The sequence below is a fragment of the Phoenix dactylifera genome, chromosome 11, assembly GCF_051530095.1.
Source record: "Phoenix dactylifera cultivar Ajwa chromosome 11, Ajwa_hap1_PhDact_Kaust_v1.1, whole genome shotgun sequence".
NCBI lineage: Eukaryota > Viridiplantae > Streptophyta > Magnoliopsida > Arecales > Arecaceae > Phoenix > Phoenix dactylifera.
In genome coordinates, this window is record NC_143200.1 from 18794792 (window position 1) to 18865619 (window position 70828).

The window sequence follows — 70828 nt, forward strand, 5'->3', positions numbered from 1 at the left end:
TGCAACAAACGATCAAATGATTGGATGAGCAACGGATTTAATGGCTTCCTGCTCCCAGAAGCCATTAAATGTTGTGCAGCATTTGTCCATCCATTTCATTAACTTTTCACTGCCGCAGACCATTGCGCTTTGGGCCATAAGTTCTGTAAAGCCAGACAAGTCCTGTAACGCCAGACCTTTGTAAGGAAGTAGTCATCAGCCAGAAACAGAGTTGATGCTTCCAAGACATTCATACAACAAAGAAGAATATCCACAAAGGAGCAATAACTGGATTTGTTGAAGGTCTTTAAGCTACTGAACTTTCATCTTAGAGCAGAACATATCAAACATTTGAGAACTAACACAACACAAAACGAAAGGAATGTGAGGGGGAATGCAGCATAAACTATAAGAACAATAAAACATACAACACTATGTAGAACTTCAATTAGCATACTGAACCATGGTTTGCCAAGTTCCATAGTTACTGGCCGAGCAATGCTTTCCGGAGGGGACAGTATCAATGTTGTTTCTAAAGCATCATGCAACCATCCACCGTATTCTTGAAATCAACTCTTCAGTTTGAGATACTCGGAAGCTTTATAACATACTCCGGTAAAAGATCTTCCTAGAGTCAGCCAATTGCAATATCCAGTTGTCCTGACAATGGAAATAGATATGTTCCAAACGCATAAGTAATAGACAAGAAAAATGAAGCCTGATCACATTACTAACATAGTATAGAGAGTAAATGACACTATCTGCGAGAACTCGTACAAGTATATTTTTAGTCCTACATCAGTTATCCACTATTAGATAGATTTTATATACTTATACAGAACCAAGAAATCAAAATAATATCTTCCAACTAGACTTTTTGAATATGATTCTCAATTGGATTGTTACAATGGCAGAGAAAGAGGAAGATACCTGTAGCAAGAAAATGAGATTTGCATTATGGCCTACATTTAATTGTTATGGTTTATTATATTCGCTGTTCTCTATAATTTCTCTATAGGTACAAAAGTCATTTTTTCTTATACATTTCATAGGCATGATTTTCTCAAACTATGCCCAATATTATTTTTCTTGTAAGTGAAATTTATTTTCATTCATTATTAAATCTCAATGTATGTGCGCTCCCAGGCTCCATGAAGCATCCTAGAGATCCCAAACATGCAGGAAAGAGATGGCTACAACAAGGATTTTAGCTGTAGGTGAAGCTAATTGAACAATAATGGTAGATTTTACAAAATCTGAAACTAAGTGGATGTAGTTGAATTTTGTCATTGTTAGAGATACTTAGATTACATGTATTATGTACAGTTGTTACATACCATTATTTATATACATATTTTGGTGTTAGGTTGTGTCCTGAAGCATTCATCCAAGTTTGGTTCCACGGTATCGGAGCCATGGAAAGTCACATGTCATCAAGTTAAAGAACGGTTTTCTCAGTGCTATTGGTGCTTGGTCCGGCCACTCTCCTTAAGCTCAGGTGCTCCACCATGGGCCTCTCATCCATCATTCACAAGTCTCCACCAAGAAGCTCTTACTAATAACAGATGCGAAGGTTGTCAAGGTTCCAAGTCTGTAGGATCGGAGTGCCGTCGAGCTGCTCCAATTTACACACTTCCGGTCGTACAACTTTGGCTATTTGAAGACATGTGAAGACCAAAAGTGCAGTTCAGCACTACAGTAATTTATACTATAGTTAGCAGAGTCACAAACATCGCAGAACCGAGGGAGAGAAATGTGACAGAGAGGGGTAGGCTTCCCTTATCCTTTCGTATGAAAAGAGCTTCATAAATGGGCAAATGGATGGCCACCACCAGCCCGCAGAGAAAAATTTGAATGAATAATGCCTCAAGACCCATCATTCCCCCATCTGCCACCTGCCTTTGGAGTCCTCCCACCAAGCAGAAAAGATTAAGCATTGCGACTGCTCCTATGATCACAAACATTGAGGACGATGACCCAAATTCCATGATCTCCTGCTCGTACCTTTTAGAGGCATCGCCATCAGACACCTTTGCTGTGATTGCGAACCCCATCTTAGAAATCCGCAGCAACTTTAAGATGGCAGCAGTGAAGCCATAGAGGAATGAGGTGGTCCTCCTCAATATCCACATCCTTTGAAAGTTCCACCATCCAGCCAATGTGTCACCACATTGCAGTGATTCGACGAGCCCATACAGATGTTTCCCAATGGTGACATAGGCAAAGGGCATGAACCATGGGCTCGTGATCTAATTTTGACATCAGGATATTTGTGTTAGGATTCGTTCAAACATGCATGCTTGATGGAAGGGAAAAAGAGAGGCATATCCGTACCTTTGGGAATAAGGAGATGCCTTTGAGGAGGCAAAGGGAAGGAATCACAAGGTAATAGAGTGTAGGGAGTGAGTTTGGAGCCCACAAGCCATAAATGCTATAACACATCTGAAGTCCTAGCTTGATTTTGCCACGACCAAGTATGAAGGGGCAGTACTTGGAAAGAAAGATTTGTAAATGCCCCTCGCTCCATCTTTTGTATTGCACCAGCGATTGTGCTAGTGTTGTGGGAGCAACACCTAGAAAGGCTTTTCTTGGAGGATTGATATAGACGGACTTCCACCCCCTACATTGAATTAATAGGCCTGTGATGACATCCTCCGCAGCACAGTCATACTTCAACCCAATCTGTATAACATGAAAGATAAATATATAGACAGACAGACAGATAGATAAATAGATAGACAAAAAGAGAGACCTCCTGTCCCCATTGGGTGTTGTGCTCATAGGTGCAGGTAATAAGAGACTTTGCTCTCTCTTCCAGTATGCAAGCACTTTCTGCCATTTTCCTCTTAATGCCTCTCTTCCAGTCTTCCTTGTAGTCCTTGCTGTATTTCTGCCCACAAAGGATCTCTCTTCTGTGGAAGCAACCAGTGCCAAGATACGGAGGCCCTCCCCAACCATCAAAGCCAGGCAACACCTTAAGAAACATTAAAAATGATTTTGTTATGGGCTCGTATGATTTGATAACAAAATCCATACAATTACTTAATTGGTCTTATACTCCATACTGGATATAGCTATGATCACAACTAGTACAAGACTAGAGAAACATAACTGAAACCTCTGATTGTGGTGTACCTCTGCTAGTACTAACCTCGTTGGTCACATCGAGGGAATTGCCATAGAGATCATTCTTGGTGATATTATGAAAGTTCTGGGAATATTGTACAAAGGCAATGTCATGACCCCTCTCTTCGTCCAGGAATAAGCACAATGCATGTCTGATGGACTCCGAGTTGTTCAAGTACATGTCGCAGTCCATGTTAAGGATGATCGGGCTGTTGCTTATATCTGATGACACCCTTATCTGTACATCAAGTTGCATAATTTACAGAGATTTTTTTCCATAAGTTTAATTTCGAAATCATGATAAGGTTGCGCTATTCAAAACAGCTTTTCATAAACATAAGGTCAAAATAGTAGCAATTGTAATGGTACCAAATGGTTACAGCCTGCTCTGATAGCTAAACCTTAAGATTTCAAGCTTGATAAGTTAGGTCAGCTGTTCGAGTCTCAAACTAGGTGCAATATTCAAGACCCATTTACAGCCAATTCTAGATTGATTGTGTTATTTCTTCTCAAAAATAATTGCTTGTGTTATTAAATCTACTACTGAAGTCAGTTGTCTAGAAAAGGTGCAATTCCATATTGTGGACTGGTTAAAGAGAGGATATTAATCGAACATCTGATTCTGCTACCTACTTTCATTTAACTCTGCATCTGTATACCAAGCCTAGGACTGCTTACAGGGCTCAACTAACCACAACTGGTTTGAAAGCTCATGCAAATGAGGAAAAAAAAGAAAAGAAAGAAAAAAGAAAGCAAGCCTATCTCCCAAAAATTGCTAGAAAAATCTAACATAGTTATATTACCAATGCATTTATAGCCCCTGCTTTAAAGTTATGATGATACTGAGGTCTCTTCTCTCGTGCCATGTACACCAAAGTTGGTAATGCATTTCCATCGCTGTCTATTGAACATTGATCTCTCCCATCAATTAAGATCTGAAAAAAGCAACAAAGAAAAACAATATAATTAGCTCTAGTGAGACAGCTCTAGTCGCCCCACATTTGAAGGATGGGCGCAACCTCTTAACTATAGCTTATTTCAGTTCGTCCATAACTTATGCTACATAGATCCAGAGCATATATGATTTTACCAATTACATTTCCTAATCTAGCAATACATTAGATTCTTTACTACAGAATTGAACCAAAATGCTCTTTCTACAGTCCAGCAAAGAGTTCAAACAGCTAGTTTAATTTTCATATAAAAACTTTAGAACTTGAAGTCATGTCCCAATTATCCAATTCTAGGATAATTCAAAATTCTACATAGTAATGGTTTTCTCTCGATAAGATCTTGTTCTAATTGTTTTTCCAGTGCCAAGTGTAGCAATACCTGAATGATGGGTGGATGATTCCGTGAAGTCATCTCTGAACTCCATTCAGAAAATCCTTTATTTGCTCTGAGTTCTTCAGGGACCTTGCCTAGCATTACCACCGAATCAATGCCACCTGCCATCTCTTCATAGAGATTCTGCGGAATGGGAATATATGATGATAAATAAAATAGAAATAAGTTGTTACTTTATTTTATATTAAGCGCTTCTTTCAATGTACAAAGTTTTTTTATTAAACAACGAATCAGAAATAAAGGTTGGCCATGGGTCGGCTAACAGGTCATTATTTATAATACTTGAGCCATATCACTTGTTCATACTATTACCTTCATGGAAGACCATTCGGTGGGGGTGCATGTATCGCGGGGGTCGCATAATTTGGAAAAATAGGCGGCTGGCGACCGTGGCTCCACATTATATTTCTTGCAAAATGGAAGCCAGTGCTTTGCAAAGCGAGATGCTTCCCAAAGGGCATAGAAGGTCAGAACAGACCCAGCATCATCAGAGAGATAGATACTTAGCTTCTCAGGAGGGTAATTGTATGCCATGGCTGAGAGAACAGTGGAGATGACCAGGATGGGTGGCTCTGCAATAGTGTCCGCAGTGCAAACAAATATGTCCACATTTGGCAACTCAGCTTCATCTCTATTTCAAATGATAAAAGTAAGAAAAATATGCATCAATACAACCTGTCATGCATATCAATGCATAATTTATATCGATCATGATTTCTTTTTGGAATGCATGGATGATGTAGTGTGGAGAAATGATCTAATGCAGAATATTTTTTTCTATAAAAATAAGAATGTGATAAAACCCGGCCAAAATCAAGTAAGGGCTACATCCAAATATAGATCCTTAGTTTCAATGCCATATAATTTTACTAGCTAAGTTAGCTAGCTCCATTATGAAGGGCATGAAATTTCATTCTCGTTATAGGATCTTATTTTGTACTTCTCTATGAGATTTTTTCCCTTTCTTGAATGGAGGGATAAAATATTTTTGATCCTATTCAAGTAGGGTTTTGGGATGAAACATTTTTGCGAAGGACCTTTCCTTTTTACACCATCCTATAGTGCATTTTTAAATTTTCGAGCATCAAATATAGTGCTCCAACATTTGTGAGGAGTGTTATACTTATAGGTTCAAACATAGCTAAGAAATATAGAAATAATATCAGATTTGAGTTTCAAACATTTCTTATTTGAAATGTTTTGGTAAGATAGAATTTAACCTAGTTGGCCTGCTCTCCTTATTTGACATGAAAGGTATAGAATTCAATCTTGGAACTTAGGTAGTGGCATTCCATCTCATCAATCATGGAACTTAGGTAGTGGTATTCCATCTCATTAATCTTGGAACTACGGGTAAAATTTAAAAATAATTAAGTTGGTAAAATCATTAATTTTTGTCGCCAATGCTCTGCATTAGTATTGTGCTTTCATCATTTTATCTGCCAGACTTTCTTTAATCCTACTTTTAAAAGAATAAAAAGGTTTTGGTTATGCAAGATAGACTCCAAAGTATAAACAAAGGTAAAACCACAAGGATAGGTTAAGTCTTATCAATTCTTGTCCTCACCTTTACTTTGATCGGAGAGAGAATTTTTTGGTTAGAAAATTTATATTATAAACAAAGGTAAAATAAAATAAAGACAAATTTAAGTTGGTATAATGGTAGTTGTTTGTTGGTTAGTCCATAATCCAATCTGAGCAGACCTTAAATTTTATTTTGATCTGAATACGTAATAACAACACAGTACCTAACTCACTGGACTTCCACATGATACTTGTTCCTACCCTTTAAAATAATAATTAATAATAATAACTTTAGTAGGATGTCTTATTCTTGCCCTCTTTTTCTTCCTCCTCTGCAGATAAAAAAAATATTATGATCCTTCACAGAAACTATATTTCATCAAATCAGGTCTTATGCAACTTTGGAAACTGAAGCAGTATCCCCTTAGAAAACCAATCCATGGCCTTTGAATGCTCCATTTTTTTTTGCTTATCAAAAAAAGAAAAAGAAAAAAAGGGAGTGACAGCTTAAATGTTTGTAAACGATTCTCTCCAACATAAACTCTTTACCAGCAAAGATTACTTCAGTGAGAACGCTATATTATATGTGGGTAAAAGACTAATTAACTGTAGATCGTGCATGATATGTGGGCATGTCGTTCTTTCCTTTTTCTTAAAAAAAAAGATGAAAGAGAATTTTACCGCTGAGAGAGCTTCTCGGTATGAGTGAAACGATAGATGGGGTTCCAGCGCACCGACTGAGTGATTATCCAGTAGAAGCCGAACCAAAGCTCGGCTGCAAATATCCCCATCCATGCCCATCTCCCTTCTTCTCCCCATCCCGGGGCATAAGTCGCTCTATAGAACCAAATCGAACAAATGCCCGCGAACATCGAGCATGCAAACAACTTGTAAGCAAACCAACCTTTGGCTTGCTTTGTTTCAAAGAGAGCTTCATAACTCTCTCCCATCTCTCTCTCTCTTTGTGTGTCTCTCGCTCTCTCTCTCTCTCTCTCTTTCTCTCTCTCTCTCTCTCTCGTTTGTAGCCACGAGATAAGTTGGTTATATATATAGCGTGGTGAGAGACAATTTAATATGGCCTCAGGTCAGATTAATAAACACTTTTTCAACATGGAGTAAATAATTTCCTTCACGAGGCTGTGGATAAAAAACCTCTAGTAAGGCCAAAGCTGTTAGCCCGCCACGTATCCCTTCGTGTGGAAAAGTAAAAATAAATGAAAATCAAGAAAAAGACAAACTAAATTATATCTAAGCCGGCGGTGTTACAATGAAATTGATAAATGTTTGTTGTTTTGTCGGTATATATTTATCCATGCTAGTTTGACTTCAGGTTCCTTAGGAAGATCGTCAGGGATGAGCTCAATCAATGGCCCCTGGCATCATCCTTGACAGGACGTAAAGGATAATACCAACTGGCAGCGCTTATGGACGGCAAAGATTTCAAGTTTGACTATATTTTCGATCTCGATGAGATTGGATGGGAAGAGAGGAAAGTTGACAACGTGGCTGATCAGTAGAGTTCGCAAAATCGTTGGAGGTAGGCTGCTGCATCTTCGGATACAAATGTGTCGGATCAAATCGTATCAAAAAGGTTGTCGATCCCATCTTGATTGGATTCTATTATTGGGTTAAGTCCCAATCAAATAAAATATAAGATTGAATTGAATTAAATCCATAGCTAAAATTTTGGACCCAACGAGCCATTCAAGTCAGATTGGGTCTATGTATAATCCGGCTTCTATCCAAAAAATTTGGATCCAAACACTACCAGAAAACACGCGTATAGTGACGGAAATTCCCGTCACTATACCATGTTTTCGGTCACTAATACGAAATTTGTAACCGGAGCTTCCGTCACTGAATTGGTTACAAAAACACGCGTCACTAAATTCTCAGTGACGGCGGCGATTCCCGTCACTAAACTCCGTGACAGAATCACCGTCACTAAACCATTACAAATCCAAAAATTAAATATTTAAGAAATTATGTATTTCCCGTCACTAACCAGTCATTGAGTTAGTGACAAAGATAACTTGGTCACTGATTTTGTCACAGAATTCGGTCACAAATTTGGTCACTGATCTGTCACAACCTTCAGTGACAAATTTAGTCGTCACAGACATGGTCACAAATTTTGTCACTAAATTTGTTATTAATTCCGTCATTGATCTAGTGACAAGGTTATCGTCACTAATTTGTCACAACTCACTGAGCATAATCAATTTTTAGTAATCAAAATTCTGTCACTAAATTTATGGCTGCTCGTCACAATACTTGGTAAACAATTCAGTAAGCAAATTTAATCACTGATCACATTCCAATAATCTAGTACATTTGATACATTGATTGGCTCATAATACTAAAATAATAATATCATTAATAGCAAAGGCATTCAACATTACACAAGTTTTTTAACATGTCATTCAAAATAGGCATCAACATGTCCTAAATCCATCAAAATTAAAATACAAAAAGTATGTCATAACAGAGATTTCATTCCTCCTAGGAATGCAAAGACCTATCATCTAAGGCAAAAGAAATTATAATGAAGCATGATCAGCAGAACCAGAATCACCATTACCCCCCGTTCTGCCGCCATGGTCCAAAGCCAATCTCTTCTCTCATCTTTTGAAGAACCTTCTCTTGCCATTTTTTCTTTTAGTGCTCAAAAATACCTAGAAGGTCTTCACGCGAGTACAGCTCTGGAGCTTGACTTGTAGAGGTAGAAGAGGATGATGATTGCCCAATAATTCCAGTGAGATCCTCCAGGGGACTAAAGCCATAGCTGAGGCGCCGGACATAAAATGGTGTCGTTCGTCAAAAGACCTAGCTCTCTTGAGGGCATCCTTGCTCAGGACAAAACCCTTGGCCAGCATGCTGCTCACCACATCCTCTGCCTTCCTCACTGCAGACTCAGTTGACGAGAGCTTCCCTTCCTTCTGCAGCACCAGAAAAAAAAAGATGGGAAGACAAAAACAGTGAAACCTTTTGAATTAATATAAGTAGGTTGAAATTACAAAACTGGAACTGGAAAAACAAAACAAAACAAAAGAACCAACAGTTACAAGCCTGATAATCTCACTAAATGGTTCCCAATCCCTAAGACAGTAATATATAAAAGGTCGTTATCTCTGACATGTTCCTTCTTGTTGAAACATAACATGCGAGCAAGACCTATAATCCCAAAAATGAAAGACACAGGAAAAATTTTGGTCCTCCAGTTCAGAACTTTTGTTTTTGAAAATTATCACCACAACCTGCTGGTACAATTATAAAATAACACTCGAACGATGAAACGCTAATGAACGTGGCCCACACAGCTTTGTTTTTTCATTCATTCTTTTTTCAAGGAGATAACCACCACGTATACAAAATTTAAAGCAAAAAGTCACAATATGGCTTTCATGTCATGCAGAAACCTGAGAGTCAGATGATGAAGAAATCTATTAAATATTCACAATTTTCTCTTATATTTCCCTCCCACCTGAAATCCAGGCCTCATAACAAGAACAGATCTTCCATATTTGTCAGAGTAATCAGCCCGGTAAATCTTTCCAGTAGCAGCTTCATGGGCAACATCTTCCTAGTAGTCAACAAGAAATTACATCAGGAAACAGAAAGCTACAAACAAACTTGTAATCATGTAGGCTTTACCAAAATATCAAGAATGAGTGGACTCTAAAAATTCTATGCAGTTGATAAATAGCAACTTATCTGCACTTTCTTTCAAAATAAGGGCTTTGGAGATATAAAAATTTGATGCAGAAATAATTTGATTGGTCAGTGACCAACTTGTGTTAAACTACAGTTCTTCAAGAACATAAAGAACTACCCATACCCAGCGAATGGCTTCTGGCTTGTATTTCAATCTCCATTTCACAGTCTCTTTCAGCATTTTACTTGCCTTTTCTGCATTCCAGTTTCTTGACCGGAGGTACCTTGATATTGAAGCATCTGAACAGAAGTCTGGCAGTGCTTCCGACAATGGACCAATCATCCTTCGAACTTCATTTATCTGCTTGGAAAAGGCATCAACATTATCTATATATGATAAGCATGATACAACAGGAACCCCATAACAATGTTGTGAGACATAATATTCCATAAAGATCTTAACATGCTTTCTCAGAAAAAGGAAGGAGCTTAAGATGCTCTTCAAGTGAAAACTATAAGATGCTTTTCAAGTGAACACTATAAGATGCTTCAAGTGATAACCAAAATTCGGAATGAAGATGTCATGCATAAAACTTAAGAGGCATAAATAGAAGCATTTAGTTGGTTAAAATGAGTATGTTTACCTTTGCTTGCTGTTCTTCAGGAGACAAGGCTTTCTCAACAGCACTCGATCTTGATTTTCTCAAAGGCATTGTTATATAATTTAGCAAACTTCTGGAAGATCTAAAAATTAAATTAAAATGAGTACATCTGTATACCAGTAAGAAGATCAATAACAAAGATTTTTTAAAGTAGAATATTATCTCTCTTTATAGTAGTCATCTGATCATGTCATAACTGTTTGTTGTCCTAATTAATCCACAAGTCTATGCTGTTCTAACTTGTAATTTCAACATTGGATGCTTCTTTTTTCCTCCTTTTCTTTTAGCTGTGGTTCAGACTTTATTTGGATTAGTGGCAAACACTCTTGCAACCTGCTTGGATATTGAAGAATTAAAATAAAATTCTGCAAGAGGAAAGAATTAATAATAATTCAAAGTCAGACCAACTTACCAAATTAAATGCTACTTAGTGCTTATGCCACAGGACATAAATATAAGTAAATATGGACTGCAATACATGTTTATTGTGCCCGAGAAAAAAAAAAGCTTCTTGCTTTGTGTAATTTTTTTTGTTCTTGTCAGTACTTCTTTAAATGCAGTGCTTATTTGTAGAATTTAAGATATTCCCAAAGTTGGGAGAAATTTAAGAAATTGGGACTTCCTTATTGTTATTTTATTTTATTTTTTGCGACTTTTTTCTTTTAACAAGGTAAAAATCAATGAGTGATTTTTGAGAAACACTTACAATTGATGGTGAATCCGAACTGCGGTCTTGAAGGCAAGAAGTTGTTGGTCATGTTGAACCAAGAACCTTAATTTAGGTGCTATGATGGTGGTGATAAAAGAAATTTCCTGGTAGTTGTGTTATAGATTTTTTAAATGCTGTTATTTAGAGTGGTTGAGTTGAAGAAAGAATGCATATGATTGAAGTCACGTGACTATTGTTCAATGTAATATGTTCTTGATATCATTAGCAAATCTTGAATAGTTTTTTGGTTAATGGAGGAGGGCTTATGGGCAAGATTAATGAGGCAAAATGTTGATGTTGGTTTATTGAGATCCAAGATGATTCGTGTTAAGGCCCTAGAAATTAATCTGGCATGGTTTATTTTCTCTGGAAGGGCACAATGAAATATGAAGCATATAATAAAAATGGATCATACATCCAGAATCAACAGCATGACTCTATGAAAACTGACATTGGGACTAAACAAATGCAAAACCATACCTGTACCAATGACACAAAAAGAAGAAAATAATCTCTTAGTTTGATCACTCAATCCACTACATGTTAGTTTGATAACAAATGCAAAACCATACCCGTATCATGTTAAAGAACCGTATAATCCGCTACACTATTTTGCATTGTGCTAGACCAAGTTTGAATCTTGTCACCCAATTGACCGGGATTGAACAGACAAGACTCAACCAGATTAATTCTTAAAGGCATTAACACTTTCACTTCCAGACGCAGGTATGAACTGCCCGTCTGCCCCCCAATCCCCATCAACTTTTGACCTCCGGCCAGATGCAAACAACCCTCTCGAATAAAAAGGAACAAAGCCCAGAAAACACTTCAAGAAGATGAAAGAAAACCACCATCAAACTGGATATTAAACCAGGCTCTTTACTTGTTCAATCAAAACCACAATTATTGTTCTCCCTGATGATTTAGAACGCAAACCGATCGAGCTATGAATCTATGATGGAGAATTAATAACAAGGGACATAATTTTAAAAGAAAAAAAAAACAAAACCGATCAATTTCTCAATATAAACCAAAAAAGAAAAAAAAAACCGTTTTCTTTTCAAGGAAGTCCCGCAAGAACATGGACACAGCAGAAAAAACTGAGGGAAAGAAAAGGGAGAGATCTTGGATTCTTGATGAACAAGGAAAAGTTATCAAAAAGCCTGCCTATGGTAAGAAAAATCGTTGACTTTCCAAGCGAAGGCGGCTTAGTTGCTGTTGGCTGCGCCACATCAAAAAACCCCAACTTTCAAGAGCTCCATACCAGAAATCCACACAGAGAACATCAAGAACCAGATCTCAGATATCAAAAACCAAGAACAGAACCAAAACCTAAATGATCAAGAATGCCCTTCCTAACCAAAATCAAAAGGACCCACCAGAAAACACTTCGATCATCCACAAACGAGGAGAAAAAGAACAAAAAGGGAAAACGGAAAAAAACACAAGAGCTAATACATGGAAGATGGATCTTTCTTACCTCAGTAGAGCAGAGGATCTGACCTCGCGTAGATGGATCTTTCTTGCCCCGTCGAGCCGCCGCAGTCGCCGTCGATGGGGAGGCGGAAGTAGTCGGCAAGGGGAAGGAGAGAGCGGAGGCGGAGGTCTGGAGGAGGGGGCTCGGGAGGTGAAGAATCTGGAGGAGAGGAGAGGAGAGAGGAGAGGGGAGAGAGACGCTGAGGGAATAGACACTTGAGGGGCGGCTGCAGGGGCTAGGGTTTTGGTGTTGGCGCTGGGCGGGTCGGGGAATTAGAAATTAAGCGCGGGTCGGGGGGGGGGGTCGGGGAATTAGAAATTAAGCGCGGCACACTTAGTTCATTTTAGATTTCCTCCTTTTATCTTTTTTTTTTAATTTATAATTACTTAAAAATATTATTTTTAATATTTTTGGAATTAGAAATTAAATTTGGTGACGAAAATTTCTGTCAATAATCCGTCACTATCAAAAATAACCTTTTAAAAATTTATAAACATTTGGGTTACGATTTTTGTGACGGGTGAATTTGTCACTGTCTCGTTGCAATTTCGGTTACCAGTTTTGTGACAGATATCTCGTCACTACGGTGGTCACTAAGTTTTGGCGCCCACCCTACCCGCGTATTTTGTGACCGGTCAGTCACTAATCTGTCACTAAGTTCACGCCACGGTGACCAAATTTCTGTCTGTCACTAATCCGTCACAAATAGTGACTGATAGTGGGCCGTCACTAATTTTTCGTCACTATACGCGTGTTTTCTGGTAGTGAAATTGAATCTAGATCGAGATGGGTTGAGCCTAGATCAGGATTGGATTGGATCTCTGTAGTTGTTAGTCTCTGTAATTGGTTTCCTTTTTAATGAGTGAAAACTAAACAAGGCAGGTTATACAACACTATACAAGTGAAAGTACCTAAGGATCAAGAATTGATGCTATTACAAACTAATCTAATAATGATAGGCTTAACCTTGTTAGCTACAAGCAAAATTTTCTGTTCATGTATATAATACTTTTTTTTAAAGTATAAACGAATTGCATCTATGCCCTGTTGGGAACCCGCCCATGCCGCTGATATTTCAAAAAATTTTCAGATGGCAGCGGAATCGGCATGCACGGGTTCGACGTTCATCGCATGAACGTTGTTTCGAGACCTTTCGTAATTAGGTAAGAATTAAAACTTTTAAAACTATTAGGAAGATCAAATCTTGACCTTGCGCGGGTAGATGATCACCGCAAATCTGGATTCGTGGTTTTGGAAGAGGGTTCGCTTGAAGCCGTTCAAACGTCCGGCCTCTACGGGTATCCACACGAAGCAGGATCCGATCCAAGCTTTCTATCTCACCGGGGTGCTAGCTCCCTTGCAGAGATAGCTTTGATGGCTGATGTCCTCCCTCTCAATCAACTCTTGATTGTGCTTAGAAGGAGGAAGAAGAAGGATGAAGAAGAGGAAGAAGATGAGCCCCTACGCAGCCTTCTGCTGTTCCTTGCGTTGGATGAAGGAAGGGAAGGAAAAGGAAGCCGCCAACTCTTGGCTTTTCTTCTCCCTTTGCTTGTGGCTGAACCAAGAGGAGGAGAGGGGGCTTCCACGGCTTGAAGAGGAAGAAAAGGATTCAATCTTGAGGGGGGCCGGCCCTAGTCCTCCTTTTAAAGTGAGTGGAGCTCCTAACAATTAGGAGCTCCATGATAACTTACCAAAGAAGGGGCGCCGGCCCTAGCTCTTCATGTCGCCCTAGCCAAGTGGAGAGGGGCTGATGTCCCTCTTACTTGGTTAACCTAATCCTCTTTCAAAGAGGATTAGGTGCCTCTCTCATGGTTTAATCCTAATCTAATTAGGATTCGCCAAATTGGGTTCAATCTATGCTAGTCCTAATCCAATTAGGACTTGAATGAACCATGACTCAATTGAACTCTTCAATCCTAATCCAATTAGGAGTCATGTTGATTCATTAGATTATTAATTAATTTAGACTTAAGGAATCCTAATCCAATTAGAATTTGTTTAATTTTAGTCCTAATCTAATTAGGACTCTATTTGAATCCGAAGTCCTAATCTAATTAGGATTTCTAGGAATCCTACTCCAAGTAGGAATCCTATTTTAATTCAAAATTCCTAATCTCATTAGGATTGTAAGAATCCTATTCCAAGTAGGAATCCCAGTCCTACTCCAACTAGGATTCCCAGTCCTAATCCAATTAGGACTCTAGGAATCCTACCCGAAGTAGGACTCTTGTTTCAAGTCCAATTAATTAATCCCCTTTGTTCCTTCTTCAACTTCTTATCAATCAAATTGATTACTCGTGATTCATAATCACTATTCAACCATCGGATCGGTCAATACTTCTAGTGTGTGTGACCCCATAGGTTCTATTCTGACTGGTAGTAAGATATATTGTGATCTCTATCACTATATCATTGAAAACTCCTTTCAATGGGTTGGAACGATTCCAACTCAACTCATTAGGGTTTATCGATCATCGAGATAATCCCTGTGAGTCCCACCATCCACCAGTGACACCTAGCAGCATGTAGTGGCTACCCAGCAGAATGGAATGATGAACCTCTAGGTGCAGTTAACATGTGATACAGTCCTACTATCGTGGATCCCTACAGGACGGAGGTCATGGACAACTCGTCAAACCCCATCGTCTGTCATATGTCAAGATTTATTCGACTTGAGTTCGATGGTGGAAAACTCCTTTTCCACTTTATATTACTGCCCTGGCCAAGGTCTTAGAACTCAGTCTAACAAATCACATAGGATCACTCCTCTTCTATCAAGGTCGATAGATTCCTTATAGGTGCATACCCTACTCCTACAGTGAACCTACTGCAGCCAATCTACACTGCATGGACCCATATGGCTAGAGACCATGTATGTGTGCAGTCAAACTACAATAACCTCACTGTGAGTAGCCGAAGCACCGCAGGTCAAAGGACCAGTCACACTACTGCAACATCAAGCAAGTCACTGACGAGTGGATAGACATCCAAGTGACTTCTTGTCTTGGTCACGCTCAGTACCCTTGTTCTCTAACAAGCACCTGCACTATCACTTCAGTGTCCCTACACTGTGGACTCAAGTCTCGTCCATCCAGAAGGAAAGTGATCTGTGCACTGATCGGATCGATCACCGTCCTCGTGATGATCCATTGATCAGGAGCATTTAGAAATTAATCACCAATGATACATGGCTCAAATTCTCAACTCTTGAGAATATGTATCATCATCTTATTAATTCCTTGGACGATTCATAGACACATAAACAATATGAATGAAAAGATGCCTTTTATTTATTCAATAATAAATAGTCAAGTACAAAATTATGTCCCTAGAATTAATAATGTGTCAGCCAGATTGGCTTCTAAGGCATACATCTAACATGCCCTTCCTTTTTACTCGACAGTTATATCTCTTGAATTTTTTAGAATGCATTTACCATTATTTTTTCTAAACATATTACTAGAAAAGCATGCATGGGCCAAGATAAGGAATATAGTCTTGATAATAATATATGATAAAGTTCAACAGCCGCAAACGACTTATTATGAATCCATCTTCTTTCATATGGTAAAATTATACTCTATTTTGCCTTCATTAATCTGAACTTTCTTATTAGGAGAACAGTGTTTCCATTTAATATAACCAACTTAACCGTTAATGTAAAATTTATGCCATTCGACAGTATACAAAAGATAGTGTTTTTTCATTTCTCTCGTCTTCCAACACAAAAAGAGATTAGAGGAATAGAGAATTAGAGACCCTTAAGCATCCCTGCGGGCCCTAAAGGTGTACCAAGTTTGGATCGGGTTGGATCAGAATTTAGTAAATTCATGCTCGACCCGGAAAATAGAACATGACCAATTTTAGAATTAGACCCAACCCTATGGGTAGTTTAACTTGGGTTAGATCGGATCTAAGCGAGTCGGTTGAGTTGGGTCACGAGTCAACCCAGCCCATTTGCAGCCTTAGTTGCATCGAAGAAGAGAGAAAAGTTGACATGAAGGGGACAAATTAAATGGAGGGGAGGAAACTAATAGACTAGTCCCCCATGTTTATCTGTTAAGTAGATTTCTAAAAGAGAAAAAAAAAAGGGGTGGGTAAGAAACTTTTTTCCAAATAGAATGCTATGGTGCTTTCCCAAAGCTCGTTATCTGATCAACTTGAAACAGATTGGTTGACATTCGGGTGTTGTCTTTTGGGAATGCTATGGTCGTTTTCTTTGTTGTCCAATATTTAGATGAGGTTTTTTGGGAGAATTATAAAACTGTTTATCTTTTGCTTCATCAATTTTTTTTTTTGTTGACTTTATTGATCGTACTTATGCTGTGAGATATTAGAGAGAGAGAGAGAGAGAGAGAGAGAGAGAGAGAGAGAGAGAGATTGCTTGGCCGGAAAACGTGAAAAGGTTACGCATGCCTGGGTAATATCATTGAGGATATTGGCAGGAGAGCAGGTCTACTCTGGTCTTCCTTTGTCGCATTTGGTTGGAACGCAATGGAAGAATTTTTCTCGAAGGCGTTCTTCAATTTACTCAGTCCTTCAAAAGTTTTTATATTCTTACGAGCAGTGGAAGAATGCGTGCTCCGGTGAAGGACTTGAAGCCCATCGTGCCGTCTGGCGAAGTGTCTCGGACTCGCTACCCAAGGTTCCTGCGCCACTGGGTCTATAGGCTTCCTAGACCGGCAGGCTGTTTTTCTTCCCCTATACTCTCCATGTATAGTCGCGCTGTCCCTTTTTCCTCCCTCACTTGTTCTTGTATAGATTATTTTGATCCAATAAATTAGGGGAAGTTTAACTTCCTCCTTGTTACATTTGAAAAAAATAATAATTATAAAAGTTTTTATGAGATTAGGAGTAAGTTATCCAATAGTGTAAAGTCGAAGCAAAAAAAAACGTTTAATGGAAATATTGATCACAAGGAATGCTTTTATACCTAAAGAAAAGATGACTTGGCCATCTAAAAATCATTGTAATTTATCAGCCAATGCGAGCAGACGAATAATTTGGTTCGAAACAAATAGTTGAAGCTGTGCGAAGCATGGAGAAAACAAGCAAACCCATCTTTTCTTTAATGCTTTCTTTAATGCCTTGAAGCCAATCATAATCTTTAGGCTTGTCTCCACTTCATTGGACTTACTATCATATCATGTCATTGCCGTCGCTCTCAACCCTCTTATGAAATATAACCATCTCCAAAATCTTGTGGAATCTCTAATTGATATAAATAAAGTAGTAGGTAATGCATGAGTTATGGCTGTCGTTGCATACTGACATGGGCCACGTTCAGTGTTTGTAGCAGTTGGACTAGCGAATAAGCTAAGTGCGCCAATAGTTTATTTTCATGAAAGGAGCGTAATCTCTCAGTGCGCCATATTCGTACTCTACTCTGTGTCTTGTTGTTTTCTCAACCACTACATTCGTAATAACGGGGCTAAAATTTTTAAAACTATTGCCATTTTGGTGCCAACCATTTGGAAAGGAATCTCAACCACCTCATTTTCATCCCCTCTTGCATCAGGCTTTCTTTATGCCACGAAGAATGCAACTTCCCAACTCCTGCCAACAAGGGTAAACTCAGGCCAGTCCAGTAACGCCAGACCTTTGTAAGGAAGTAATCATACAACAAAGAAGACAATCCACGACGAATCAATAGCTGGACTTTGTTGAAGGTCTTTAAGCTACTAAACTTTCATCTTAAAGCAGAACATATCAAATATTTGTGAACTGACACAACAAACAGCGAAAGGAACGGGAGGGGGAATGCAGCATAAACCATGCGAAGAATAGAGTATTACCAACACCGAGGTGGTAGCATGGTGGAAACAGAGTTTTGATTCCGCCAGAGTGGCCCAGATTCGAAATGCGCGGGCGTCGATTAAATGCGAGGACCGGATGCCTCCCGCCTAATTTGCCCAGTGGAATCGCTATCTGGTCTGCCGTTACTTAGGTGGTGCTGGTGTGACCTACTCACACGGGAATAGAGTCAGCAAGGAGGGAGCCTAGTGGGGGTTGCTACGCATGTGAGGTTCTCCTCACCCCCCTCTTCCCTTTTTTTTTAGCAAAAAAAAAATAAAGCATTACAACACTATAAATCAACTTTTCAACCAAAAAAAATATTTATTTTATATTATCTAAGCTATTCTATTTTTTTAAAAAATAAACATCAATTTTATTTTATTTTTACTTGGAGATCATTACTATTTCTGGCATCAATCAAGGCAAGTGACTCCTCAGGAAGGTCTGGAGATTCAAACTCTAGGATACAGTGAGGACTATCCCATGAGAGTCAGAGATTGAATTTTGTCCATTCTTTTGTGCCAGAGAGATTGATGTGCCAGACACAGAATCAAACACCACGATGCAATAGGACGATCACAGGTAGAAACGCAAGAGGATGGATCTCCGGATATCCCTCATCCGAGCAAAACGGTTTTAACTAAAATTAAATAAAAAATAATTTCGATGATAATATTAAAAATTAAAAATTATTTGATTTTAGATTCGATTTCAATTTCGGTGGATTTTTCGTACTCGAAATTAAATTCAAAATCGAAACTGAAGCGAAATCTGAAACTGAAAATACCCAATGATTAATACTCTTATTATATTTTGTAATCAATATGAAGCCAAAATAGAAACTACATGAAATAATGTGAATCATATCTATTCTACTCAATGAAAAATCTGGAGCATATATTACTTTCAAATATATTTATTAGATAAATTGGTATAAATTATATTAGAAAAAATCTGGTATCCATCGCACGAGACCGTTGTATCTATTAGAGATTGACATGCGGGAGAAAGAATTTTCCCCTTTCCTTTCTCGCTTGGACGCTTTGATGCAACTTGTTTGCTTCCGCTGTCCGACTATTCGAGGTAATGTTACAAATTTTTATCCCAAAAAAGTGGAGCGACGAATAATGCGGTTACGAGACAAAGTAAACTAATCAATCTTTCCCGCTTTCGCTTTCTTTAATGCCTTGAAACCAATTATAATCTTTAGGCTCGTCTCCACTTCCTTGGACCTAGTAACAGATCATGGCATTACCGTCTCTATCAGCCCTCTTTTGCAATGTGACATCATCCATTTTCCAAATTTTGAAGAATCTCTCTAATTAAAATAGATAAAGGAACAGATAGTGCATAAATTATGGTTGTAGTTGCACACTGAAAGGGCCACCACCTTTGGTCTTTTGTTTACGGCAATTGGAGTAGCCAATAAGCAGGATGGTTTGGAAGATAGGGTTGGAATTAGAGTGATGGCTATTTATAAATTCAATAGGTTCTTCTCATGAAAGCAGACCTCTCAGTTCACCATATCCACACTCTTTCTTATGTTGTGTTCTTAACCATCCCATTCACCATCGTATGACCAATTTCTGTTGGACCCTATTTTTGGTGCCAACCATTGGGAAAGGAATCTCAAACACCTCAATTTCGTTTCCTCTTGCATACGCTTGATGTATTGATTGTACAGCTAGCTAGATTCTTTTATTCTTTTCGCTATATTTAACATCTTAAGTTCATGTATATATAGAAGCTTTGTAATCGATATACAGAATAGAGGAATATAGAAGGAATATCTTTTCATATCCAAAATTCAGCTTTCTTGATAATGACAAAACTGCACAAAGCAATTTAGGTGAGGGTGAATCCTCGCTTTCGTGTATGGTCCACAACATGGCTCAATTTGAGAGCACAAGTAGCTAAGTGGGACGTTACTTGTAAGGTGTGAGGTTACTTGTAAGTTGCAACTGTCATTAGCAAAATAAGCCTTTCACTAATAGGACCGCTTACATGTTTCTTACCCGGTTTCAAGACTAGCTTCAGACTGCCCTTACCCAACTACATGGGCAATGATGCTTAAGGACTATATCCGATTACGCAGCATACTTGCTTCCATGTTTCTTCACGAAAGTAGTATGTCCTGCTCAGAATTTCCCAAGTGCAGGCGTTCAATGAATATCCCGATCCGATGACAGTATGCTGCAAAGCAGTGTTTGATTTATTACTGATTACGAGTATTTATGGGTACAATAATTTCGTCAACTTTGCTATCAAAAATGCAAGTAGAAATCTAAACTTAAGTCCTAAAGGCTGTAACTGTGGTACCCCAAGACACAATTTTTTCACATTCTTAATAGTCCAAATTGCACTTGGGCTAAGGGACTAAGGCCCTGTTTGGAGGAGCTTTTGCACTTTCTGGCCTTCCAAAAGTACTTTTAGATGAAAAACTGTGTTTGGTAAATTTTTCGAAAAGCTGTTTCAGCTTTTGCGGAAAGCTGAAAACAGTTTTTGGGAGGAAGCTCCAATTTGGAGCTTTTGGGAGGAAGCTGTTTCAGCTTTTTCGGAAAGCTGTATTTTTGACAAAAATGTTCATATTAAAATAATATAATTACATAGTTTGTCCCTTTATAAATCTAAAAATCTGCTGGAGCCAAGAACCCTAATCGTCAGACTCCCTTCCGTAAGAAAAGATATTTTTCTTTTCAATTTTCGGATGCATCTCTTGAACCACATTTTAGAAGAAAAAAATTTTAATCCTTTTTCATACCTTCCAAAATCAATCTATTGTTTTTTTTTATCATCAACCTCGCAGCCCACGCTGAGGTCCTCCTCGAGCGTGGACCACGAAGAAGAGCCCTTGGACCGCGAAAAATTATTTTATGAGAAATTATGAGAAATTATTATGAAAAATTATTTTATACTAATAATTATAATATTTTATACCTTTATTTTTGTATTATACTATAAATATAATATCATATTATATTATATCATAATACATTAATATGTTATGTTAAATAATTTAATATTATGTTATATTATGGAAAATTAATTTATACTAATAATTATAATATTTTATACCTTTATTTTTGTATTATACTATAAATATAATATCATATTATATTATATCATAATACATTAATATGTTATGTTAAAAAATTTAATATTATGTTATATTATGAAAAATTAATTTATACTAATAATTATAATATTTTATATCTTTATTATTGTATTATACTATAAATATTATATTATATTACATTACATTATAATACATTAATATGTTATTTTAAATAATTTAATATTATGTTATATTATGGAAAATTAATTTATAATAATAATTATAATATTTTATACCTTTATTATTGTATTATACTCTAAATATTGTATTATATTACATTACATTATAATACATTAATATGTTATTTTAAATAATTTAATATTATGTTATATTACCAAATATTTATTTACTCTTATAATTATATTACTATTATGCTATATTAACATAATATTATTTTATATTACAATAATATTATACTATATCGTATATTTATGTATTAATTTATGTTATGTTTTATTATGTTCTGTTGTATAATACTATGCAATGTCCTTTATGGTAATTTTGTCATACAAAAGTACTTTCTCAGTTTATTTACCAATGCAAAACAAAGTACCACAACACTTTACGAATGTAGTTACCAAATAGCAAACAGCTTTTTATAACAGCTCTACTTCAGACAGCTCTACTTCCAACAGCTCTACTGTCGACAGCTTCCCCAAACAGGGCCTGAGCTTTTGGAGGGCCAGAAAGCACTTTCTGGCCCTCCAAAAGTACTTTTAGATGAAAAACTGTGTTTAGTAAATTTTTCAAAAAGCTGTTTCAGTTTTTGCGGGAAGCTGAAAACAGCTTTTGGGAGGAAGCTCCAATTTGGAGCTTTTGGGAGGAAGCTGTTTCAGCTTTTTCGGAAAGCTGTATTTTTGACAAAAATGCCCATATTAAAATAACATAATTACATAGTTTGTCCATTTATAAACCTAAAAATCTACTGGAGCCAAGAACCCTAGCCGTCAGACTCCCTTCCATAAGAAAATGTATTTTTCTTTTCAATTTTTGTATGCATCTCTTGAACCACATTTTAGAAGAAAAAAATTTTAATCCTTTTCCATACCTTCCAAAATCAATCTATTTTTTTTTTTATCATCAACCTCGCGGCTACGCTGAGGTCCTCCTCAAGCGTGGACCACGAAGAAGAGCCCCTGGACCACGAAAAATTATTTTATGGAAAATTATTTTATACTAATAATTATAATATTTTATACCTTTATTTTTGTGTTATACTATAAATATAATATCATATTATATTATATCATAATACATTAATATGTTATGTTAAATAATTTAATATTATGTTATATTATGAAAAATTATTTTATACTAATAATTATAATATTTTATACCTTTATTTTTGTGTTATACTATAAATATAATATCATATTATATTATATCATAATACATTAATATGTTATGTTAAATAATTTAATATTATGTTATATTATGAAAAATTAATTTATAATAATAATTATAATATTTTATACCTTTATTTTTGTATTATACTATAAATATAATATCATATTATATTATATCATAATACATTAATATGTTGTTTTAAATAATTTAATATTATGTTATATTATGAAAAATTAATTTATAATAATAATTATAATATTTTATACCTTTATTATTATATTATACTATAAATATTGTATTATATTATATTACATTATAATACATTAATATGTTATTTTAAATAATTTAATATTATGTTATATTATGAGAAATTAATTTATACTAATAATTATAATATTTTATACTTTTATTATTGTATTATACTATAAATATAATATATATTACATTATATCATAATACATTAATATGTTATGTTAAATAATTTAATATTATGTTATATTACCAAATATTAATTTACTCTAATAATTATATTACTATTATGCTATATCAACATAATATTATTTTATATTACAATAATATTATACTATATCGTATATTTATGTATTAATTTATATTATGTTTTATTATGTTCTGTTGTATAATACTATGCAATGTCTTTTATGGTAATTTTGTCATACAAAAGTACTTTCTCAGTTTGTTTACCAAACACAAAATAAAGTAGCACAGCACTTTACGAATGTAGTTACCAAACAGCAAACGATTTTTTATAACAGCTCTAGTTTAGACAGCTCTACTTCCAACAGCTCTACTTCTAACAGCTCTACTGCCAACAGCTCCCCCAAACAGGGCCTAACTTATACCATTACCCTTAGGACTACAACTACAAAGCGAAGGAAAAATAAAAAAAAAACATTCTATAAAAGGGATTATGAAGCCATGAGAAGACCAGAAGTACTTGTTCAGCACTTTAGTGATTTATAACATGGTTAGCAGAGACACCAACATCGCAGAACCAACGGAGAGAAATGTGACAGAGAAGGGTAAGCTGCCTTTATCCTTTCGTATGAAAAGAGCTTCATAAATGGGCAAATGGATGGCCACCACCCGCCCGCAGAGAAGAATTTGAATGAATAATGGCTCAAGGCCCATAATTTCCCCATCTACCACTAGTCTTTGGAGTCCTCCCACCAAGCAGAAAAGATTCAGCATTGCGACTGCTCCTATGATAACAAACATTGAGGACGATGACCCGAATTCCAAGACATCCTGCTCGTATCTTTTAGAGGCATCGCCATCAGACACCTTTGCTGTGATTGCGAACCCCATCTTAGAAATCCGCAGCAACTCTAAGATGGTAGCAGTGGTGCCATAGAGGAATGAGGTGGTCCTCCTCAATATCCACATCCTGTGTAAGTTCCACCATCCAGCCAATGTGTCACCACATTGCAGTGATTCGACGAGCCCATACACATGCTTCCCAATGGTGACATAGGCAAAGGACAGGAACCATGGGCTCGTGATCTAATTTTGATTTGTGTTAGGATTCATTCAAACATGCATGCTTGATAGAAGGGAAAAAGAGAGGCATATCCGTACCTTTGGGAATAAGGAGATGCCTTTGAGGAGGCAAAGGGAAGGAATCACAAGGTAATAGAGTGTAGGGAGTGAGTTCGGAGCCCACAAGCCATAAACGCAATAAGCCATCTGAAGTCCTAGCTTGATTTTGCCACGACCAAGTATGAAGGGGCAGTACTTGGAAAGAAAGATTTGGAAATTCCCCTCGCTCCATCTTTTCCACTGCACCAGCGATTGTGCTAGTGTTGTGGAAGCAACACCTAAAAAGGCTTTTCTTGGAGGACTGATATAGACGGACTTCCAACCCCTACATTGAATTAATAGGCCTGTGATGACATCCTCCACAGGACAGCCATACTTCAGCCCAATCTGCATAAATGGTAGGTAGATAAATATATAGACAGACACAGATGGATAGATAAATAGATAGAGAGAGAGAGACCTCCTGTCCCCATTGGGTGTTGTGCTCATAAGTGCAGGTAATAAGAGACTTTGCTCTCTCTTCCAGTATGCAAGCACTTTCTGCCATTTTCCTCTTAATGCCTCTCTTCCAGTCTTCCTTGTAGTCCTTGCTATATTTCTGCCCGCAAAGGATCTCTCTTCTGTGGAAGCAACCAGTGCCAAGATACGGAGGCCCTCCCCAACTATCAAAGCCAGGGAACTCCACCTAACGAGACATTAAAAATGATTTTGTTATTAGCTCCTTGTATGATTTGATAACAAAATCGTTAAAATTACTTGATTGGTCTTATACTCCATACTGGATATAGCTGTGATCACAGCTAGTACAAGACTAGAGAAACATAACTGAAACCTCGATAGTGATGAGCCTTTGCTAGTACTAACCTCAGTGGCCACATTGAAGGAATAGCCATAAAGATCATTCTTGGTGACATTATCACAGAGCTGGGGATATTGTACAAAGCCAATGTCCTGACCCTTCTCTTCATCTAGGAAGAAGCACAATGCATGTCTGATGGACTCCGAGTTGTTTGAGTACATGTCGCAATCCAGGTTGAGGATGATTGGGCTGTTGCTTATCTCTGATGACGCCCTTATCTGTACATCAGGTTGCATTGTTTAATGATATTCTTTTTTATAAATTTAATTTCAAAATCATAATAAGGTTGCATTATTTAAAACATCTTTTCATAAATATAATTTCAAAATACTTATAATATTAAAAGTACCAAATACTTACCAGCTGCTCTGAAAGCAAAATCTTAAGATTTTAGGCATGATAAGTTAGGTCAGCTGGTCGAGTCTCAGACTAGATGAAATATTCAAGACTTATTTACAGTCGATTCTAGATTTATCATGTTATTTCTCCCAAAATATGATAATTGTGTTGTTAAATCTACTATAGAAGTCAGTTGTCTAGAAAGGATGCCAATTCCATATTGTGGACTACCTAAAGAGAGGATATTAATTGAACATCTGATTCTGCTACCTGCTTTCATTTAACCCTGCATCTGTAGACTAAGCCTAGGACTACTTACAGGGCTCAACTAACCTCATAACAGGTCTAAAAGCTCATGCAAATGAGGGGAAAAAAAAAGGCAAGAAAGGAAAAAGAAAGCGCTTATCTCCCAAAAATTGCGAGAAAAATCTAACATAGTTATATTACCAATGCGTTCATAGCCCCTGCTTTGAAGTTATGATGATGCTGAGGTCTCTTCTCTCGTGCCATGTACACCAAAGTTGGTAATGCATTTCCATCGTTGTCTATTGAACATTGGTCTCTCCCATCAATTAAGATCTAGAAAAAGCAACAAAGAAAAACAATATAATTAGCTCTAGTTGGACAACTCTAATCGCCCCACATTTGAAGGATGGGCACAACCTCTAAACTATAGCTTAGTTCAGTTCGTCCATAACTTATGCTACACAGATCCACAACATATTTTATAATTTCACCAATTACATTTCCTACAGACATGAACCTAAAGCCTCTTCCTACAGTCCAGCAAACACTTCAAACAACTAGTTTAATTGTCATCTGAAAACTTTAGAGTGTAGACCTTGAAGTTATGTCCCAATTATCCCACTCTAAAATAATCCAAAATTCTATGTGTTGGGGGGAAAAAATGTCGCCACGCTTTGGTGAACAGACCCCTCCGAGCAGTGGCCAGCCGGGCGGACCCCTTCGAGCAGGGGCCAGCCGAATAGACCCCTCCGTGCAGGGGCCAGCCGAGCGAACCCTCTGAGCAGGGGCCGACCGGGTAGACCCCCCGAGCAGGGGCTCACTGAGCAGACTTCCTCCGGCTTGGGGACACATCTCACCAACCTGAGGACGCCTAAGTTGCACACTAAGGTTACGTCCACCCGCAGCACGGCCGTGCAGACAATTAATGTGTAAGGGTCGTGCAGACACCCGGTTCACTCAACAGTCAAAGCGCATGGCCCTTGCAGGCCCCTGGGCTTACTCAACAATTAAAGCGTATGGTTTTCGTCGCCTACGGACATCGAGTCTCTCACGGCAAATCCGCATACCTACAAATGATGGCGACTCCGCGACGACAGGCTCCGGCCTAATCTCCTACCATGATAGCATTGACTTACATGAACAAGCATTGATGACCAATTGTACGACAACCAATTTGCTCTGTCACATCACAGGTAGCCTGATCCTCCCTATAAAAGGGAAATTCCTCCACTTAAGGCGGGGGTTCTCTTTTCCGCCTCACTCTTTCTTTCCTCATACAGACCCTTGACTGACTTAGCCATTGAGGGCCGGCGCCGGAGAGCCCGGCCACCGGCTTCTTGCAGGTCTTCAGGAGAACGCCGCCCACCGACGCGCCACTACCCAGGCAGCGGAGCTCCTCTTCTCCAGCCAACGGCCGCCTCCGGGTCCAATTTCCAGCAACAGTTGGCGCTAGAGGAAGGGCCCGAGTTGCGACCATGAAGCTGAGAAGCAAGGGAGCTTCCAATGCCTCTCGACGTCCTCCACCTAGCCCCGGACACTCTGTCCAGAACTCGCCACCTCCGGCCGATTCAACTCCCCAAGTTCGGCCGGAGCAGTTTGATGCCCTGGTGCAGCAGGTTCAGGCCTTGGCCGCCGTTGTCCAAGGCCTGCAACCTAGGGGCATCCCAACGGCACCACTCCCTCCGGCCCCAGTTCAGCCGGCGCCTCCTGCAAGCGGATTGCCCCTCCCAGGCCAAGATCCCCGTGCTCAGGCCTCCCCCTGGGGAGAACACCCGGTGAGGGGTCCTGGTGACTGGCCACAACCGTCAGAAGCCGAGTCAGTCCCAGGGCAACCCGCGCCAGAGTGGACCGCTGCGGCGGTCCCCCCGAGTGATGAGCTCGACAAGAAAGTTGAGAAGCTGGAGCGCCAGATTGAGGCGCTCCGCGGCGGGAGGTCAGGACGTGATGGTGACTTCGAATTCACCATGAGGTCCCCCTTCTCCCAGCAAATTGAAGATGAGCCAATCCCGCCAAGGTTCAAAATGCCTCAGGTAGAGCCTTACAACGGCAGGACCGACCCCCTTGACCACTTGGAAAGCTATCGGGCCTTAATGGCCCTGCAGGGAGCCTCGGAGGCTATGCTTTGCAGAGCCTTCCCAGCAACACTCCGAGGAGCAGCCCGACTTTGGTTTACCGGGCTGAAGCCCAGCACCGTCTCCTCCTTCGAACAGCTCGGCAGGCAGTTCGCCAGTAATTTTGCTGCCAGCCGACCCCAGCGGCAGACCTCCGACTCCCTCCTCGACATAAAACAAAAGGAGGGAGAGTCTCTCAGGAAATATTTGGACCGGTTCACCGCCGCAACATGGGAAGTCCGGGAGCTTGACCAGTCAATTGCCATGTCGGCGCTGAAGACGGGGCCCCGGTCTTATCGATTCCTCTTCTCTATCGAGAAGAATTTTCCTACTGACCTCACTGAAATGCTGGTTCGGGCGCGGAAATACGCAAAGACCGAGGAAGCTGTCGCCTCCAGGCGGGGCGGGGCCGAGCAGGCCTCCAAAAAGCAAAAGAGGCGCCAGGAGCGAGGCCACCCCAGAAGCCCGTCCCTGCGCCGAGCCAAGAATCCGCCTCGTCTGAAGAGTCCGCCCCGATTGCGGGGACCGCTTCGTCAGAGGTCTCCGCCTTGCCCAAGGTCTCCACCGCGATCCCGCATACCCAACGGGAGGTACGAAAATTACACTCCCCTTACTGCTCCTCGGACCGAGATTCTCATGGAGATCGAAGGTCGGGACTATTTCCGGCCTCCGCCCCAAGACGGGATCCCGGGGCCTGGCGCAACCCCCGAAAGTACTGTCGCTTCCACCGGGACCACGGCCATGATACGGAGGACTGCTTCCAGCTCCGGGATGAGATTGAAGCACTCATCCGCCGAGGAGTGCTTGACCGGTTTGTACGGAACCGGCCCGCAGAAAGGCCGGCGGGGAATCCCACACAACCCGAAAATTCAAATGCCAACAGGCCCATCGCTGGCACCATCAATACCATCCAAGGCGGAGCCTCGGTCGGAGGAGCCCCGAAGGAAGGAACCACTTCGAAGCGCTTGAGCGCCTCGGAGACTATCTCATTTTCGGATGAGGACTTGGAGGGAGTTGAAACTCCCCATGACGGCGCTGTGGTCGTCTCTATGGTTGTGAATAGGTTTGATGTAAAACGTGTCTTAATTGATAATGGGAGCTCGGCGAATGTTTTGTACTTTGACGCCTACTCTAGAATGAGGATGGAACAGCAGCAATTGCGAAGGATGAACACCCCGCTGGTTGGATTCACTGGGAACTCAGTCCCAGTGGAGGGCGAGGTTGATCTTCTGGTCACAGTCGGGCTCGCCCCACGAGAAAGTACCATGAGGATGGGTTTCTTCGTGGTGCGTCTGCCCTCGGCTTATAATGCCATCCTCGGACGACCAGGGCTCAATGCACTTCGAGCCGTAGTCTCGACCCGCCACCTACTCATGCGATTCCCCACCATCCAAGGAATCGGCGAAGTCCGCAGGGACCAGGCGGTAGCAAGACGATGCTACATGGCGACCCATGAGGCGAAGCAACCAGCCAGGAAGCCGGTTCCGACAACGGACGACAAGCTTTCGGCCGAGACCTTAGAGGCGCGGGTCGGCCCTCAAAAGAATCGGGTGGAGCCCGGTGAGCTGCTCATTCAAATTCCCCTGCGAGAAAATTTTTCTGAGTTAACCGTGCAGGTCGGCTCCGGCCTTGATGCTCGCGAAAGGAATCACCTCATCAGCTTCCTGCGGAACAACATGGATGTCTTCGCCTGGTCGCCCGCAGATATGCCAGGGATAGACCCGGAGGTCGCGGTCCACCGGCTCCAAGTAAAGACCTGCAAACCTGTGCGGCAAAAGAAGCGAAGTGCTGCCCCAGAGCGACAACGGGCGATAGCTGAGGAAGTCGACAAACTCCTCAAGGCTGGCTTCATCCGGGAAATATCCTATCAGAGTGGCTCGCCAATGTGGTCCTTGTCAAAAAGGCCAGCGGGCAATAGCGCATGTGCGTGGACTACACCGATCTGAACAAGGCCTGCCCAAAGGACAGCTTCCCGCTCCCTAGCATCGACCGGCTCGTGGACTCCACCTCGGGACACGAGCTACTGACGTTTATGGACGCCTTCTCCGGGTATAACTAGATCCGGATGGCGCCGGAGGATGAGGAAAAGACGGCCTTCATCACCGACGGAGGTACCTATTGTTATAGAGTAATGCCCTTCGGCTTAAAGAATGCTGGAGCAACTTATCAGAGGCTGGTCAGCCGGATCTTCAAAGACCAAATAGGCCGGAACATGGAGGTCTACGTTGATGACATGTTGGTGAAAAGCAAAATGGCGCAAGATCATGTGACCGACCTCAGTGAAGCATTCTCCACACTACGAAGGTACCGAATGAAGCTCAATCCGGCCAAGTGTGCGTTCGGAGTTGCCTCGGGCAAGTTCTTTGGCTTCGTAATTACACAGCGAGGAATTGAAGCCATTCTTGAGAAGATCCGAGCACTTCAAGAAATGACGCCCCCGAGAACAGTCAAGAAAGTGCAACAGCTTACGGGCCGAGTTGCAGCTCTCGGAAGATTCGTCTCTCGATCGGCCGAGCGCTGCCTTCTGTTCTTTGCGGCCCTCAAGAAGCCAAAAGACTTTTTATGGTCGGCCGAATGTCAGCAAGCCTTCGAGGAGCTCAAGTGTCTTCTTGCTTCTCCTCCGTTGCTCACGAAGCCTCAGCAGGGCGAGCTCCTCTACTTGTACTTAGCTGTTTATCCTGTAGCGGTGAGCTCGGTCCTAGTTCGGGAGGAGAGCAAGCTTCAGAAGCCAGTATATTACACAAGCCGGGTCTTGAGGGATGCTGAGACCCGATACTCCAAGCTGGAGAAGACCGCCTATGCCTTGGTCGTCTCAGCCCGGAGGCTCCGGCCCTATTTTCAAGCTCACACGGTGGCCGTGCTGACCGACCAACCGGTGAAGCAGATCCTGCAGCGATCAGATCGTGCCGGTCGGGTTACCAAGTGGGTTATCGAGCTTGGGGAGTTTGACCTTGAGTATCGGCCCAGGCTGGCGATCAAGGCACAGGCACTCGCCGACTTTATAGTCGAGTGCACCGTGCCGGACGAGCCCGAGCCCGGGCTAGCGCCGGTGGAGCAGACCCCGAGCCCGACTTGGACCCTGCATGTCGATGGCTCCTCGAACTCGGGGGGCAGCGGAGCGGGCCTCATTCTCACCAGTCCAGATGGAGTGGTCGCCGAGCAGGCCCTGCGCTTCGAGTTCCCCGCCTCTAACAACGCGGCGGAGTACGAAGCACTCATCGCCGGGCTCAAGTTGGCCAGGGAGCTAGGAGTGAGGGACCTAAGGGCCTTCAGTGATTTCCAGCTGGTTGTGAACCAAATCCTGGGCGACTTCAAGGCCAGAGAACCCACGATGCAGGAGTACCTTCGGAAAGTGCGGGATCTTACTTTGACTCTGAGCTCCTTCTGCATCCAACACATCGCCAGGACGGGAAACCTTAGAGCAGACCAACTATCAAAGCTGGCGTCTTCTCGCATGAGCGAGCTTCCGAAAGCAGCGGCACTGGAGTACGTCCAAAAACCCAGCACGGAGGAGCCCGAGCCAGCCCTTTGCATTGAAGTTGAGCCAAGCTGGATGGATGAGCTCATCAGCTACTTGCGGGATGAGGTCCTCCCCGGCGATGAACGCGAGGCTTGCCGAGTCAAGCGTTTGGCTGCTCGGTACATACTATATGAAGGTAAGCTCTATCGAAGATCCTTTATCTCTCCCCTCCTCAGGTGCCTTCGCCCGACAGAGGCGGATTACGCGATGCGCGAAGTCCACGAGGGGATTTGTGGAAATCATCTGGGGGGATGAGCGTTAGCGCACAAGATCCTGCGCCAAGGATACTACTGGCCGACACTCCAGAAGGATATCCTGGACTTCGTTCGGAGATGTGACCGATGCCAGAGGAACGCTAATATCCAACGACGGCCCTCGGCCCCGCTGACCTCGATTAGCTCCCCTTGGCCATTCGCCCAATGGGGGATTGACATCTTGGGACCGTTCCCTCTGGCGACCGGGCAAAGAAAATTCCTAGTTGTCTCCATCGACTATTTCACTAAATGGGTGGAGGCCGAGCCAGTTGCCCGGATCACCGAGCAAAAGATGCGAGACTTCGTTTGGAAGTCGATAATTTGCAGATTCGGACTCCCCCGCGTCCTCATATCAGACAACGGTCGCCAGTTCGATAACACCCGCTTCAGAGAATTTTGCTCCGAGCTTGGCATTGATCACCACTTTACCTCGGTCGCGCATCCCCAGACGAACGAAGAAATCGAGGTAACGAATCGTACTATTTTGCAGGGGCTCAAGGCCAGACTCGACCGGTCCAAGGGACAGTGGGTCGAAGACCTGTACAACGTCCTGTGGGCTTATCGGACTACGTTCCGTGTGCCCACCGGTGAAACTCCTTTCAATCTGACGTACGGGACAGAGGCTGTCATCCCGCTGGAGATCGGACTCCCTTCTCCACGGGTAGAGTATTTTGACAACAGCACCAGCTCCTCACAGCTCAGAGGTAACCTGGACCTGATCGAGGAGACAAGGAAAGCAGCCCGAGTTCGTATGGCGAGGTACCAGCAAAAGACAGCGCAATACTACAACGCTAGAGTCAAAGTTAAATCCTTCAAAGCAGGCGACCTCGTCCTTAGAAGAGCTGAGGCCTCTCAGCCGGCCGAGCAAGGAAAGCTGGCTCTGAACTGGGAGGGACCCTATCGAGTCGCGCGAGTCCAACGACCCGGGGCGTACAAACTGGAGTCTCTCGACGGGACTCCCGTCCCACGAAGTTGGAGTTCCGAAAATCTTCAGGTGTATTACCAATAGAACCCCAAGGGGTTCTCCGCTTCAATCATAAATCTCACCTTTCCACAATGACTTGCTCACAATTACTTAATTGTGCTAAACTTCTCCTGATATCTAAATGCTGACTCCCAACCGACCCGGCCCAGCTCGTATATACGACCCTGCTCGGATACAGCCTGAACCGAGATGCCGGACGCCTCGGCGAAAATTTGGAGCGCCGATATCGAGCTTGGCTCGATCTCCATCAAATACCTCGACTACGGTCGGGATGCCCCGATCCCTCGGGATGACGGGAGTACCCTCACGGTCTCCACCAACCATCGAGCTCGGCTCGATCTCCACCGGCCATCGAGCTCGGCTCGATCTCCATCGACCCTCGAGCTCGGCTCGATCTCCATCGACCCTCGAGCTCGGCGCGGTCTCCACCAACCATCGAGCTCGGCTCGATCTCCACAGGCCATCGAGCTCGGCTCGATCTCCATCGATCCTCGAGCTCGGCTCGATCTCCATCGATCCTCGAGCTCGGCTCGATCTCCATCGACCCTCGAGCTCGGCTCGATCTCCATCGACCCTCGAGCTCGGCTCGATCTCCATCGATCATCGAGCTCGGCGCGGTCTCCACCAACCGTCGCGGTCTCCACCAACCATCGAGCTCGGCTCGATCTCCACCGGCCATCGGGCTCGGCTCGATCTCCACCGGCCATCGGGCTCGGCTCGATCTCCACCGGCCATCGGGCTCGGCTCGATCTCCACCGGCCATCGGGCTCGGCTCGATCTCCACCGGCCCTCGGGCTCGGCTCGATCTCCACCGGCCCTCGGGCTCGGCTCGATCTCCACCGGCCCTCGGGCTCGGCTCGATCTCCACCGGCCCTCGGGCTCGGCTCGATCTCCACCGGCCCTCGGGCTCGGCTCGATCTCCATCGACCATCGAGCTCGGCTCGATCTCCATCTGTCGAGCTCGGCTTGATCTCCATCAAATACCTCGACTACGGTCGGGATGCCTCGATCCCTCGGGATGACGGGAGTACCCTCGCGGTCTCCATCAACCATCGAGCTCGGCTCGATCTCCACCGGCCATCGAGCTCGGCTCGATCTCCATCGATCCTCGAGCTCGGCTCGATCTCCATTTGTCGAGCTCGGCTCGATCTCCATCAAATAACTCGACTACGGTCGGGATGCCCCGATCCCTCGGGATGACGGGAGTACCCTCGCGGTCTCCACCAACCATCGAGCTCGGCTCGATCTCCACCGGCCATCGAGCTTGGCTCGATCTCCACCGGCCATCGAGCTCGGCTCGATCTCCATCGACCCTCGAGCTCGGCTCGATCTCCATCGATCGTCGAGCTCGGCTCGATCTCCACCGGCCATCGGGCTCGGCTCGATCTCCATCGACCATCGAGCTCGGCTCGATCTCCATCTGTCAAGCTCGGCTCGATCTCCATCAAATACCTCGACTACGGTCGGGATGCCCCGATCCCTCGGGATGACGGGAGTACCCTCGCGGTCTCCACCGGCCATCGAGCTCGGCTCGATCTCCACCGGCCCTCGAGCTCGGCTCGATCTCCACCGGCCCTCGAGCTCGGCTCGATCTCCATCGATCGTCGAGCTCGGCTCGATCTCCATCTGTCGAGCTCGGCTCGATCTCCATCAAATACCTCGACTACGGTCGGGATGCCCCGATCCCTCGGAATGACGGGAGTACCCTCGCAATCTCCGCCAGTTATCGAACTCAACTCGATCACTAGCCATCGGGCCCGGCTCGATTTTCGCCGACCCTCGGTGCCTGGTTCCGGTGTCAGACCCAGGTCGCGATTCAAGCGTCTCGAAGCCAGCGATAACTCCGTGTATGAGCTCAAAGAGCTACGACCCCACGCTTTGGATTAAGCTCGGGGCCGTCCACCACGAAGAACAGTTCGCAGCACGGGGCATATAGGCCCGAAAAGGTACGCTCTGATTGGCATTTGCCTTGCTCGATATACGTGTTCCATTCATCCTTATGTCGGACACTTCTAATGGAAAGCACCCCGGCCAATGTTGGGGTCCTCCGCCGAGTCGACTACGAACTGAAATCTAGTCGAACGCGCCTACTTGAGCCCTAGGTCGGTTTTTCGGCCGCTCGGTAAAATTTAATCCCGAGCTCGGGGGGTGCGATTTAAGCTACAAGCTAGCTACCTGATACGATTAGAGCACGGCGCCCCGCGGCTGGGGCCCCGAGCTCTACGGCCGTGAAACTGACTCAGATCTAAGAGCTCGACAAGCTCGGGCATTTCTTCGGTCTGAAGTGCCTTAGCAACTCGGGAGTCCGAGCAGCAAAGCCTCGGAGAAACATTAGCTAGAAAATGGGCTAGAGTTGGAAGAGCGAAAATCAAAGAACATTTTCATTCAAAAAGCCCGAGGGCCAAGTACAAAACTAAGTCTCGTCCGTGCGGTAGACACGGGCCGACCTCATGTTACAAAAAGAAAAGCTCAAAGCTAAGAGGCGGCTGTCGCGGCGTCTCCGGCCGAGATCTCCCTGGGCTCGACTTCAACGCCCTCGGCTTTGGCCCCCTTGGCAGTAGTCCTGGGCTCGCCGCCTTCAGGGCCTCTAGGCGCAACCTCGGGAATGGCTCCCCGAGCAGCCTCTTCCGCGGAGGCCTCCGGAACTACCCCTCCGGTCGCCTCGGCTGGCTCCGCCCCGAGGCCCTCGACTCCAGCTCCGGGCTGAAGCAGATTGAGATCAAAGTCGGGGCAGAGCCGGTGCAGTTGATTACGGAAGTCGGTGAACCCTTGAATAAGGCCGTTCACGGCTTCCTCCTCAAGCAGCTCCTGGAACTCTTCCGATTTCCGGAAGAGCTGGACGGTGTCCTGGGCTCGCTCCTGGGCTTCCTTTTCCCGGGCTCCGAGCTGAGTTTGGAGCTCCTCAACCTTGAGCTCTGCACCCTTTATTGCCTGCTCGCGGACAGCGAGCAGGGACTGCGCCTCGGCTAGGCGAGCCTTGGCGGCCCGCAGCTCTGATCTCGTCAGAGCGTGGGCGGCCTTCTCCTCATCAAGCGCCATCGATAGGAGCTTGACTTCGTCCTCGGTGGCGCCTGCTCTGAGCAAGAGCTCCTTCTCGTGGCGCTCGAACTCCGCCAGTTTTCGATCGGCCTCCTTCAGAGCCCGTGAACTCCGACGGGCCCGCTCTTTGTAATCCGCCCCAAGCGTGATCAGCGTCTTGACCTCGTGAAGATGCTGCGATCAAGGCAGAAATTAGGTCGAAAATAGAATTGGAGCACCAGAGTTAAAGATGTAGGGAATAAGTGAAAAAAAAAACTTACCCGAACAGCGAAAAGGCGGGCCGACTCCAAAAATTGGTTCAGGCTCATAGCCTGAATCTTCGCCCTATCGGCTAGAAGGAGTGCGACGCGGAAGTGCTGCCGCGCCGTCTCAATATTCTCGAGGGTTGAGTCGCCCTCGGACACCGTCCACTCTACAACATAGGACCGTTTTTCTTGTTGGCTCTCGCTTTCTGGCGGGTCGGGGAGGCTGGGCCTCGTTGCCCCCGGGGAAGGCGGCCTCGTCGCCCTCGGGGAAGGCGGCCTCGCAGCCCCTTGGCTGCTGCCCGGCTCGGATGCCGAGCCCTCGGGTCGGACGGAAGGCCGACCATGGATCTGTGAGAGCGGCGCCGGGCACGCGAGCGCCATGGTCGCCCCCCCGAGCTTCCGGGCTCCGAGCTCGGACCACCCCTACTGGCAGCTTCAGAGGGGCCGACTTGGGGAGCGGAGACCTTTGCCGCTTTCTTCTTTGGCTCGAGCGGCTCTCCTCCGAGCTCTGCAGCCCTCTTTCGGAACCGGGCATACAGAACTTCGTTCTTCGTTACCATTTTCGCGATGTCTGTAAGGATGAGCAAGATACGAAATGCAAAAAAAAAAAAGAAGAGAAGAGAGGGAGGGCTTCCTGCTGTTACCCTTATCCTTAGGACGTGCCGAGCTCAGGCCTACATTCACCAAAGCGTCCTCGCTTATGAGGCCGCTTAGGAGGATACCGTCCCCGAGGCTGCGAACGGCGTCAAGGACCCCCTGCTCGCGCGCAGAAAGCTTAGGGATTTTGTTGACAGCCCTGAGTCGGCTCGGCCTCCACCTAGGGTCAAACCCCCACGTTTGCTCGGAACCCAAAAAGAAAAATTTCTTCTTCCAATCATGAATGGACGACGAGGCGCCCTGGAAGAGTGGCCGACCCGCCCGAATGGCGACATAGAGCCACTCTCCATCTCCCGGATTCGACTTCAACATAAAAAGTCGCCGGAAAACATTCACGGAGGTCGGAATCCCGTACGCCAAGCATAGCGACAGGAATCCGACGATCGTCCTCCATGCGTTCGGAGTGAGTTGCGCCGGGACCAGCTGGTACTCCGTGAGCAACTCGTTCACGAACCCATGGAAGGAAAACCGTAGACCGGCCCAGAGTGCCTCTAGGTACACTCCGATCCGGCCTACTGGGGGGTTCGTTACTCGATCCCCCAAGCCAGCGGGTTCCAATCGGAACCCTCGCCGAGGAAAGAACCACTCCTCGACCATCTCAACTTCAGCCTCGCTCATGATGGACCCGACTTCATTCATACCAGAACCCATTGGAAAAGAGAGAAGGAAGAAAGTGGGGGACTCCGAATGAACGGAAAAGACCTGTGGGAGGTTCGCCGGAGATCGGTTACTTCAGCTTGAGAAGAAAATGGAAAGAAGATGGAGGCAGTAGGAAGAAGACGAAGGATATATATATATACCCTACCGACGGCCCAGATCAGCGAAATGGAGCGCTGCTCCCCGCTCGGATCACGACACACGTCAACCCTAAGAGTTAAGGGCGCCGCATTTAATCCAAACTGACACTTCGAATACGGGAGCGTCGCGTCGGATCGTGTGGTCTCATCATGAGCCCACGACGCGAGGATGCTTCGAAAAACGAAAAGGGGGGGATGATAAAACGTCTCTGCAGAAAGAAGCGCTGCCCATTAAAAGCATCTCGAAACGCGCAAAAATTCAAAATCCCCTAAACCACATTAACACTACTTTCCGTGCTCGAACTTCCGAACAGTTCGAGCTCGAAAGTCGGGGGGTAGTGTTGGTGGAAAAAAGTGTCGCCATGCTTTGGTGAACAGACCCCTCCGAGCAGTGGCCAGCCGGGCGGACCCCTCCGAGCAGGGGCCAGCCGAATAGACCCCTCCGAGCAGGGGCCAGCCGAGCGGACCCCTTCGAGCAGGGGCTAGCCGAGCGAACCCTCCGAGCAGGGGCCGACCGGGCAGACCCCCCGAGCAGGGGCTCACTGAGCAGACTTCCTCCGGCTTGGGGACACATTTCACCAACCTGAGGACGCCTAAGTTGCACACTAAGGTTACGTCCACCCGCAGCACGGCCGTGCAGACAATTAATGTGTAAGGGTCGTGCAGACACCCGGTTCACTCAACAGTCAAAGCGCATGGCCCTTGCAGGCTCCTGGGCTTACTCAACAATTAAAGCGTATGGTTTCCGTCGCCTACGGACATCGAGTCTCTCATGGCAAATCCGCATACCTACAAATGATGGCGACTCCGCGACGATAGGCTCCGGCCTAATCTCCTACCATGATAGTATTGACTTACATGAACAAGCATTGATGACCAATTGTACGACAACCAATTTGCTCTGTCACATCACAGGTAGCCTGATCCTCCCTATAAAAGGGGAATTCCTCCACTTAAGGCGGGGGTTCTCTTTTCCGCCTCACTCTTTCTTTTCTCATACAGACCCTTGACTGACTTAGCCTCACTCTTCTTGCAGGTCTCCAGGAGAACGCCGCCCACCGACGCGCCGCTAGCCAGGCAGCGGAGCTCCTCTTCTCCAGCCAACGGCCGCCCCCGAGTCCAATTTCCAGCAACACTATGCAAAACGGTTTTCTCCCAGTAAGGTTTTGTTTTGTTCTTCTAGTACCAAGTGTAGTAGTACCTGAACGATGGGTGGATGATTCCGTGAAGTCATCCCCGAGCTCCATTCAGAAAATCCTTTATTTGTTCTGAGTTCTTCAGGGATCTTGCCTAGCCTTACCACCGAATCGATGCGATCTGCCATCTCCTCATATAGATTCTGCGAAATCAGAAATTATGATGACAAATTAAATAGAGATAAGTTGTTGCCTTGTTTTATACTAATTTACTACAAGCGATCTTTTTACTGAACAAAGCTTTTTTAAACAGTGAATCAGAAATTAAGGTTAAGCATGGGCCGGCTAACAGGCTAATATTTATAAAAATTGAGTCATGCCACTTGTTCATACTATTACCTTCATGGAAGACCATTTGGCGGGGATGGATGCATCGCGGGGTTCGCATAATTTGGAAAAATAGGTGGTTGGCGACCGTGGCTCCACATTATATTTCTTGCAAAATGGAAGCCAATGCTTTGCAAAGCGAGATGTTTCCCAAAGGGCATAGAAGGTCAAAATAGACCCAGCGTCATCAGAGAGGTAGACATTTAGCTTCTCGGAAGGGTAATTGTAAGCCATGACTGATAGAATAGTGGAGATGACTAGGATGGGTGGCTCCGCAATAGGGTCCGCAGTGCACACGAATATGTCAACATTTGGCAACTCAGTTTTATCTCTATTTCAAATGATAAAAGTAAGAAAATTATGCATCAATACAACCTGCCATACATATCAATGCACAATTTATGTCGATCATGATTTCTTTTTGGAATGCATGGATGATGTGGTGTGGAGAAATGACATAACATAGAATATTTTTTTCTATAAAAATAAGAATGCGATAAAATCCGGCCAAAATCAAGTAAGGGCTACATCCAAATGTAGATCCTTAGTTTCAATGCCATATAATTTTACTAGCTAGGTTAGCTAGCTCCATTGTGAAGGGCATGAAATTTCATTCCCATTATAGGATCTTATTTTGTATTTCTATATGAGATTTTTTTTTTTTTGAATCGAAGGATAAAATATTTTTTGTTCTGTTCAGGTAAGGTTTTGGGATGAAATAATTTTGGCCAAAGACCATTCCTTTTTACACCATGCTATAGCGTATTTTTAAAATTTCTAGCCCAAAATATAGTGCTCCAACATTTGTGGGTGTGTTATACTTAAGATTCAAACATAGCTAAGAAATAAAGAAATAATATCAGATTTGAGTTTCAAACATCTCTTATTTGAAATGTTTTGGTAAGATAGGTTTTAACCTAGTTGGTCTCCTCTCCTTATTTGACAAATGAAAGGTATAGAGTTCAATCTTGGAACTTAGGTAGGGGTATTCGCACTCTACGGGTAATATGTAAAAATAATTAAGCTGGCAAAATTATTAATTTTTGTCGCAATGCTCTGGATATAATTGTGCTTTCATCATAATATTGGCCAGACTTTCTCTTATCCTACTTTTAAAAGAATGAAAAGATTTTGGTTATGCAAAGTTAGACTCCGAAGTATAAACAAAGGGAAAACTACAAGGATAGGTTAAGTCTTATCAATTCTTGTCCTCACCTTCACTTTGATCGGACTTGTTAGGAGAGAATTTCTTGGTTAGAAAATTTATGTTATAAACAAAGATAAAATAAAATAAAGACAAATTTAGGTTAGTATAATAGTATTAGTAGACCATAATCCAACCAGAGCAGATCTTAAATTTTATTTTAATCTGAATATGCAATAACAACACAATGCCTAACTCACTGAACTTCCATGATACTTGATCCAACCCTTTAATAAATATAACTTTAGTAGGATGTCACACTCTTTTGCTTCCTCCTCTCTATAAAAAAATAAAATATTATGATCCTTTATCAAAAAATAAAAGTAAAATGAGTTTTACGCTAAGATTGAATTAGGACTAACCTCATATTTAAAAAATAATTTCAATAAAAAATTTATGGTAAGAAAAAGTTCTTCGCAACTTGAATGCCGCATAACCAAAAAAAAGAAAACAAAACAAGAAGAAAAAGAAAAATTGATGTCATTCAAAAATGTCATCACAATACACGGAGTGGTTCGCATATTTGGTAACAAGAAAAAAATTCTTGGGGCACGTGGCCTGAAGCATCCTATTGATGCTAGATTCAATAAGAATAAGAAGCCCAGAACAATAAAAAATTGTAATTTGGCTGGTAGTTCAACTAGTTTGCATCCCTGAATAATTGTAATTTGGCTGGTTCACGTCACAACATTGAGAACTCGTCACTGAAATTGATATCTAATGAAAAACTTAAAAAGAAATTACGTATCAACGAATTCTTATTTCACAGAAACTATATATGGCATCAAATCAGGTCGCATGAAACTTTGGAAACTGAAGCAGCATCCCTTAGAAAACCAATCCATGGCCGTATAGCTTTGAATGCTCCATTTTTTTTGCTTATCAGAAAAAAAGAAAAGAAAAAAGGAGTGACGGTTTAAATGTTTGTAAACGATTCCCTCCGACATAAACTCTTTACCAGCAAAGATTACTTCAGTGAGAACGCTAAATTATATGTGGGTAAAAGACTAATTAAATGTAGACCGTGCATGATATGTGGTCATGTTCTTCCCTTTTTCTTTAAAAAAAAAGGCGAATGAGAATTTTACCGCTGAGAGAGCTTCTCGGTGTGAGTGAAACGGTAGATGGGGTTCCAGCGCACCGACTGAGTGATGATCCAGTAGAAGCCGAACCAAATCTCGGCAGCAAATATCCCCATCCATGCCCATCTCCCTGGTTCTCCCCATCCCGGGGCATGAGTCGCTCTATAGAACCAAATCGAACAAATGCCGGCGAACATCGAGCATGCGAACAACTTGTAAGCAAGCCTACCCTTGGCTTGCTTTGTTTCAAAGAGAGCTTCATAACTCTCTCCCATCGAGATCCCTCTCTCTCACTGTCTCTCACTGTCTCTCTCTCTCTCTCGCGTTTGTGGCCAATGGCCATGAGATAAGTTGGTTATATATAGAGCGTGGTATAAGAGACCAAATTTAATATGGCCACTGGTCAGATTAATAAATACTTATTTCAACATGGATACTAAATAAATAATTTCCTTCACGAGAGTGCGGATAAAAATTCTGTGGTAAGGCAATCAGAGGAAATCGTTTGGTGATAAGCTGTTAGCCCGCCACGTACCCCTTCTTGTGGATCCGAAAGTACTCATATAATAAATCAAAAATCATCCAACCCATGGAAAAGTAAAAATAAATGAAAATCAAGAAAAAGACAAACTAAACCATATAGGGGCATTTGGCATTGGGTGATTGTCTCAGGATCAAGGGTGATATGGGTGGAGGTAATGAGATCACCGCATTTGGTTGTACCACGGTGATCCTACGTGGCAGTGATTTTAAATTACCTCCACTCCTCAAATCACTGTCCAATTTGGTGATGGAATACCTGTTCTTGAGGTTAGAAATCCAAGATCACCCTATGGCAGTGATCCTGGATTGAAAAAGGCAAAAATACCCCTCAATTTAGCAGAAAAATTGATATATCAATATACCATCAATATATTATGTCAATGTTATATATATATAGTATTATGTTGATATTATATATTATATTAATGATATATATATTATATTATAATATATTACTAATCATATTATTATCCTATTATTATTGAAGGATAAATTTAAATTATAGTAGAAATATATTATTATATTTTATATTTATATAATGAAAATATTTAATATATTACTCCTATTTATCTTATTTTCCTAATCAAAAAAATTATTAGTATTAAAAAATCTTTTATAAGTATAAATAAAAATATTAATTCTATAATAAAAAATAACATATTTTTATAAGATTAATAATTTATAGGAGTAATAAATATATTTTTATAGAATATATTAATAATTAATATATTTATAAATATATTAATAATTAATATATTGATAAATATATTAATATTTTATTATAATTTATTTTATATGATTAATAAATATATGATAAGGGCTACTAAAAGTAGAATATATGACAAAATTACCTAGTGCCCATGTGGGGGCCACATGAGGGAGGAACACGGGGCTCCTCTGCCAGATATTGTTCGGTTCCGGGGCTTCACGCAAGCGTCCTTCATCCCTCCCCAGTTATTTTCTACCCAAAACATGTCTGCAGGATTTAGAGACACTGCCTCGTATGCTCAGGCTCTGGAATGAGTCTTTCCAATGTGGAACTATTGGGCCTCACAATGCTGCATCGGAGAAGAGAGAAAAGTTGACATGAAGGAGACAAAATGGAAGGAAGGAAACTAATAGACTAGTCCTCCATGTTTATCTGTTATGTAGATTTCTAAAAGAGAAAAAAAGGGGGTGGGGAAGAAACTTTTTTCCAAATAGAATGCTATGGTGCTTTCCCAAAGCTCGTTATCCAATCAACTTGAAACAGATTGGTTGACATTCAGGTGTTGTCTTTCGGGAATGTTATTGTAGAGGCCCAAGTTTGAGTTGGGCCGGCCTCTGAACAAGGGCGGCCCAACACGTGAAAAGGGGGAGGGAGCCTTCCGGTTGACACGCCCTCCCTCCCCTGTTTCGAAAATATCTCCCCTCCTCCCGAATCCATCAGAAAGGAGGATCTTAGGGTGATAAAAATCCTAGCAATCGGGTCGAGATCTCCTCCTCTCCCTAGGGCATCAACCGAGAGGCTCCCCCCCCAACAAAAAAAAAGAAGAAGAAAGAAAAGAAGAGGGGAGATTGGGGTTCTAAGCTTGCCGCGGAAGGGATCGGACCAATCGCCGTCGATCCGGTTGGGAGGATCTCGCCGGAGGCAAGGTGAGTCGTTCCTTCTTCTTCTTCGGTCTCCAAGCCTCTTGAACACGGCCGGCGAGCCATTGGATTTGGAGATAAGGAGCCCGGTTGCCTTGTTCTCCTTCTGTTCGACCGCCATCGTCGGGGGTGGCGCGTGGCCGGCCGTCGCCGGGCGTGGCGCGTGGCCGACACCACGATGGGGGCCGTCGACCGCTGGGGTCGCCGGCCACAGGTGGCCACTGCCACCGAGCATGCCCACGAGGAGAATAGAAAGGAGAGGGAGAGAGAGAGAAGGAGAGCCACTCGTCTTTACTTTCCTCTTCTCTCTCTCTAGTTTATCTCTAGATGGGGCTCTCTCTCCCTCTAAACTTAGATCCGGGGAGTTCATTGTTTAGAGGGCTCTACATAGTCTTGGAAATGCTAGATTTTAGAGGACCCTTTAGAGGATTAAACCGGGGTCCTGGATTATCATATGTCTTGAGTAAATTTTAATGATGATTTGATTCTGTAGGGGAATAATCTATTGGACGGGAGGAACGCTGAGCGGAGTCCTGCACGTTCCGGTTTATAGATCACCGTGAGAGTGGGTGATTAGTTGTTTGAGTTTTCAATAAAGGGTAAAAATCCTCGTGCGCCAATCCTACATGATATAAATATTTTTGCACTATATATGTTTGATATGCTATGATCTAGACAAAGCAGAATAGTTTTATATTAAATTATATTTTGATCGTGTTAGCTTGTGATTGGTATTATGATGGATGCATGTATGTGTATAACCTATACCTGCATAATTGGATTTATGGATGTGGTGGTATGGACTAACCATGTTATAGTGATTGTCCTGTCACGGGCCGGAAACGTGACCATGGTTAGTCTAGGTCGGAAATCAAGTGGAAAAAGGGATTGATGTGTGTTTGCGAATTGATTAAATGAACAAGAACTTTGGGCTTATCTCGTTATTATTGATTGCCCCATCACAGGCTGGAAATGTGATATTATTGATTGCCCCATCACATGCTGGAAATATGATACTATCGATTGCCCCATCACAGGCTGAAAATGTGATACTATCGATTGCCCCGTCACAGGCTGGAAATGTGATACTATCGATTGCCTCGTCATGGGCTGGAAACGTGACCGGGATGTAGCCCAAAGTCGGAAAGATAATTGATCCGGATCATGAAGCTAACATAGAATGTAAAGAAAAAGCATTAAAAAGAGTCATAATGATTTATAAGCTATTATATACTATATCATTCCTATGTGGCTGGACTTTCATTAATGTTTGATGTATAATTATGGACTTCCATTGATGATTGATGTACATAATTATATTGATTATTTGAGACTTTTGGAAATTGTTTATGATTTCATGAAATGTGCATCGATTTGTCGTGGTTTTCAAATTCATATTATTATTGTATTGGTATGGATGTGTAGGGATTCTTACTGGGCTGTAAAGCTCACCTCCTCTTCTTCTTTTTCTTTATCAGAGTTGCATGATGTATAGATTTGGATGGGATGGGCGCAGAGTGCAAATATCAGAGTCATTGGCTAGTAGCTTGTTTATCCTTCTTTGATGTCGATGAACATTTGAAAGCTTTTGTAAATGAACTAAATTGATTATCTGGACATGTCGGATTTGTCTATTTGAATTAACTAAATTAATTGTGGATTTGTTGGATTTTTGTTAATCATAGGCCTTGCATGATCTTTAGGGCACTGCTCTAGGGCTCATGCGGCCGGTCACGTACCGGACTCGGGTGCTGGGTTCGGGGCATGACAGAGTGGTATCAGTGTTTAAGGTTAAGGTATCCTAAGGTTTAGGTTCTGGTGAGTATGAGTGGGAAATTATGATAGAAAAACTATCAGAGCCTTAGTTTATAATTACTTGAGATTGTAACAGGAATGATATTATAATCTAAGGTTTAAGACCACTAAGGACCGTAGCCTTAGTGGCATTAAAGTTTGACGTTTAAGATCATTGGGGATAGTGACAAAATCAAAATCTGAGCATATGTTTAAGATCACTAGGTATTGTGACAGAAATATATCATAGCTTAAGGTTATGATCACTTAGAACATGGCAATTAAATTCAGTGCTTAAGATGTAAGATTATTGGGCATTGTGATAAAATATATGCATCGGATTTGGTTTTTGATGAGTGTGGAAGGAAAGTATAAATTATCTTTGATCATGATAAGAGAGGTTTGACCTAAGATAAGTGTAGGAAGGTCCACAATGGCATATCAGTTATACCATATTCGAATATTATTTAAATGACCTGAAAGTTTAAACTTGAGATGGGTTTTGATGTGATCGTACTTTTGGTTTTACTGCTAATTATTAGAGTGGAATTTGTACGTAGATCTTCCATAGTATTGGAGTGAGCTAAGAAGATTTCATAATATTAAAAGCAATGTTCTTCGAAGTTGAATACGTATATGAATCTGTATGTGGTATTTGTTAGATGTATGCCCTAGAAGCCAATTTGGCTGACACATTGTTGATTCTAGGGACATAATTTTGTACTTGACTATTTATTATTGAATAAATAAAAGGCATCTTTTTCATTCATATTGTTTATGTGTCTATGAATCGTCCAAGAAATTAATAAGATGATGATACATATTCTCAAGAGTTGAGAATTTGAGCCATGTATCATTAGTGATTAATTTCTAAATGCTCCTGATCAATGGATCATCACGAGGACGGTGATCGATCCGATCAGTGCACAGATCACTTTCCTTCTGGATGGACGAGACTTGAGTCCACAGTGTAGGGACACTGAAGTGATAGTGGAGGTGCTTGTTAGAGAACAAGGGTACTGAGCGTGACCAAGACAAGAAGTCACTTGGATGTCTATCCACTCGTCAGTGACTTGCTTGATGTTGCAGTAGTGTGACTGGTCCTTTGACCTGCGGTGCTTCGGCTACTCACAGTGAGGTTATTGTAGTTTGACTGCACACATACATGGTCTCTAGCCATATGGGTCCATGCAGTGTAGATTGGCTGCAGTAAGTTCACTGTAGGAGTAGGGTATGCACCTATAAGGAATCTATCGACCTTGATAGAAGAGGAGTGATCCTATGTGATTTGTTAGACTGAGTTCTAAGACCTTGGCCAGGGCAGTAATATAAAGTGGAAAAAGAGTTTTCCATTAGCGAACTCAAGTCGAATAAATCTTGACATATGACAGACGATGGGGTTTGACGAGTTGTCCATGACCTCCGCCCTGTAGGGATCCACGATAGTAGGACTGTATCACACGTTAACTGCACCTAGAGGTTCATCATTCCATTCTGCTGGGTAGCCACTACATGCTGCTAGGTGTCACTGGTGGATGGTGGGACTCATAGGGATTATCTTGATGATCGATAAACCCTAATGAGTTGAGTTGGAATCGTTCCAACCCATTGAAAGGAGTTTTCAATGATATTGAGATAGAGATCACAATATATCTCACTACCAGTCAGAATAGAACCTATGGGGTCACACACACTAGAAGTATTGACCGATCCGATGGTTGAAATCGTGATTAGGAATCACAAGTAATCAATTTGATTGATAAGAAGTTGAAGAAGGAACAAAGGGAATTAATTAATTGGACTTGAAACAAGAGTCCTACTTCGAGTAGGATACCTAGAGTCCTAATTGGATTAGGACTGGAAATCCTAGTTGGAGTAGGACTGGGATTCCTACTTGGAATAGGATTCCTACAATCCTAATGAGATTAGGAATTTTGAATTAAAATTGGATTCCTACTTGGAGTAGGATTCCTAGAAATCCTAATTGGATTAGGACTTCGGATTCAAATAGAGTCCTAATTGGATTAGGACTAAAATTAAATACATCCTAATTGGATTAGGATTCCTTAAGTCTAAATTAATTATTAATCTAATGAATCAACATGACTCCTAATTGGATTAGGATTGAAGAGTTCAATTGAGTCATGGTTCTTTCAAGTCCTAATTGGATTAGGACTAGCCTAGATTGGATCCAAATTGGTTCACCCTTGGGCTAAGCCTAATTGGATTAAGGCTAAACCACATTAGGGCCTCCCAATCCTCATTAGATGAGGATTAGGGCAACATGAGAGGGAGGGGCTCACGCCCCTCCTCCTTGGATCTCTTGGTGCGGCAACAAGAGGGGCCGGCGCCCCTCTTGGTAATACATCAAGGGCTCCTAACTTGTAGGAGCCCTAGATGTTATAAAAGGAGGACTCTTGGGGGCTGACCTAATGGATATAGGAATCCCCCTCCTCTCCATCACGTGGCCACCCTCTCCCTCCCTTGGTTCAGCCGCCAGCAAGAAGAAGGGAAAAAGAAGCCATGGCGCCCTCCTCTTCCTCCTTTCCTCCTTCCAACGCAGGAAAAAGAAAGTAGGCTGCAGGGGCCTTGCTTCTTCCTCTTCTTCTTCCTTCTTCTTCCTCCTCTCAAGTACATTCATGAGTTGAAAGAAAGAGAGGAGATCAGCCATCAAAAGTTATCTCTGCAAGGGAGCTAGCACCCCGGTGAGATAGAAAGCTTGGATCGGATCCTGCTTCGTGTGGATACCCGTAGAGGCCGGACGTTTGAACGGCTTCAAGCGAACCCTCTTCCAAAAACCACGAATTCAGATTTGCGGTGATCATCTACCCGCGCAAGGTAAAGATCTGATCTTCCTAATAGTTTTAAAAGTTTTAATTCTTACCTAATTACGAAAGGTCTCGAAACAACGTTCATGCGATGAACGTAGATCCCGTGCATGCCGATTCCGCTGCCATCTGAAAAAATTTTTGAAATATCAGCGGCGTGGGCGGGTTCCCAACAGTGGTATCAGAGCCTAGGCTTCATAGATTAAGGTAAGAATTAAATATCTAAGGGCTTATTAGATCTGAAAATTGAATGATCATGCATGCTGAAAAATTCTGCATGCAAATTTTTCAGGGGTGCTGATTTTTGCATACTGATTTTTATGTGATAAAAAGATGATTCTAATTGCATTGTTAATGGGATTACAAAGTTTAGAATCATGATTAGCATGATCAGCGACCTATGTCATGATATAATCAGTTAGTTTTCAGATCTGAAAATTATAATTGTTGCATACGGTGATGATCATAGGATTCAAACCCTTTTGGTATCAAATGTAATGACCTGCGATGTGATCTGCAATGTCATGTAATTTTTCAGATGCTTGCATGCATCTTATTTGATGTTTTGAGAGGCCTGCGTGCCTCCTAAAAGGAGATGTAATTTATTTTTATTTTTATTTTACATCTGGTTGTATTTCTGTGATGTGATGTACATCAACGATCAAGCTGAAGCAAAGGCATGAGATGAAAGGTGATCTAAGCGGTTGATGGCGATGGGATCAAGAGTTGATCAAGGATCGAATCAAGGAGGCTTAGAACCAATTCAAGAGTTGAAGACCACTTGATCGATTGATGTGCATGTGCTTGTAATACGACCTAATTAGAATCCATGATCATCACCTATTTAAAGTTTAACTTTATTTGATGCTGCGATTATAACTGCCTGTGATGTACCGTTTGCATGAGATGTGAATGCGAGTCGGGTAGATAGGTTTACATGTGATGTAGCAAACCCAATTGAGACCTAAATCAAAACCTCCTCAATCAAATCGAGAGTGAACCGACATGAGCAAGTCATATTAGATTAATTGATCTAATTGGTGTTTAGGAAAGCATGAAAGGTGGTTACTTAATTAGGACCTTACTCTTTGAGTAAGGGGAGCCTCCCACCTGCTTACCTGGCCAATTGTTCGATTACCTCTTATGAAGGGCTCAAGTTGCAAACACTAAGACCTGATTAACCAATATTAAGTCAATAGGTCTTCCACTGTAGTAGAGCTGCCAAGGCCTTTCTGATGTTGATTTGTCTCGGCTGGACACAGTGGTCAAGTTGCATCGGGGGGCTGGACCTCTCTATAGACATGAGATGTTGTAGGGTAAAGGTGGGGTTGGGCACCAATAACTGTTAGGTGAGGACCCAATGACGACTTTATTCCTACGGTTATACGGTGGGTCTGACTTAACTAAGAAATGGGACCAATAACTGTTAGGTGAGGTCTTCATGGCTTAGAGACCAAGTTACACTGCAACATGCTTGAGAAGCATTGTACAAGAGTTGTACACTCATCCATCTATGTGTCACCAATAACTGTTAGGTGAGGTGGCATGTAAATTGGTGGGATCGCAGTACCCATTAGAAACCCTAGTCGTGTGGGATTTCCGTTTCCCTACCAGGGGAGTGTAAGGGATTCGAGAAAATAGTGGGAGTTACATTTGTTCTAAAAGACCTTAGAACAGATTAGGATCAAGTACAAAAGTCTAACTAGAATCTTTACTCTCTGCAGATACAATGTCAGCTTCAAACCCTCTGACCCGTATTCTTGAGACCAACCGACTGACCGGAACTAATTACAAAGACTGGCTTAGAAATCTCAAAATAGTTTTAGACTGTGAGAAGATAGGCTACATACTCGATTCAGATATCCCCACACTACCAGCACATCCTACTGATGTTCAGCGTGAAATGCGTAAAAGGTGGTTGGATGATGACATTAGAGTAAAATGCTATATGATGGCATCCATGTCTAATGAACTCCAATGCCAGCATGAAAATATAAAGACTGCTAGGGACATACTGGCACACCTGCAAGAGTTGTATGGTGAGCAGAGTCGCACAGCTCGTTTTGAAGTGTCCAAGAGGCTCTTCAAAGCGAAGATGCGCGAGGGGCAGTCTGTCCATGATCACGGTCTGACCATGATCAAGGACCTAGAGGAGCTTGAGAAGCTCGGTATGGACATGCACAAGGAATTACAAGTGGATTTGATCCTACAGTCACTTCCTGATTCATTTGGTCAGTTTATAGTAAACTACCACATGAATAAGATTGAATGCACTAAGACTGAACTAATCAACATGTTGGTAACTGCTGAGGGAGCCTTGAAAGGTTCAAGGGGCAATGTCCTTGCTGCTGAGTTGACTTCTGGTTCCAAGAGAAAGTCTACTTGGAAGAAAAAGAAGCCTGCAAAGAAGCAGAAGAAAGACAAGAAGCCAAAGAAGGAAGTTCAAAAGAAAAAGGCTAACGACAAAGGAAAATATTTCCACTGCAATGTCGAAGGCCACTGAAAGAGAAACTGTCCTTCATACCTCGAGAGCCTGAAGAACAAGAAAGGTGACACACCTTCAGAAGGTATAGACTTGCTCATAATTGAAACTAATCTAACGGTTTCTTCTACTTCTAGTTGGGTTATAGATTCTGGTTCTAGTGCTCATCTGTGCACTACCATGCAGGGTCTAAAGGAAAGTAGAAGGCTGGCGGAAGGTGCGGTAACCCTTAGGGTTGGCAACGGGGCAAAAGTTGCTGCTGTGGCTGTGGGCACCTACCATCTGCGACTACCGTCTGGATTTAGTTTAATACTTAGAGACTGCTATTATGTACCTGTTGCTAGCAGAAATTTGATTTCTATTTCATGTCTAGCACAGGAAGGTCATGTTTTTATATTTGACAAAGACTGCTGTTCTATTTATTTGAGAAATAAAATAGTCGCACGTGGTTTCATGATTGACAGTCTCTATCATTTATATATGGATGTATCTGTGAATGTTACCGAGCAAGATGTGAGTGCCAAAGGATCCAAAAGATCCAGAGATGAGATAAACCAAAGATATTTGTGGCACCTCAGACTTGGCCATATTGGAGAGGATAGGATGAACAAAATGGATAAAGATGGGCTTCTCGGCTCATTGACTTCCGAGTCATATCCAGTTTGCGAGTCCTGTCTTCAAGGAAAAATGGCTAGACTGCCCTTTGTAGGACATGGGGAGAGGACCACTGAAATACTTACCCTAATACATACAGATGTATGTGGCCCATTCGATGTGCTAGCCAGGGGACGTTATTCTTACTTCATTACCTTTACCGATGATTATTCACGGTATGGGTATGTGTATCTTATGAGACACAAGTCTGACTCTTTTGAAAAGTTCAAAGAGTTCAAGAATGAAGTAGAAAAACAAACTAGAAAACCTCTTAAGGCTCTTCGATCAGATCGAGGAGGAGAATACCTTAGTAGAGAATTCCGGGACTATCTCAAAGAAAACGGCATAGTCTCACAATGGACACCTCCGGGTACACCTCAACTCAACGGGATGTCAGAGAGGAGGAATCGGACCCTGTTGGACATGGTCAGGTCCATGATGAGCTTCACTGATTTACCTATGTTCCTTTGGGGAGATGCCTTACTCACAGCGATTTATTTATTGAATAGAGTTTCCTCTAAATCCGTTCCTACCACACCGTATGAGATATGGCATGGTAAGAAACCAAGTCTGGGTCATCTCAAGATTTGGGGATGTCCGGCCCATGTCAAGAGACTACAGGCGGACAAGTTAGAGGCTAGGACCATAAGTGCTCGTTTTATAGGATATCCTAAAGAGTCATTAGGATACAATTTTTACGTCTCAGAGGATCACAATGTGTTTGTGAGCCGACATGCCATCTTCTTGGAAAATCAGTTTATCCTTGATAGAGGCAGTGGGAGGAAAATTGAGCTTGAAGAGAAAGTCTCTGAAAAGCAACGGGTCATGGATCCTATTGAACCCATTCATACAGAGCCAGTACACGATGTCCCTCAACCACCTCGTAGATCTAGTAGGGTCTCCCATCCTCCCGATAGATACTTAGGTATACTAGAAGAGGATACCGAGGAAATGTTCCTAGTGGGAGATAGGGATCATATACAGGATCCCAAAACCTACAACGAGGCGATATCTGATATCGATTCCGAGAAATGTCTGGAAGCTATGAAGTCAGAGTTAGACTCCATGCATTCCAACCAAGTCTGGACCTTAGTAGACCCACCAGAAGGTATTGTACCTATTGAATGCAAATGGATCTACAAAAGAAAGATAGGTTCGGATGGAGAGGTAGAGACCTATAAGGCAAGGCTTGTGGCGAAAGGGTATAGTCAGCACGAAGGCATTGACTATCAGGAGACCTTTTCACCTGTAGCCATGTTAAAATCCATCCGAACATTGCTTGCCATTGCAGCATTTCATGATTATGAAATCTGGCAGATGGATGTGAAAACTGCTTTCCTGAATGGATATCTTGATGAAGATATCTATATGGAACAGCCTTTGGGTTTCACTTCCAGTGATGGAGATCACAAGGTCTGCAAGCTGCAAAGGTCCATCTATGGACTAAAGCAAGCATCTCGGAGTTGGAACACTCGTTTCGATGACGCAATCAAAACGTTTGATTTCATCGAAAACGAAGAGGAACCGTGTGTTTACAAAAAGGTTAGTGGGAGTTCTGTCGTTTTTCTCGTGTTGTACGTAGATGACATTCTCCTGATTGGGAATGATATTCCCATGCTAACCTCGGTCAAGGTCTGGTTGTCAAAAGAATTCTCCATGAAAGACCTTGGGGAAGCATCCTATATTTTGGGAATAAAGGTCTATAGAGATAGATCTAAAAGGATGCTTGGCCTTTCACAGAAAATGTACATAGAGGAGGTGCTGAAGAGGTTCAGCATGGAAAACTCCAAGAGGGGTCTCTTACCCCTAAGACATGGAATTCATCTCTCCAAGAAGATGTGCCCCAACACATCTGAAGAGATTCAACGCATGAGCAAGATACCCTATGCATCGGCAATAGGAAGCCTCATGTATGTCATGCTGTGTACACGACCTGATATAGCTCTTGCTGTGAGTGTCACAAGCAGATATCAGTCGAATCCAGGTGAAGAACACTGGACAGCTGTGAAGAATATTCTTAAGTACTTGAGAAGAACTAAAGATTTATTCTTGGTCTTTGGAGGATCATCAGAGTTAAAGGTAGAAGGGTACACAGATTCAGACTTCATGACTGATGTCGATGACAGAAAGTCAACATCTGGATATGTGTTCTTATGCAATGGTGGTACGGTGAATTGGAAGAGTTCTAAACAACCGATCATTGCTGATTCTACCTTAGAAGCTGAATGTTAAGCCGTATCTAAGGGTGCAGTGGAAACCTTCTGATTAAAAGTTAATTGCAGAGTTAGGTGTAATGTCATTAGATGCCATAACACTTTACTGCGATAACATTGGCACCATAGCACTAGCTATGGAGCCATGGTCTCATCAGAAGTCCAAGCACATAGAGCGGCGCTTCCATTTCATACGCGACTATGATGTAGAGGTGCAGAGAGTAGACTCCGTGGATAACGTGGCAGACCCGTTCACTAAGCAGCTGAGTCAGCAAAAGACTGAAGCCCACCTTGAGAAGATGGGCCTAAGATATATGACCAATTGGCTTTAGTGCAAGTGGGAGATTGTTAGATGTATACCCTAGAAGCCAATTTGGCTGACACATTGTTGATTCTAGGGACATAATTTTGTACTTGACTATTTATTATTGAATAAATAAAAGGCATCTTTTTCATTCATATTGTTTATGTGTCTATGAATCGTCCAAGAAATTAATAAGATGATGATACATATTCTCAAGAGTTGAGAATTTGAGCCATGTATCATTAGTGATTAATTTCTAAATGCTCCTGATCAATGGATCATCACGAGGACGGTGATCGATCCGATCAGTGCACAGATCACTTTCCTTCTGGATGGACGAGACTTGAGTCCACAGTGTAGGGACACTGAAGTGATGTGTAGGTGCTTGTTAGAGAACAAGGGTACTGAGCGTGACCAAGACAAGAAGTCACTTGGATGTCTATCCACTCGTCAGTGACTTGCTTGATGTTGCAGTAGTGTGACTGGTCCTTTGACCTGCGGTGCTTCGGCTACTCACAGTGAGGTTATTGTAGTTTGACTGCACACATACATGGTCTCTAGCCATATGGGTCCATGCAGTGTAGATTGGCTGCAGTAAGTTCACTGTAGGAGTAGGGTATGCACCTATAAGGAATCTATCGACCTTGATAGAAGAGGAGTGATCCTATGTGATTTGTTAGACTGAGTTCTAAGACTTTGGCCAGGGCAGTAATATAAAGTGGAAAAAGAGTTTTCCATTAGCGAACTCAAGTCGAATAAATCTTGACATATGACAGACGATGGGGTTTGACGAGTTGTCTATGACCTCCGCCCTGTAGGGATCCACGATAGTAGGACTGTATCACACGTTAACTGCACCTAGAGGTTCATCATTCCATTCTGCTGGGTAGCCACTACATGCTGCTAGGTGTCACTGGTGGATGGTGGGACTCATAGGGATTATCTTGATGATCGATAAACCCTAATGAGTTGAGTTGGAATCGTTCCAACCCATTGAAAGGAGTTTTTAATGATATTGAGATAGAGATCACAATATATCTCACTACCAGTCAGAATAGAACCTATGGAGTCACACACACTAGAAGTATTGACCGATCCGATGGTTGAAATCGTGATTAGGAATCACAAGTAATCAATTTGATTGATAAGAAGTTGAAGAAGGAACAAAGAGAATTAATTAATTGGACTTGAAATAAGAGTCCTACTTCGAGTAGGATACCTAGAGTCCTAATTGGATTAGGACTGGGAATCCTAGTTGGAGTAGGACTGGGATTCCTACTTGGAATAGGATTCCTACAATCCTAATGAGATTAGGAATTTTGAATTAAAATTGGATTCCTACTTGGAGTAGGATTCCTAGAAATCCTAATTGGATTAGGACTTCGGATTCAAATAGAGTCCTAATTGGATTAGGACTAAAATTAAATACATCCTAATTGGATTAGGATTCCTTAAGTCTAAATTAATTATTAATCTAATGAATCAACATGACTCCTAATTGGATTAGGATTGAAGAGTTCAATTGAGTCATGGTTCATTCAAGTCCTAATTGGATTAGGACTAGCCTAGATTGGATCCAAATTGGTTCACCCTTGGGCTAAGCCTAATTGGATTAAGGCTAAACCACATTAGGGCCTCCCAATCCTCATTAGATGAGGATTAGGGCAACATGAGAGGGAGGGGCTCACGCCCCTCCTCCTTGGATCTCTTGGTGCGGCAACAAGAGGGGCCGGCGCCCCTCTTGGTAATACATCAAGGGCTCCTAACTTGTAGGAGCCCTAGATGTTATAAAAGGAGGACTCTTGGGGGCTGACCTAATGGATATAGGAATCCCCCTCCTCTCCATCACGTGGCCACCCTCTCCCTCCCTTGGTTCAGCCGCCAGCAAGAAGAAGGGAAAAAGAAGCCATGGCGCCCTCCTCTTCCTCCTTTCCTCCTTCCAACGCAGGAAAAAGAAAGTAGGCTACAGGGGCCTTGCTTCTTCCTCTTCTTCTTCCTTCTTCTTCCTCCTCTCAAGTACATTCATGAGTTGAAAGAAAGAGAGGAGATCAGCCATCAAAAGTTATCTCTGCAAGGGAGCTAGCACTCTGGTGAGATAGAAAGCTTGGATCGGATCCTGCTTCGTGTGGATACCCATAGAGGCCGGACGTTTGAACGGCTTCAAGCGAACCCTCTTCCAAAAACCACGAATTCAGATTTGCGGTGATCATCTACCCGCGCAAGGTGAAGATCTGATCTTCCTAATAGTTTTAAAAGTTTTAATTCTTACCTAATTACGAAAGATCTCGAAACAACGTTCATGCGATGAACGTAGATCCCGTGCATGCCGATTCCGCTGCCATCTGAAAAATTTTTGAAATATCAGCGGCGTGGGCGGGTTCCCAACAGTATTGGCATGTTTGGATATTACAAATAGATCTATTTCCTATTGATATAGTTGATTTTATTTTGAGGCTATTGAGTTGGCATATTGATGGGGGAATTCTAATTATTTGAATTCATATATTTGGATTGGGCTACTAAATTTTTCTTATAATTGTTGGAGACTATTGGATGTGTTAACTTGAACTAAAGTCTAGATTTATGATCTAACCAGAAATCTTTGCCATTGAGTAGAGATTTAGATTTTGAGATGCTTATGTGAGTTATCATATGTAGCATTGATCATACATATTAAGAATCTTGGTGAAGAAAGATTTGAAGGTTGATAGAGTTAATTTCTAACCATAGTGATATTGGCTCATTGACTTTTAACCCATTGAATTTGAAGTAAATTCTTTTGGAAGGAAGGTCAATCTAAATTATGTAATTGAATTGCTAAGGAATCCAGAGTTAATTAAATCTGGATATTTTGGATTCTAAGTTGTGGAGTTCATGTAGTGACCTTAAACTTGATTAATGGCTTGAGGGTTAGTTATGGTTAGTATACTCTATATAAATTTTAATTAAAGTTTTGAAATTTGGATTTTCTTATTCCTAGTGCAAAATGATATTTCGGTCATAAATCATTTAGAGACTTTAGAGTATTTAATGGATTAAATCAGAGTGCACAGCGGAAGTATGGTGGTTTGAGTTGGTTAAGGACATTAATATTTGATGTAAAAGGTATTATGATGGAACATTTGAGTTAGTTTCTAGTAGAGGAGAATGGTATTGATTCTATGGATGATCTAGAGGTAGCTATGTAACTTTCACCAATGGGTTCTTCTTTTGTTGACAACCTTTGGAAGAAACTTGGGCATCTTAAATTTAGTGTTAACGGTTGATGATTCCTTGGTTGGTCTTAAGACTTGGAATGTTTTAACATGAATCTCCTATTTGTTGGGATGATGTGGGTAAGAGAAAATTATTAGGCCAGAGATAGTGCAACAGACCATAGATAAGGTGCAAGTGATCAGAGAACGATTTCATACAGCTCAGAGTCGTCAAAAGAGTTTTGTTGATAATAGAAGGAGAGAATTGAAATTTTAAATTGGGGAATCATGTTTTCTTGAGAGTGTCACCCACTAAAGGAGTGATGAGATTTAGGGTTCGTGGTAAATTGAGCTCTAAATATGTTGGTTCGTTTGAGATTGGTTGGAGATGTGGCATATTGACTGGCTTTACCACCGGCTTTATCCAGTGTGCACAGTATTTTTCATGGGTCAATGTTGAAGAAATACATTCCAGATTCGAGTCATGTGGTAGCATGTGAACCATTATATCTTCAGAAGGATTTGACTTATGAGGAGTTTCCGATATGAATTGTGGACAGAAAAAATCAGATACTACGACATCGAACCATTCCTTTTGTGAAGGTACAATGCAATAATCATACGAAAAGAGAGGCTACTTGGGAGCTCGAAGGAGAGATGAAGGTCAAGAATCCGCAACTATTTGAAACCTCAGGTATGCTAATTTCAAGGACGAAATTTTTTTTTTAAGGGGGAAGAATGTAGAGGCCCAAGTTTGAGTTGGGCCGGCCTCTGAACAAGGGCGGCCCAACACGTGAAAAGGGGGAGGGAGCCTTCCGGTTGACACGCCCTCCCTCCCCTGTTTCGAAAATACCTCCCCTCCTCTCGAATCCACCGGAAAGGAGGATCTTAGGGTGATAAAAACCCTAGCAATCGGGCCGAGATCTCCTCCTTTCCCTAGGGCATCAACCGAGAGGCTTCCACAAAAAAAAAAGAAGAAGAAGAAGAAAGAAAAGAAGAGGGGAGATTGGGGTTCTAAGCTTGCCGTGGAAGGGATCAGACCAATCACCGTCGATCCGGTTGGGAGGATCTCGCCGGAGGCAAGGTGAGTCGTTCCTTCTTCTTCTTCGGTCTCTAAGCCTCTTGAACACAGCTGGCGAGCCGTTGGATTTGGAGATAAGGAGCCCGGTTGCCTTGTTCTTCTTCCGTTCGACCGCCATCGTCGGGGGGTGGCACGTGGCCGGCCGTCGCCGGGCGTGGCGCATGGCCGACACCACGATGGGGGCCGTCGACCGCTGGGGTCGCCAGCCACAGGTGGCCACTGCCACCAAGCATGACCACGAGGAGAATAGAAAGGAGAGGGAGAGAGAGAGAGGGAGAGCCACTCGTCTTTACTTTCCTCTTCTCTCTCTCTAGTTTATCTCTAGATGGGGCTCTCCCTCTAAACTTAGATCCGGGGAGTTCATTGTTTTGAGGGCTCTACATAGTCTTGGAAATTATAGATTTTAGAGGACCCTTTGGAGGATTAAACAGGGGTCCTGGATTATCATATGTCTTGAGTAAATTTTAATGATGATTTGACTCTGTAGGGGAACAATCTATTGGACGGAAGGAACGCTGAGCGGAGTCCTGCGCGTTCCGGTTTATAGATCGCCGTGAGAGCGGGTGATTAATTGTCTGAGTTTTCAATAAAGGGTAAGAATTCTTGTACGCCAATCCTACATGATATAAATATTTTTGCACTATATATGTTTGATATGCTATGATCTAGACAAAGCAGACTAGTTTTATATTAAATTATATTTTGATCGTGTTAGCTTGTGATTGGTATTATGATGGATGCATGTATGTGTATAACCTATACCTGCATAATTGGATTTATGGATGTGGTGGTATGGACTAACCATGTTATAGTGATTGCCCTGTCACGGGCCGGAAACGTGACCATGGTTAGTCTAGGTCGGAAATCAAGTGGAAAAAGGGATTGATGTGTGTTTGTGAATTGATTAAATGAACAGAAACTTTGGGCTTATCTCGTTATTATTGATTGCCCCATCACAGGCTGGAAATGTGATACTATCGATTGCCCCATCACAGGCTGAAAATGTGATACTATCGATTGCCCCGTCACAGGCTGGAAATGTGATACTATCGATTGCCCCGTCATGGGCAGAAAACGTGACCGGGATATAGCCCAAAGTCGGAAAGATAATTGATCTGGATCAAGCTAACATAGAATGTAAAGAAAAAGCATTGAAAACAGTCATAATGATTTATAAGCTATTACATACTATATCATTCTTATGTGGCTGGACTTTCATTGATGTTTGATGTATAATTATGGACTTTCATTGATGATTGATGTACATAATTATATTGATTATTTGAGTCTTTTGGAAACTGTTTATGATTTCATGAAATGTGCATCGATTTGTCGTGGTTTTCAAATTCATATTATTATTGTGTTGGTATGGATGTGCAGGAATTCTTACTGGGCTGTAAAGCTCACCCCCTTTTCTTCTTTTTCTTTACCAGAGTTGCAGGATGTATAGATTTGGATGGGATTGGCGCAGAATGCAAATATCAGAGTCATTGGCTAGTAGTTTGTTTATCCTTCTTTGATGTCGATGAACATTTGAAAACTTTTGTAAATGAACTAAATTGATTATCTGGACATGTCGGATTTGTCTATTTGAATTAACTAAATTAATTGTGGATTTGTTGGATTTTTGTTAATCATAGGTCTTGCATGATCTTTAGGGTACTACTCTAGGGCTCATGCGGCCGGTCGCGTACCGGATCCGGGTGCTGGGTTCGGGGCGTGACAGTTATAGTCGTTTTTTTTATTGTCCAGCATTCAGATGAGGTTTTTTGGGAGAATTATAAAATTATTTCTCTTTCGCTTCATCAATTTTTTTTTTTTGATTCTATTGATCGTACTCATGCTGTAAGAAGAGAGAGAGAGAGAGAGAGAGAGAGAGAGAGAGATTGTTTCGCCGGAAAACATGAAAAGGTTACGCATGCCTGGGTAATATCATTGAGGATATTGGCAGGAGAGCAGGTCTACTCTGGTTTTCCTTTGTCGCATTTGGTTGGAACGCAATGGAAGAATTTTTCTGGAAGGCGTTCTTCAATTTACTCGGTCCTTCAATAGTTTTTATATTCTTACGAGCAGTGGAAGAATGTGTGCTCCGGTAAAGGACTTGAAGCCCATCGTGCCGTTTGGCGAAGTGTCTCGGACTCGCTACCCAAGGTTCCTGCGCCACTGGGTCTATAGGCTTCCTAGACCGGCAGGCCGTTTTTCTTCCCCTATGCTCTCCATGTATAGTCGCGCTGTCCCTTTTTCCTCCCTCACTTGTTCTTGTATAGATTATTTTGATCCAATAAATTAGGGGAAGCTTAACTTCCTCCTTGTTACATTTGAAAAAAATAATAAATTATAAAAGTTTTTATGAGATTAGGAGTAAGTTATCCAATAGTGTAAAGTCCAAGCAAAAAAAACGTTTAATGGAAATATTGATCACAAGGAATGCTTTTATACCTAAAGAAAAGATGACTTGGCCATCTAAAAATCATTGTAATTTATCAGCCAATGCGAGCAGACGAATAATTTGGTTCGAAACAATTAGTTGAAGCTGTGCGAAGCATGGAGAAAACAAGCAAACCCATCTTTTCTTTAATGCTTTCTTTAATGCCTTGAAGCCAATCATAATCTTTAGGCTTGTCTCCACTTCATTGGACTTACTATCATATCATGTCATTGCCGTCGCTCTCAACCCTCTTATGAAATATAACCATCTCCAAAATCTTGTGGAATCTCTAATTGATATAAATAAAGTAGTAGGTAATGCATGAGTTATGGCTGTCGTTGCATACTGACATGGGCCACGTTCAGTGTTTGTAGCAGTTGGACTAGTGAATAAGCCAAGTGCGCCAATAGTTTATTTTCATGAAAGGAGCGTAATCTCTCAGTGCGCCATATTCGTACTCTGTGTTTTGTTGTTTTCTCAACCACTACATTCGTAATAACGGGGCTCAAATTTGTAAAACTATTGCCATTTTGGTGCCAACCATTTGGAAAGGAATCTCAACCACCTCATTTTCATCCCCTCTTGCATCAGGCTTTCTTTATACCACGAAGAATGCAACTTCCCAACTCCTGCCAACAAGCGTAAATTCAGGCCAGTCCAGTAACGCCAGACCTTTGTAAGGAAGTAATCATACAACAAAGAAGACAATCCACGAAGAATCAATAGCTGGACTTTGTTGAAGGTCTTTAAGCTACTAAACTTTCATCTTAAAGCAGAACATATCAAATATTTGTGAACCGACGCAACAAACAGCGAAAGGAACGGGAGGGGGAATGCAGCATAAACCATGCGAAGAATAGAGTATTACCAGCACCGAGGTGGTAGCATGGTGGGAACGGAGTTTTGATTCCGCCAGAGTGGCCCAGATTCGAAATACGCGGGCGTCGATTAAATGCGAGGACCGGATGCCTCCCGTCTTATTTGCCCAGTGGAATCGCTATCTGGTCTGCCGCTACTTAGGTGGTGCTGGTGTGACCTACTCACACGGGAATAGAGTCAGTAAGGAGGGAGCCTAGTGGGGGTTGCTACGCATGTGAGGTTCTCCTCACCCCTCTCTTTCCTTTTTTTTTAGCAAAAAAAAAATAAAGCATTACCACACTATAAATCAACTTTTCAACCAAAAAAAATATTTATTTTATATTATCTAAGCTATTCTATTTTTTTAAAAAATAAACATCAATTTTATTTTATTTTTACTTGGAGATCATTACTATTTCTGGCATCAATCAAGGCAAGTGACTCCTCAGGAAGGTCTGGAGATTCAAACTCTAGGATACAGTGAGGACTATCCCATGAGAGTCAGAGATTGAATTTTGTCCATTCTTTTGTGCCAGAGAGATTGATGTGCCAGACACAGAATCAAACACCACGATGCAATAGGACGATCACAGGTAGAAACGCAAGAGGATGGATCTCCGGATATCCCTCATCCGAGCAAAACGGTTTTAACTAAAATTAAATAAAAATAATTTCGATGATAATATTAAAAATTAAAAATTATTTGATTTTAGATTCGATTTCAATTTTGGTGGATTTTTCGTACTCGAAATTAAATTCAAAATCGAAACTGAAGCGAAATCCGAAACTGAAAATACCCAATGATTAATACTCTTATTATATTTTGTAATCAATATGAAGCCAAAATAGAAACTACATGAAATAATGTGAATCATATCTATTCTACTCAATGAAAAATCTGGAGCATATATTACTTTCAAATATATTTATTAGATAAATTGGTATAAATTATATTAGAAAAAATCTGGTATCCATCGCACGAGACCGTTGTATCTATTAGAGATTGACATGCGGGAGAAAGAATTTTCCCCTTTCCTTTCTCGCTTGGACGCTTTGATGCAACTTGTTTGCTTCCGCTGTCCGACTATTCGAGGTAATGTTACAAATTTTTATCCCAAAAAGGTGGAGCGACGAATAATGCGGTTACGAGACAAAGTAAACTAATCAATCTTTCCCGCTTTCGCTTTCTTTAATGCCTTGAAACCAATTATAATCTTTAGGCTCGTCTCCACTTCCTTGGACCTAGTAACAGATCATGGCATTACCGTCTCTATCAGCCCTCTTTTGCAATGTGACATCATCCATTTTCCAAATTTTGAAGAATCTCTCTAATTAAAATAGATAAAGGAACAGATAGTGCATAAATTATGGTTGTAGTTGCACACTGAAAGGGCCACCACCTTTGGTCTTTTGTTTACGGCAATTGGAGTAGCCAATAAGCAGGATGGTTTGGAAGATAGGGTTGGAATTAGAGTGATGGCTATTTATAAATTCAATAGGTTATTCTCATGAAAGCAGACCTCTCAGTTCACCATATCCACACTCTTTCTTATGTTGTGTTCTTAACCATCCCATTCACCATCGTATGACCAATTTCTGTTGGACCCTATTTTTGGTGCCAACCATTGGGAAAGGAATCTCAAACACCTCATTTTCGTTCCCTCTTGCATACGCTTGATTTATTGATTGTACAGCTAGCTAGATTCTTTTATTCTTTTCGCTATATTTAGCATCTTAAGTTCATGTATATATAGAAGCTTTGTAATCGATATACAGAATAGAGGAATATAGAAGGAATATCCTTTCATATCCAAAATTCAGCTTTCTTGATCATGACAAAACTGCACAAAGCAATTTAGGTGAGGGTGAATCCTCGCTTTCGTGTATGGTCCACAACATGGCTCAATTTGAGAGCACAAGTAGCTAAGTGGGACGTTACTTGTAAGGTGTGAGGTTACTTGTAAGTTGCAACTGTCATTAGCAAAATAAGCCTTTCACTAATAGGACCGCTTCCATGTTTCTTACCCGATTTCAAGACTAGCTTCAGACTGCCCTTACGGCCTTACCCAACTACACGGGCAATGATGCTTAAGGACTATATCCGATTACGCAGCATACTTGCTTCCATGTTTCTTCACGAAAGTAGTATGTCCTGCTCAGAATATCCCAAGTGCAGGCGTTCAATGAATATCCCGATCCGATGACAGTATGCTACAAAGCAGTATTTGATTTATTACTGATTACGAGTATTTATGGGTACAAAAATTTCGTCAACTTTGCTATCAAAAATGCAAGTAGAAATCTAAACTTAAGTCCTAAAGGCTGTAACTGTGGTACCCCAAGACACAATTTTTTCACATTCTTAATAGTCCAAATTGCACTTGGGCCAAGGGACTAACTTATACCATTACCCTTAGGACTACAACTACAAAGCGAAGGAAAAATAAAAAAAAACATTCTATAGAAGGGATTATGAAGCCATGAGAAGACTAAAAGTACTTGTTCAGCACTTTAGTGATTTATAACATGGTTAGCAGAGACACCAACATCGCAGAACCAACGGAGAGAAATGTGACAGAGAAGGGTAAGCTGCCTTTATCCTTTCGTATGAAAAGAGCTTCATAAATGGGCAAATGGATGGCCACCACCAGCCCGCAGAGAAGAATTTGAATGAATAATGGCTCAAGGCTCATAATTCCCCCATCTACCACCAGCCTTTGGAGTCCTCCCACCAAGCAGAAAAGATTCAGCATTGCGACTGCTCCTATGATAACAAACATTGAGGACGATGACCCGAATTCCAAGACATCCTGCTCGTATCTTTTAGAGGCATCGCCATCAGACACCTTTGCTGTGATTGCGAACCCCATCTTAGAAATCCGCAGCAACTCTAAGATGGTAGCAGTGGTGCCATAGAGGAAAGAGGTGGTCCTCCTCAATATCCACATCCTTTGTAAGTTCCACCATCCAGCCAACGTGTCACCACATTGCAGTGATTCGACGAGCCCATACACATGCTTCCCAATGGTGACATAGGCAAAGGACAGGAACCATGGGCTCGTGATCTAATTTTGATTTGTGTTAGGATTCGTTCAAACATGCAAGCTTGATAGAAGGGAAAAAGAGAGGCGTATCCGTACCTTTGGGAATAAGGAGATGCCTTTGAGGAGGCAAAGGGAAGGAATCACGAGGTAATAGAGTGTAGGGAGTGAGTTTGGAGCCCACAAGCCATAAACGCAATAAGCCATCTGAAGTCCTAGCTTGATTTTGCCACGACCTACTATGAAGGGGCAGTACTTGGAAAGAAAGATTTGGAAATTCCCCTCGCTCCATCTTTTCCACTGCACCAGCGATTGTGCTAGTGTTGTGGAAGGAACACCTAAAAAGGCTCTTCTTGGAGGACTGATATAGACGGACTTCCAACCCCTACATTGAATTAATAGGCCTGTGATGACATCCTCCACAGGACAGTCATACTTCAGCCCAATCTGCATAAATGGTAGATAGATAAATATATAGACAGAGACAGATGGATAGATAAATAGATGGACAGAGAGAGACCTCCTGTCCCCATTGGGTGGTGTGCTCATAGGTGCAGGTAATAAGAGACTTTGCTCTCTCTTCCAGTATGCAAGCACTTTCTGCCGTTCTTCTGTCAATGCCTCTCTTCCAATCTTCCTTGTAATCCTTGCTATACTTCCTCCCGCAAAGGATCTCTCTTCGGTGGAAGCATCCAGTGCCAGCATACGGAGGCCCTCCCCAATTATCAAAGCCAGGGAACTCCACCTAACGAGACATTAAAAATGATTTTGTTATTAGCTCCTTGTATGATTTGATAACAAAATCGTTAAAATTACTTGATTGGTCTTATACTCCATATTGGATATAGCTGTGATCACAGCTAGTACAAGACTAGAGAAACATAACTGAAACCTCGATAGTGATGAGCCTTTGCTAGTATTAACCTCAGTGAACACATTGAAGGAATTGCCATAGAGATCATTCTTGGTGATATTATGAAAGACCTGGGGATATTGTACAAAGCCAATGCCCTGACCCTTCTCTTCATCTAGGAAGAAGCACAATGCATGTCTGATGGACTCCGAGTTGTTTGAGTACATGTCACAATCCAGGTTGAGGATGATTGGGCTGTTGCTTATTTCTGATGACGCCCTTATCTGTACATCAGGTTGCATTGTTTAAAGATATTTTTTTTATAAATTTAATTTCAAAATCATAATAAGGTTGCATTATTTAAACATCTTTTCATAAATATAATTTCAAAATACTAACAATATTAATGGTACCCAATACTTTCCAGCTGCTCTGAAAGCAAAACCTGAAGATTTCAGGCATGATATAAGTTAAGTCAGCTGGTCGAGTCTCAAACCAGATGAAATGTTCAAGACTTATTTACAGTCGATTCTAGATTTATCATGTTATTTCTTCCAAAATATGATTAATTGTGTTGTTAAATCTACTATAGAAGTCAGTTGTCTAGAAAGGATGCCAATTCCATATTGTGGACTACCTAAAGAGAGGATATTAATCGAACATCTGATTCTGCTACCTGCTTTCATTTAACCCTGCATCTGTAGACTAAGCCCAGGACTACTTACAGGGCTCAACTAACAACAACAGGTCTAAAAGCTCATGCAAATGAGGAAAAAAAAAAGGAAAGAAAGGAAAAAAGAAAGCAAGCCTATCTCCCAAAAATTGCGAGAAGAATCTAACATAGTTATATATTACCAATGCGTTCATAGCCCCTGCTTTGAAGTTATGATGATGCTGAGGTCTCTTCTCTCGTGCCATGTATGCCAAAGTTGGTAATGCATTTCCATCGCTGTCTATTGAACATTGGTCTCTCCCATCAATTAAGATCTAGAAAAAGCAACAAAGAAAAACAATATAATTAGCTCCAGTTGGACAACTCTAATCGCACCACATTTGAAGGATGGGCACAACCTCTAAACTATAGCTTAGTTCAGTTCATCCATAACTTATGCTGCACAGATCCACAATACATTTTATGATTTCACCAATTACATTTCCTACAGACATGAACCTAAAGTCTCTTCCTACAGTCCGGCAAAGACTTCAAACAACTAGTTTAATTTTCATCTGAAAACTTTAGAGTTTAGACCTTGAAGTCATGTCCCAATTATCCCACTCTAAAATAATCCAAAATTCTACGCAGTAACAATTTTCTCCCAGTAAGGTTTTGTTTTGTTCTTCTAGTACCAAGTGTAGTAGTACCTGAACGATGGGTGGATGATTCCGTGAAGTCATCCCCGAGCTCCATTCAGAAAATCCTTTATTTGCTTTTAGTTCTTCAGGGATCTTGCCTAGCCTTACCACCGAATCGATGCGATCTGCCATCTCTTCATATAGATTCTGCGAAATTGGAAATTATGATGATAAATTAAATAGAGATAAGTTGTTGCCTTGTTTGATACTAATTCACTACAAGCTTAATGGGATAATGAATCTATTTCTTCGTTTTTTCGCCAAGAAATCAGAATTTTCTTGGAGAATAGAAGTATATATGAAATTCCAAAGCGATTTTTTTACTGAACAAAGCTTTTTTAAACGGCGAATCAAAAATTAAAGTTAAGCATGGGCCGGCTAACAGGCTAATATTTATAAAAATTGACCCATGCCACTTGTTCATACTATTACCTTCATGGAAGACCATTTGGCGGGGATGGATGCATTGCGGGGGTCGCATAATTTGGAAAAATAGGTGGCTGGAGACCGTGGCTCCACATTATATCTCTTGCAAAATGGAAGCCAATGCTTTGCAAAGTGAGATGCTTCCCAAAGGGCATAAAAGGTTAGAATAGACCCGGCGTCATCAGAGAGGTAGACACTCAGCTTCTCGGGAGAGTAATTGTAAGCCATGGTCGATAGAACGGTAGAGATGACTAGGATGGGTGGCTCCGCAATAGGGTCCGCAGTGCACACAAATATGTCCACATTTGGCAACTCAGCTTCATCTCTATTTCAAATGATAAAAATAAAGAAATTATGCATCAATACAACCTGTCATGCATATCGATGCACAATTTATGTCGGTCATGATTTCTTTTTGGAATGCATGGATGATGTAGTGTGGAGAAATGACATAAGGCAGAATATTTTTTTCTGTAAAAATAAGAATGTGATAAAAACTGGCCAAAATCAAATAAGAACTATATCCAAATGTAGATCCCTAGTACCATTGCAATATAATTTTACTAGCTAACTTAGCTAGCACCGTTATGATATGGCATGAAATTGCATTCCCCTTATAGGATTTTATTTTGTCCTTCTCTTTGAGATTTTTTTTTTTGAATGGAAGGATAAAATATTTTTTGTCCTATTCAAGTAAGGTTTTGGGATGAAACAGTTTTGGCCAAGGACCATTCCTTTTTACACCATGCTATAGCGTATTTTTAAAATTTTTAGGCCAAAATATAGTGCTCCAACATATGTGAGGACCAGCGAAACAAATCCTTATACATCCCTTGGTGGCCGTCACATTATTGGAGATGGACAGCTGACCATTATACCACCCAATCCGATTATTTATTGTCTTGTTTAACAACCGTCGATAGAAGCAAAGCTATCAAGAAATTTACAACTCTCTAGAGTGACGCATGGCGTCGACCATGTCACCGCTTAACCCAGCCCCACCCACCCATCTCTCTCTCTCTCTTCCCCTGCATCAATCAAGAGTATGCATCTGCGCCGTCGATGGTTACCATCGGATGGCAATAACCGCTGCGCTCCTCAAGCCAGTCACTCGGCTTGAGGTAGCCTACAATCAACAAGGATGATGAGAAAAACCCGAGGCGAGCACGCTATCATTGGGGCACAGACCTTATCTACTTGGCTATTGCTTGCAGTGCGCAACGAATGCAACGTAAATTATATGTGGGTAAAAGACTAATTAACTGTGGACCGTGCATGATATGTGGGCATGTTCTTTCCTTTTATTTAAAAGAAAAAAAAGAGAAGCCAAGAAATATGTGGGCATGTCAATTATGAAGGAGAATTTTACCGCTGAGAGAGCTTCTCGGGGTGAGTGAAGCGATAGATGGGGTTCCAGCGCACCGACTGAGTGATTATCCAGTAGAAGCCGAACCAAAGCTCGGCTGCAAATATCCCCATCCATGCCCATCTCCCTTCTTCTCCCCATCCCGGGGCATGAGTCGCTCTATACAACCAAATCGAACAAATGCCCACCAACATCGAGCATGCAAACAACTTGTAAGCAAGCCTACCTTTGGCTTGCTTTGTTTCAAAGAGAGCTTCATAACTCTCCCCCATCTCTCTCCCTCTCTCTCTCTCTCACGCGTTTGTGGCCATGAGATAAGTTGGCTATATATAGAGCGTGGTATAAGAGACAAAATTTAATATGGCCACCGGTCAAATTAATAAATACTTATTTCAACATTGGATAATAAATAAATAATTTCCTTCACGAGCGTGCGGATAAAAATTCTCTGGTAAGGCCATCAGAGGAAATCGTTTGGGCATTAGCTGTTAGCCCGCCACGTACCCCTTCTTTTGGATCCGAAAGTACTCATGAAGTAAGGCAAAAATCATCCAACAGGGACAGATGGAAAAGTAAAAATAATTGCGGTGTCCCTTTTCCCTCCGTCTTTTTTATTATTTTGATCTAATAAATTGGAGAAAGTTTGAATGCTATGGTGCTTCTTTAAGGGTCTCCGACTTGCTGCCCAAGTTTCGTGCGCCACCAGGTCCATAGGCTGCGTGGACCGGCTGCTTTTCTTTTAGTTGCGTTGTCCCTTTTTCCGCTGCCTTTTTTATTATTTTGATCTAATAAATTGGAGAAAGTTTGAGGTTAGAGCATAGCTCAAACAACCCTGAGGACAGTTGAAGATGAGCTGAGCGGACTAACTAACCGTGATACAAGAGAATAAGAGATGGATATTTTTCATGTGTGGCCTGCAAAAAATTTACTGTCGAAGAATTTTCGACGAAAGACCCTCCGATGCCTAAACAGAATCGGAAGGCAACAGTGTGGAAGGAAGAGAATTTTAGTAGAGTATAAACTATTTGAGCAATATTGTGTGAACATCTATGGTCCCTCGGGCTGGCCATTTCATCGTTACCTGGCCTGACGTGGCGTGCAATGATGGTTAAGTAACGGCCGCCAGAGTAGTCGGTTGTTAGGACTATTAGTCTTTTTTGACACGTGTTAATTGTTCTCCTCGGCTGATGGCTTCTTGATTGGGGTCGAGGTCGCTCTCTTCAGTTGGTCGGCTGCTCGGCTGGGGCCGAAGTTGTTTTCCTCGATTTAAGTCCTAGGTTGAGGTAGCAAGTCTGGCCCGAGGTCAATGTGTCCAATATTTTTCTCAACACTTGTCCCCTACTTTCGAGGCCTGAGTACCTTCCAATTCGAGCGATGGAAGTCAAATGGCCATTTCGATCGAGGGCGAGACTTTCATTATGGGCAATAAATATGTTGATCTGTCTTCTCGAGACGTCGTCGTATTCGAGTTGTCCCAAGGTGTCATCATCGCCGAGTCTCCCTCAAGGCGTCATTAATGCAGCGATCCGGCAGATCGCCCGTGCCATACTTTGAGCTGACGCGTGGCGTGATTTAGCTGAGTAGCCGAATTGACACTTTGATCAGGGTCGTCCGCACCTCTATATAAGGGCGGCACTTTGGAGGTAGGCTGCTGCATCTTGGGGTGCAAATAGGTTAGATCAGACCGGGTCATGAGTGACCCCGATTTAACTTGGATCTTTGTTCGGGTTCTATTGTTGGACCTAGACCCAACCCAAAAAAGATCAGGTCGGATTAGGTCGGGTCTGTGGCTAAAATTTTTGACCAAATGGGTTATTTAGGTCGGATCGGGTCTATGTATAATTCTGCCTCAACCTAAAAAATTTGGGTCTGGATTGGATCTAGGTCGGCTTGGGTCGAGCCTAGATCAGGATTGGGTTGGATCCCTGTAGTTGTCATTCTTTGTAATTAGTTTCTTTTGCAATGAGTAAAAACTATCGAAAGCAGGTTATGTAGGACCAGACAAGTGAAAGTGCCTAAACATCAAGAATTGATGCCATTACAATCTAACTTAATAATAATAGGCTCAACCTTATTAGCTACAAGAATTTTTTTTTGTTCGTATATTCAATACTTTTTTTTAAAAAGTAGAAACGAATTGCATCTATGCTTTTCCTTTTTACTCAATGGTTACATCTCCTAAATTTGTTAGAATGCATTTACTACTTTTTTTTTTTTAAACATACTACTAGAAAAGTATGCATGGGCCAAGATAAGGAATATAGTCTTGATAATACCATAGACAAAGTTCAACGGCCGCAAAGGACTCATTATGAATCCATCTTCTTTCATATGGCAAAATTATACTTTATTTTGCCTTCATTAATTTGAACTTTCTTTTTAGGAGAATAGTGTTTCTATTTAATATAACCAACTTAAGTCTTAATATTAAATTTATGCCATTCGATAGTGCACAAAAGACAGTCTCTTTCATTCCTTTCATCCTTAAACACAAGACAAAATTAGAGAAATAGAGAGTTAGAGATCCTTAAGCATCCCTGCGGGCTCTAAAAATGTACCGAGTTCGAATCGGGTTGGATCGTAGGATACAAAATCCAAAATTGTCCTAAAAATCAAATGGGTATGGT

General features: G+C 42.0%; 4 protein-coding genes across 17 annotated transcripts; all 4 read right to left on the reverse strand.

The window, feature by feature from the left end:
- Positions 1-249: 249 nt before the first annotated feature.
- Positions 250-7093, reverse strand: LOC103718445 (cellulose synthase-like protein E6). Of its 4 annotated transcripts, XR_015971234.2 has the most exons (9): positions 6658-6987; positions 4765-5083; positions 4438-4575; positions 3909-4040; positions 3131-3343; positions 2732-2953; positions 2314-2661; positions 1317-2228; positions 250-639 (listed from the first exon to the last, which is right to left on the reverse strand). XR_015971234.2 is itself a non-coding variant. In XM_039118220.3 (8 exons), exons 1-8 carry the CDS (start codon positions 6924-6926, stop codon positions 1683-1685), a joined length of 2187 nt encoding a protein of 728 aa, XP_038974148.2. In that variant the 5' UTR covers positions 6927-7093; the 3' UTR covers positions 1253-1682. The 4 variants fall into 4 exon arrangements, 2 of the variants coding, with proteins under 2 accessions (XP_038974148.2, XP_088563182.1); XR_015971233.2 differs by lacking the exon at positions 3131-3343 and having other exon boundaries at positions 6658-7036; XM_039118220.3 differs by lacking the exon at positions 250-639 and having other exon boundaries at positions 1253-2228; positions 6658-7093.
- A 1229-nt stretch (positions 7094-8322) lies between these two features.
- LOC120105612 (uncharacterized) lies at positions 8323-12809 on the reverse strand. Of its 8 annotated transcripts, none has more exons than XM_088707057.2 (5): positions 12482-12809; positions 10275-10625; positions 9815-9991; positions 9461-9559; positions 8323-8915 (listed from the first exon to the last, which is right to left on the reverse strand). In XM_088707057.2, the coding sequence occupies exons 2-5, from the start codon at positions 10341-10343 to the stop codon at positions 8652-8654; spliced, it is 609 nt and encodes a 202-aa protein (XP_088563183.1). In that variant the 5' UTR covers positions 10344-10625; positions 12482-12809; the 3' UTR covers positions 8323-8651. The 8 variants fall into 8 exon arrangements, with proteins under 8 accessions (XP_088563183.1, XP_088563184.1, XP_038974155.1 ...); XM_088707058.2 differs by having other exon boundaries at positions 10275-10657; positions 12482-12770; XM_039118227.3 differs by having other exon boundaries at positions 10275-10374; positions 12482-12765.
- A 10669-nt stretch (positions 12810-23478) lies between these two features.
- Positions 23479-41488, reverse strand: LOC120105611 (cellulose synthase-like protein E6). The gene is made up of 8 exons (XM_088707054.1): positions 41161-41488; positions 38881-39199; positions 38547-38684; positions 25939-26070; positions 25158-25370; positions 24754-24978; positions 24333-24680; positions 23479-24257 (listed from the first exon to the last, which is right to left on the reverse strand). Exons 1-8 carry the CDS (start codon positions 41427-41429, stop codon positions 23712-23714), a joined length of 2190 nt encoding a protein of 729 aa, XP_088563180.1. The 5' UTR covers positions 41430-41488; the 3' UTR covers positions 23479-23711.
- Positions 41489-63371: 21883 nt separating this feature from the next.
- On the reverse strand, positions 63372-68531 carry LOC120103935 (cellulose synthase-like protein E6). 4 transcript variants are annotated; one of them, XM_039118219.3, is made up of 8 exons: positions 68205-68530; positions 66842-67160; positions 66419-66556; positions 65912-66043; positions 65128-65340; positions 64724-64948; positions 64303-64650; positions 63372-64227 (listed from the first exon to the last, which is right to left on the reverse strand). In XM_039118219.3, the coding sequence occupies exons 1-8, from the start codon at positions 68471-68473 to the stop codon at positions 63682-63684; spliced, it is 2190 nt and encodes a 729-aa protein (XP_038974147.2). In that variant the 5' UTR covers positions 68474-68530; the 3' UTR covers positions 63372-63681. The 4 variants fall into 4 exon arrangements, with proteins under 4 accessions (XP_038974147.2, XP_088563187.1, XP_088563188.1 ...); XM_088707061.2 differs by having other exon boundaries at positions 64303-64948; positions 65090-65340; positions 68205-68531; XM_088707062.2 differs by lacking the exon at positions 65128-65340.
- Positions 68532-70828: the final 2297 nt, after the last annotated feature.

Excerpts from the sequence above, each read along its gene's own strand:
- LOC103718445 (XM_039118220.3), bottom strand. The coding sequence starts at position 6,926 with ATGGGAGAGAGTTATGAAGCTCTCTTTGAAACAAAGCAAGCCAAAGGT. Across the intron at positions 4,041-4,437 it reads ATCATCCACCCATCATTCAG|ATCTTAATTGATGGGAGAGA; the intron begins GTATTGCTACAC and ends TGCTTTTTTCAG. Across the intron at positions 2,662-2,731 it reads ACACCCAATGGGGACAGGAG|ATTGGGTTGAAGTATGACTG; the intron begins GTCTCTCTTTTT and ends CATGTTATACAG.
- LOC120105612 (XM_088707057.2), bottom strand. The coding sequence starts at position 10,343 with ATGCCTTTGAGAAAATCAAGATCGAGTGCTGTTGAGAAAGCCTTGTCT. Across the intron at positions 9,560-9,814 it reads AGCCAGAAGCCATTCGCTGG|GAAGATGTTGCCCATGAAGC; the intron begins GTATGGGTAGTT and ends GTTGACTACTAG. Across the intron at positions 8,916-9,460 it reads TTATGAGGCCTGGATTTCAG|AAGGAAGGGAAGCTCTCGTC; the intron begins GTGGGAGGGAAA and ends CTGGTGCTGCAG.
- LOC120105611 (XM_088707054.1), bottom strand. The coding sequence starts at position 41,429 with ATGGGAGAGAGTTATGAAGCTCTCTTTGAAACAAAGCAAGCCAAGGGT. Across the intron at positions 24,979-25,157 it reads CCTTCAATGTGGCCACTGAG|GTGGAGTTCCCTGGCTTTGA; the intron begins GTTAGTACTAGC and ends ATGTCTCGTTAG. Across the intron at positions 24,681-24,753 it reads ACACCCAATGGGGACAGGAG|ATTGGGCTGAAGTATGGCTG; the intron begins GTCTCTCTCTCT and ends CCATTTATGCAG.
- LOC120103935 (XM_088707061.2), bottom strand. The coding sequence starts at position 68,473 with ATGGGGGAGAGTTATGAAGCTCTCTTTGAAACAAAGCAAGCCAAAGGT. Across the intron at positions 66,044-66,418 it reads ATCATCCACCCATCGTTCAG|ATCTTAATTGATGGGAGAGA; the intron begins GTACTACTACAC and ends TGCTTTTTCTAG. Across the intron at positions 64,949-65,089 it reads TCATCACTATCGAGGTTTCA|GTGGAGTTCCCTGGCTTTGA; the intron begins GTTATGTTTCTC and ends ATGTCTCGTTAG.